The following is a 72,089-nucleotide window of genomic DNA, read 5'->3' as shown; positions in this document are numbered from 1 at the left end:
TACCTTGTAAAAGTTGGGTGGTTTTTCCTTCATAGATAAAAGTTTAGATAGTTCAGTAGTCCATCAAGCCTTTGCTGTAGGCCAGATCTGTTACCATATCTCCAGAACTGAGCTATAATACGTTTTGCTTGTAATGATTAGAATGTAATAGTAGGTTACAGTCAGCTGTTAGGATTCCTAGAACAAAGTTTAGGGCATGGTGGTTTAAAACTTGGTTTCAAATCTTTATCCACATTAAAAAAAAACAAAAACACCCTTAGTTATTTTTAATTAAGAGTTTAACACTCACAAACCAATCACAGAAATCTCAAACATAACTTTAGCAGAGGATAAACCCCGTTATTATACACTTAACAGTAACTTAACAGTTATTAATTAATTAATACTAATTACCAGCATGTTCATTAGTTTTAATTGTTATTCTATTTGCTTGTGTATTTTTGTATGCAGTATATGTCACAGTGTTTTCTTCAGTTACTTCTGTTTTGTCCATTTGCTGAATAAGGCAGACGCTATTCTATATTTTTTTTTATATTGTTAACAAATCCCATGAAAAGACAAAAAGCTCAGTCATTTCCTAAAACAGCTGGTCACTGTACTTTTTAACAAATGTTACTTAAACAGTTAGAAATAGTTTGTTGGGGACTATTTTGGCAGATGAATCCATGTTTGGTGTTCTGGTGAGTATTTCTGGCAGCAGGATGGTGTGTGTGGGATTGAGTCAAAATAAATTACAGTGTGTGTGTTCATGGTAATGAAGGAACATGTCACCCAGTGGCTCACTGATGTGTTTTTAATATTTTTTTGGACAACATTAGAGCTCTACGGCACAGAGGAATAAGAGTCTGCACATGAAATTAGACAACATTAAGAAAAATATAGAATATCGCAGCTTTTTTCTTTTCTGCATTGAACTATTTGGGCCACCGTAGAAACTCAGACAGAAAACCATAGGTGGAATCTCACGGGCTGCCAGACACTGAATGAACAGTATCCCATTGTGAAGCCTCTGTGTTTTAATAAATCACCAAAGCAAATGCTTTGTGTTCACTAAATGGTCCGCTCTCTTTCTATTAGCATCACATTTAGGCCCGGTGCACTTTGAGAACGAGAGCATTCGACACGACAGCATTCTACTGCATATTTAACACTGTGGGACCAGCGCAGGGAGGATCGGACTCTGTAAATAAGTAAAAAACAAAGAGAATGAGTGTGTGTGTGTGTGTGTGTGTGTGTGTGTGTGTGTGTGTATGTGTGGCTGGGTGGGGGGGGGTTACACAAGAGAGAGAGACAGAGTCAGAGAGATTTTCCATGGCTAAAAGTGTAACAATGCTTCTCTGTTCCAAGTTGCATAATTCAAAAGCCATCCCCATCCTGTTGTGTTGTGTTCTGCTTCGCTTCAGGCCGGGTCCTGAGACACTTTGCTGAGTCCTCCATGATTGAGACATCATTGTACAGAGAGAGTGAGCGAGCACGAGAGAGAGAGAGAGAGACAGAGAGAGAGAGAGAGGAAGCGTCTAGCTCCATTTTGCTCGGCCCTCATTGGAGCAAATCACAGTTCCATGTTTACGGCACAGCAACCGTTTTTTTTTTTTTTTTTTTCTTTCCCAGAACACACTTTGCATTTTAATGAGGGCCTGGCCTGCATACTAAGTGCACATTAAGCCGGCTCTGTGGGGGTGAGCGCGGCGATACATCACGGTCAAAATGAAGCAGCACTCCTCAAATTTTAAAGTGAACAAAAGCTGAAGTTTTTCCGTCCGGGGGTGCGGGGGGGGGAGGAGAGGTGGCTCTAAGTAGATGTTGTGATGATTTTAAAGAGGTTATTTGGTTGCACAGGAGAGTTTGGGGAGGCGGAATGCCGGGGTGAGAGCTGGCAGAGGGAGAGGGTGCTTTAAAGGGATAACAGCAGGGGTAGGGACGTGGAGAAGAGTTGGATTTCAGGGCTTCCTGAATAGTTTATTGTGAGGGTGATTACAGCTGAAATGGTTGGCAGATAGTGTTGGTGATGAGAAGGGGGAGATGAAGAGCGAGGCACACACACACACACACACACACACATATACACATACACACACAAAACAGCTCATATTGTTTCAGCTGAATGCGTCATATAAGTTGTGTCCTGATTCCATACTAATTCTATACAGTTTGTAATATTGTTGCAGTACAATGTTTTGAAGTTATTTTATAAAACAATGTACATTACCATTTTGTACTAACAGGAAATCATACATTACATCGGCTGACAGACTTTAATCAAACTGCAACTTTTAAATGTCACTGCCAATTATACTTCATACAGAGAAAGCTAAATGATTTGTTGTTTTTCTCCTTCTGTCTCAGTGATTTATGTTCTGTTTTGCATCTGTGAGAAGCTTCACATTTCCTTTTGTGAAATGTACTGTTGGGCAATAGTAAAGATCAAAAGCACATTCAAAAATCAAACATGTTTTTAGTATGCTATGCATAATGACTTTTGCTGCTTAGAATTAGTATGTAGTATGGAAATGGGACACAGCCACAATCTCACATTCTGCCCATTCAGTTCAATTTGATTTCAGTCACTTAAAAAATGTGACCACACTACAAACAAAAAGTACCTACATATTTAAACACAAAGCTTACTCCAAAATTCATAAACATATGTTTTTTTCCAAACAATCTGCATTCATTAATTTTCTTATTACCACCGGGGGGCAGCAGAAACAAAGTTTAACATAATTAACATTGACATATTATCACTTTCTAAAGTTTGATGTTTTATATAATGCAGTTCTTTTTGCTGACCTTATATGTGTTTATAGTGTGTAGAGACAGTAAATACAATGCAAAGCCTGTTCTACGTCAAACACTTTGGCTATTTCATTTTTTAACTCAGTATACTATTTCTGTATGCACCCCGAAGTGATCAATATTAACATTTATTATAATAGTGGGGTATAATACTCACATGAACAAATTGTGTAAGAATTTTGTGAAATAATTAATCAAAATTATTTAAAAAATATTATGTAAATTATTGAAACTCAACTATTTTTTAAAAAATGTTATTTCATCATTAATTTTCATAATTTTAAATCTCCTTTTCAAGATGTCATTGTGACATTTTCCCCATTAACATTATTTCATGTCAAGGTTTATTTCATATAAAGTCACTTTTCATAGATGATAACAGCATATCCAGGTACTTTGCCCTTGTGTCATGCCCCCCGCCCCTTTTTGCATTGCATTTTTAGCTCAGTGGGTAGACAGTTCCATAGTTTTGCTCCTTTAACAGAGAAAACTGTCCAAATAAGGTTTTGCACATTGCAATGTGACAGTTTCGTTTGTTGAGGCCTGTGTGCTGACTCTACTGGAGTGCTGGTGTCTTGTAACAAATACATTAAGCAAAGAAGGAGCATGACCATGTAGGCATTTAAATGTAAGCTTTAGGTTGCAATAGCTTATGTTTCTCCAAGATGTGACAATGGTGCAACCTCATTGTTTTATATCCATGATTTTAATTGTCTTATACTATAGTGATATGATAGGTTTTATAGTTGATTGTGAGGATTGTGACCAGGTAGTGATGCAGTATGATAGGTGTGAGAATATCATGGCATGCATGTAGCACTGGGCTGTGCTGAAAGGCAGATACTTCCTGATGAGTTTGAAGCAGTCGAGATTTGATTTAACCTTTTTACAGATATTATTTACTTGTTTATCAAATTTTAGATGTGAGTCTAAGATGATTCCTAAGTACTTGACTGTCAACCTCACCGATGACCTCATTCTTTATTTTTACCATAAATCTTTTATTATTGTTTTGTTTACGTAAAGAAAAACAGATTGAAACTGTTTTTTTTTGTACAGGGTTCAGAGTTAAGTGAGAGGACTCCAGTCATTGCGATACAGAACGTAGGGATCCAGTAAGCTGGTCAGCTGCCTTGCTGTATGTTCTGGCAGATGTAAATGACCGTATCATCTGCATACATTTGGCAGTCAACCCCAGAACATCTCTCAGGTAAGTCATTGATAAACATGCTAAATAGCAATGGACCTAGAACCAATCCCTTGGGTATCCCCATGGTATTGACATGGAGGGTGGACTTTTCTCATTCACTCTTGCACATTATACTCTTCCCCTGAGGTATGAGTGTAACCATTGTGATGCATGGTCAGAGAATTGGAATTTGTGAAACACACAACACACTGTGGTTAACAGTGTCGAAGGCCTTTTTCAAGTCTAAGAAGACTGCTCCCACAGCATGACCTTTATCCAAAAGGCCTTTTATTTTTTCAGTGAAATAGCAGTTAGTAGTCTCAAAAGAATGTTTGGGTCTGAATCCAAATAGTTGGGAGCCCAAATCCTATGGCCAGTCAGGTTAACAATCATGTTGTTGCTGATGTTGATGAAAAGTCCGCTAGCTCCAAGGTTAATTTATACAATGTAAAATGCCATATATTTATACTCACAATATTAGCATGTTACAGGCTAACATTAAATTGGGATTTCTTTGACTTTTCAGTGTGTTCTATGTACTGTGCTTTCACTGTGTCCTTTCAGTACTATGTACTGTCAAATCATTATCCATTCAATGCTTTGACTTTTAACATTATAACTGTTGACTTTAACATCATTAACTAACCTGTGATGAAGGTTTTGCCACAGACATACACGTATTGACTGACTGGTGACACCATATTTGAGGACCCATCAGATTCTGTGACCCGCAGTGATGGAAGAAGTACGCAGATCCTTTACTTAAGTAACATTTAACTCAGATTACCAATAAGATCTGTTTTAAAAAGAAACTGAGAACAGCAATTATTCAGAAAGAAATAAGTTTAGACTACATATGATATTCTTAATGTGAAGGTTCATTATATTTGTGGTGCTAACTTAGGCAATGCTTTACTGAGCACTATTTGGCAGTTATATATACTTATATACTTTACCTAGCTTACTAACTCTGTTATTTGCTTTAACCATTCTCTCACATTATGAATGTAAGAGAACAAATTATTTTCTATTATTTCTTATTTCTTTTATTTAATTTTGTTTTGTTGATACTGTGGTTTGTCCGTAATGTGATTTTTGAATGTCTTTTCTTTTGTGTGGACCCCAGGAAGAATAGTTGTTACTATGGTAATAACTAATGGGATCCTGAAGAAGTAAATAAATAAAATCAGTCAGTACATTAAAACCTGAAAGAATGCAGAAAATGGCAAATTCTCCATTAGTATAAAGATGGTTAATTAAAAATGTATTTGATAAAGACAGCTAATGCATATTTATTAACGATTCAATGGATTTTTTTCAATACCATTCATTAAAATGAGAGGAAAGAAAAAACAAACAAACATGAGATGACCCAGTTCTAACTGTAATAATTCTCTCTGCCACTCTCTTCATGTGTCTTCATCTCTCCTCACTGCTGGTGTGACTTCCTGGTTCAGTTCTTGGTTGGCGTGGCGACAGGGTTGGCACATGCCAGGTCTGCTCAGACTCAAGCCAAATCCTCTGCTGAGCACCGGGAATCAAACCGACACCAATTTGTCCTGTCGCCTAGCAGGAGTCAAACCATGGCTGACAATATCAACTGTTTCCCGGGGCTGCGACAGTTGTCAGCGCCCCAGCAGAGGAACACATTAAAGCTCAATACAGCCAAGTTCAGCTCGCTGTTTAACACTGAAGCTTTTTCTGCTTTGTTATGTATCAGGGCGATTTGGGGCTTTCAGGAAATGCTGCTGTCTGTAATTGTAGTCCACTTGTGGTATAACAAATGTTCCTTCACAACACATCAGTGGGTTTTGATGATTAGTATTTCTATGTCAGACCTCAGCCTGCCTTCAGGAGCTGTTAAACCCCTTTAAACTAGCTTGTCGCATGTTGGTGAAAAGGCTTTTCCAGAAGCTTGCTGGTCACTTGCAAGTGTTTAAAGACTCACACGGGTGTTTCCTGTTACTATGGCTGATGAGATCTTTGTTCGGGTACACTGGGAATGATGTGTGGTCACCAAATTGATAGAAACCATTGATCAAGGTGTAAGCTTTCCCACTCAGATGCAACAAAATGAAGAGAAGAGTGAGTGAGATGTCAATCAGGCACAGTCTGTTCACAATCTTTACAAAAACTGTAAAAATGACAAATTGTGGTTGAAGGGGGGTGGAGGGTGAGGGTTAGGGTTAGTCACTTCCTCGAGTCTTGTCGTCACCATAAGGTTGCCAGGCAACCAGCAGAAATGTGAAAAATGAGAAAAAGTGTGCCAACCAGCCCTGCTCTCCCCTACTATATGATTTAAATGATTTGATCTTCAATGGAAAATGTCCTAAATGGTTGTTTAGACTGATGGATCTTCATTATCAAAATGTACCTCTGCAGTCTGACAACATAACAAATCTCCCACATATTCTGACATGATCATATTTATTGATATAAACAGTGAATGCATGTGACTCACACTCCAGCCTCACACATATCTTTCACTGAGGACAATATGGGTTTACTGGCAACTTTACCACCCTGCACATAGCATCCTCCACATCCATAGCATTTGTTTTCTGCTAGATTCCTGGCAGAAAACAAAAGGCACATTGATGAAGCTGAATTCGATATCTTATCATTAGGCTTGTTTGAGATGAACAGCACCTTGCCTGGAAAGTGGACGGAAACATGCAGCAGCAGCAGGGGGCAGTGATGAAGAGCTGCAGTCTAGTCGTACAGTTTCCAGCAGCATCATCAGAATATGCAGGAAGTCACAGAAATATTTATATCCTGTTAGATCTGATCCTGATTTAATAAAATGTTTGATCAGTCTACTCAATGATGTAGGCTACTCAGTCACTAACGGTTGTTTTAATTGCATTCTCTACTAGTATAGCCGAGTAAAATTACCTGGTACCTTGTGATCATCAAAACAGCATTTAATCCATAATTACCAGTATTATTAAACTATTTTACATAGAAATTCAGCTGATAGCAGATGACAGACAAGAGACAGACCCTGGAGAGCAGAGGAGAAGAACAGGAAAGAGACAGCAGCAGGTGTGTGTGTGTGTGTGTGTGTGTGTGTGTGTGTGTGTGTGTGTGTGTGTGTGTGTGTGTGTGTGTGTGTCAGCACAACCTGCACAAGCATTTAATATCAGATACTTTAAGGCTTTTAGTCAAGTTGTATTGTCATAGTTACTTTCAACTGTTACTTTTCATTTTCCAGTGAGGTACAGTGCTCTCCGTAATGAATTAGAGATATCCCATATAGGACCTGTATGCTATGTCTCTATTCATTAACACTAGAACCACCAGGGGTCACTATATACCTAAAACCACCAACAGGTAAAATTTACCTGTGCACCTGGCTACCACATTTCTAATACTAAAAAATGTACTCTGTCATTGTATTAAAGCTTTGTCTTCACAAAGGAATCTCTAAAGTCATGAAATGAGTTTGTTTAATCATCTATGTTTTGCTCCTGTTGTTTTATAATGTAAGCACTAATGGCTTTGCATGGCCGTCAGTCTGTCAGTCTAAAATGACACTGAAAATGGATATTAAAAGGAAATATTTGCATGTTTGGGTGGTGTGATATTATTATAAAACCACATTCATCACATAATGAGATAACTCATGTTATTTAAATTACCAAAGTAGCCTAAATACCTCAAATGGACAATAACGAACCATAATAATAAAAATAAATAACCACCACACTTATGGGTGATTTAATGTCACAACAAAATCCACATGACAAAGTCAAGCACACAATTTCATCTAATCAATGACAATGTGTGGATAAGAGTTTTTTTTAAAAATTTATTTATAACAATATAATGCAAATATAATTTCTCTTTTGGTGTTCAGTTCATGAAAACAGAGTAAAGCAACAGGCAAAAATAGTCTATAAACAATAAATGGTAACATGGCAAAACAAAAATGATGAATAATCAATAAACTAAAAATAAGTTTTACACACAATGAAAATTTGTGTGTAGGCTATATCATCTTCATTTGAACATGTGATTATATGTGTCTCTCAAATACACTTTGAGCAGACATTCAGCACTTTGACCGAACATTTTCCACACAGCTTTTGTGCACTTCAGCCACTTGATGACGATTTTTTTTTTTTTTTTTTTTTTTTTTATTTAATTATGACTTGACGTAGTTGTCAGATCACACACTCTATGTGAATATCTATATGAATGAATGTTTAAATACAAGCTGCATGGAAATAAATGCATTTCATATATGAGTAAATTTTACCCAGTGGCAGTTATAGGTATAAATGTCTGTTTTTAATCTGGATTCATCTTCACTATGTTTAACAATAGGGGTGCTACACAACATAGTTTTAGGAATAGTCAAAGACTGGTGGACATGAATATTTTATTAAAACATAGTAATGTGCAACTGAAAAATGTTCTAGTGTTAAAGAAAGAAAAAAAGCCTGACCACCAATCCAAGTTGGCTAGGGGCCCATCAGACATTTGTGCCCGGGGCTCTATAACTTAATGATTTCAGCCTGCACCTGGAAAACAAGGACACTCATGTTAGAATGCTGTTCATAGATTTTAGCTCAGCATTCAGCACTATCATACCACAACAGCTGATAGGGAAGCTGAGCACACTGGGATTCAACACACTTTTTTGTAACTGGATCCTGGACTTTCTCACCGGAAGACCGCAGTTGGTCAGGATAGGCAACAGAACCACGCGCACCAGTACACAGAACACATTGAGCACACTGTCCCCAGGGATGGGTGCTCATTCCACTCCTATTCACCTTGCTGACTCATGACTGCACTGCTGGATCCAGTTCTAACCACATCATCAAGTATGCTGATGACATGATAGTGGTGGGTCTCATCACCAACAATGATGAAAACACTATAGGAGGAGGTGAAGTGAATGGCTATGTGGTGCAATGACAATAACCTCTCCTTAAATGTGGGGAAGACTAAGAAGATGATTATCAACTTCAGAAGAGGCCCCCCTGCTGGCCATCAATGGCACTGCAATCAAGAGAGTCAGTAGCACCAAGTTCCTGGGATTGCACATTGTGGACAACATGACCTGGTCCACCAACACCACAGCTCTCACCAAGAAGGCCCAGCAACAACCCCACTTCCTGAAGAGCCTGAGGAAGGTGAACACCCCCTCACCCATCATGACCACATTCTGATGAACTATATTACTGCCTAGTATGGTAACTGCAAAGTCTCAGTCCACAGGTCCCTGCAGAGAATAATGAAAACTGCATTGTAGGTGTCACTCTCCCCACCATAGCTGACATCTACAAAGCCCGGTGTGTCTGAAAGGCCTCAAATAAGGTAGCATAGTACACCCCTCCCACCATCTCTCACCATCTCTTTGCACTCCTGACATCTGGAGGGAGGTTCCAGACCATCTGTCCCAGGTCTGCCAGACTATGGAACAGCTTCTTCCCCATCAAGACCATCAACCATCAGGACTCTGAACACAGGAATATATAACATATTCAGCAGTACCAACACAAGACATAGCTGACCAGTGTATATCTGTTTTTAGTGATTGTTTATTTGTTTTTTGAATGATTTTTAGTGACTTTTAGTCTGCCGTATATGTTGGACTATGGAGAATGATATTTTGCTCCCCAACAATAAGGAGCTTGAACTTGATGCCCTGATCCTTGCAGTCTGTGAAGATCAGCTACGGCGCCTGGCTCCAAAAAATGCAGCCACCTCAGTCTCATGAGGTTATCTTTGCCTATGTGTCCATGACATCAGAGCAAGTCGGGATCAAGTTGGACACAAATCTAACCAGCATGCATTGTGCGGTGATCGCCGGTGGTCGATTCTGCACAGGCCTGGCTCATCTCAAAAGAGCTGATTTACCTTGAGGTGACTGAACACTGTATGAAAACAAAAAAAGCTGTAGGTAAAAAGCCAGTCAGGGGGAATAAATCTGCACTCCCTCTTTGCTGCCATGTGTTTTGCCTGGAGGAATATCACACATGATTTAACCCCTGAACTGCTGCGAGGAAAAAATCTGGGCCGGGGGGCTGCTTTGTGTTCGTGTGTGTGCATATGTGTGTGTAGGTGTTTGTGGATTGTATCACATTCACAGAGAGGTTATGTCAGCCATCCTTGCTGCATACTTGGCTGTAATCCTTTATGACAGGCTGTGTGTAAATACCACTGACGTTTGGAGCAGTTGGATATGGGTGTAAGTTGAAAGGGGAAAGTTGAATCCTGAGCAGGAAGGTGATGTGTCAACTTTTACAGAAACATTTCAGGTCTGTATATTTACAGAACCTCATGGGGAAGGACAGAGGCCAAAATGGCAAAGAGTGAAAGTTGGGTAAAAAATATCTTTCTAATTCCTTTCCTCATGTATGTGTAACTTTAATATATATACAATACACAGAACATGTCTCCATTTTATTGCACTTTTTGCACTGCAACTTCCAGAGATTATCCATCAAAAAGCAATGTCTTCACAGCAGTGCTATGAAGTCTTTCCTTGGATTTCAAAATGCACACTGTTTTAGGCCAATATGTCAAAGTTGTCACAAATGTTTTTATATTTAACACATTGGGAGAGTACAACTTCATTTTATAAGTAAGTCAAATAGCTATTGCTAGGTAAATTAAAGGGTCAAATCATGAAAACAGTTGTATATAACATAATAACATAATAATTATATTTATATTGCATTTTTCAAAACAAAGTTACAAAGTGCTTTACAAAACATGAAGCAATAAAACAGTCTAACTAACTAGCCAACTAGCTCACACAAAGAAAGTAAACCTAAAAGTTCAATCAGGTAAAAGATGAGCTAATAAAATAATATGTGAATTACATTTAAATTACATTTAAAAAAGTGGGATTTTAAGAGGTTTATAAGAGGAAACTATTCTAGCTCCTACAGCGAGGTTATTACAGAGTCCTGGGGTTAATAGTTCAGCAATATTACCAGACACAAGACCCACTGAAGCCTTAAAAATGATCATTAAATTTTAAAAGCAAAAGCGTAAGCCAGTGCAGGGATGCACGGATTGGTGAAATATGGTTATATAAGTTTCCTAGCAGCAGAATTTTAAACAAGCTGCAGGCAGGAAATATTTTTATTTTTATTTATCGGCAAACAGAACATTACAGAAGTAAAGACCAGATGTAATGGATGCCTGACTGACAGTTTCTAGATGCTTGTATCTCACAAATGTTCTAGACCTTACAGTATAGACACTCAATTACTGATTTAAAATGTCTGTCTAAACTAAGATTGCAGTCAAAGATAACATCTGTAGTGGTGGTACAGTGAACAAAGTCCAGTTTCTTTGAAACTAGTCTGGGTTTCAGCTAAGATATATCTAAATATCGTCCACATATAAATGTAAATGACATATTATGTCTATGTATAAGATGTCACATAGGCAGAAAATAAAACAGGGCCAAGTACTGAGCCTTGAGACACTCTACAGCACAGAAGAGGCTGATCTGCTGTTCTTTTAAGTAAGGCATAAAACCCTTGATACGCACCAAGTTAAGATAATCAGCCAGGATGTTGTGGTCCACAGTGACAATGGTACACCAAGATCTAAGAGCATGAGTGCTGAATTATGTCCAGCAGTATAATGTCTTCTGTGGCTCTGCAGGGAGCTTTTCAACATCTGAAAAAGAAACCCTGGTGATGTCATCATCGCCTGTGTGTGAAGAATGAAAGACAGTCAGGAAGGGTCTAATGACATGCTGTTGAGTTGTATTATGAAAATTGTAGAATCCAGTGTTTGAAGCTTGACTTGAATCCTCACGACTAAAACTCTTCAATTTTCACTTTGTTTTTTCAAGGTCAGCTGAGCGTTCAAAATGAGGAATTAGTCCTAAGGCAAGGATGCTGATCTACATATATGCAGAATAAAGTTTCCACTGGTAAAACTGACTATTTACTAGGATATAAATTTTGCTTTTTATAAAGCGAATTACTATGGAAATCAGCAACAACTCAGCACAATTTGCTAAACTGTAACTAAAGTAAGTGACTCCATTCCCCCCTATCCCTCCATGTTGCCTGCACCCAGAACTACCCAGCAAAAGTCCAGTGATGTAAAACGCATCATCGGGTGGACTTTGGAGATCTGTATTAGACTAAAAACTATGTTTCCTCATTTTCAGTAGTGGTGCCTTCAAAGACAGTAAATTATGGGTCTCCCAAAACACTCTGCCTGCCATGTTACACTAGAAATAGGAACACTAAAGCAGACACTAAAATATTATACTATTAATTACTTTAAAATATCTGTATATTTGTAAGAAAACTAGTTTCATGATATGAGGCCGAATATTGCACTGTGGAATCAGACACAACAGAGTCTGGAAGAGGAAGTGACCACCAGAGCTAAGCTATAGCTGCAGCCTGACTGTGATTCCTAACACTAACACAAACAAACAACTAGCTTAATAATAATGTTGGAGCAGAGTTGTGGCGATACTATTACACCTTATGAGGCTGAATACCATGCTGTGGAATCAGAAACAAAGCAACCACCAGAGCTATGTTATAGTGGCAGCTGAAATAGAGGTGCTGCAGCCGGAGTGTCTGCTGATGATTGTCAGATAGAATCGAGACAGAACAGAAAACTCTGCACTTCAACAAACTTTGCGGTGCTTTGGTAAACCTGACTTTGTTGTCAGACACAATATCTTATTGGACTTGAACTCTGAATACAGAACAGCAGCGACTGAGTGTTAAAGTTACCTGTAACTTTTGCAGCTGCATTAAGCTTTGAGCACAATCTGGTCCCAGTTCCTCATCGTCCAAAACAATAAAAGAAGCAGTGTTTGGTTGCACTTTTTCACCCCTTCATCCACGATTGTTTCCCAAAACAAGCTGAAATGGAGACGGCCAACTTGGAGGTTTTTTGACTGTCCATCGGAACCAGCAGCTCTGACAGCATTCTGGCTCGTGTAATGTTACAGCACTTGATAAGTTTGCATTGATCCACATAACTTTTTCCAGCGCAACGTTTTTGTTATGATCTTTGCACACTGGAACAATACATCCAGACTCGATAAGGAAAAACATTTTGTAGATAAAAATAAGCCTTGGTATAGTACTCGTACTTTACTGTACTTGCCGGCTGTGTTCCGTTAACACACCGTCAGTCATGGATTGGATGGGATACGTGCAATGCATTTTGGTTGTTGTAGGATTCCTGCTTAAAAGCAATATGGGGAATCTACAGCCTTTTCTCAGTTTTCTCTAGTCATAGGGCAATGATTTCAAAAGTAATTGCACATTTCTACAACATAGCTTGACGTAGCTTTAAGAAATCATCATATTCACAGTGGTGAATTGTTTCCTTTCACACAAAACTTCTTAGGAAATGATTCAAATCAAAGTCAAATCATCACCAGTTCTGCTGTTGTGTGTAAGCATAGAGAGAACAGACATTTATTTATTTGAGCTGACTTTTCTTTTAGTTTAAATGAGTAGGAACATAAAGGGAAGATGATGGGTCCAACAAGCAGAAAAAGGAGGGATTGGTTCCCCGGCAGCAGTGAGAGTTCATCATAGAACTACAATACAAATATAATAGCTGAATAGAGTGTCAGGCAGGAGGGACAGTGCCAGTTTTCATCAAGTAGAGTCCAAGAGCTGGAAAAAAACAGAAACTTTTATTTGGGATTTTTATGTGTAAATCTGACCTGACAGTTGTATTGATAGTTGCTGAAGGCGGTCCATATGTTGTTTTCCTCATCTTTGTCCCTCTGTCTCTCTCTCCATGCCTCAGTGTAATTACTGTAATCAAATGAAACCATATTAGAGGCAATTGGCGGCCTCTGTTTCACATCTGTGGAATGATCACTGTCCAAATTATGTACAATGTACAGCTCAAAAAATAATAAAAATAATCCCTGTAGAAACAATTTACTGGCTTTCTGTGAAGTTTTCACAGCATAAACGAAACAGCAAAAGATGAATGGAAGGACAGCTGTGAGAGTATGAAATAAAGACAGAAAATGAAACAGCCAACCTTATTTTCTTTCATCCCACCTCCTCACCAGTGCAAAGGTTACTGTATGTTTTGTTGAAAGTTAGAGGTAGAGAGACACACAGAAAGAAAGAGGGAGGGGGAGAGAGTAAAGCACTGCCAGCCTTTCCTCCATTTGGGATCAGCAGGCCAGGAAGTGCCTGAAGAGAACGGCTACGTTATCTCCCACCACCTACGCCCCTGAATCCACCATGGCCCCAAAACATACTGCAAGGGACCCTGGGGGCCCACTCAGCACCCAGCACAGCCCCCAGAACCAGAATCCTCCTGATGGGGAAGGGTGGAGGAGGTCAGAGTGCAAAGAGAGAGGTTGCAGGAGAGACTACAAGGATACATAAAAAAAGACATCTCTGGCAATCTTGCATTTATTTTCAGACTTTGGATGAATGCTGGAGACATTCCACAGTTTTACTGCAGGAATCACTAAGTGATTGTGGCAAAAGGCCAAGGTTTCTAACAAAGCAAGGCATAAAGTAAAAAAAAAAAAAAAATATATATATATATATATATATATATATATATATTTGTTAATGCTGGCAAACCCTGGTTTGTCAAACTGTGTGTTCATTTTGCTTAACTTGAAAACAGAAAACATTTTCAATTTGGTCTCATATTTAAAAGTTATGGCTTCATTAGTATCTGTAACACTGAGCAGTCATTAGTATTACTCTGAAATGTGGGCTGTAAAGTGTGGAAATGTGGAAAATAATACTGGAGAGACCATGGATAAAAGACTATGTCCAGTAGAATAGAGTGAGCTGCAGTGTAGTGACTGTCAGTGTGAACCATCTGTGGATGAAAGTGTAAAAGTAGTTAGAAATAACAATGTCTGGGATCAACTGCAAAGCAAGAAAGCTGCTGACCACAGGGTGTTATGATCAGAGCTGATCCTGAAACATCGATGATGTGAATCATCATTGGAGGATCACTGATCTCAACTTCAGTTGTCAGTTAAAGCATCACGCTTTGTTTTTTCGTGTTGCATCACTGTACGCAGACCTACAAAGCAGAACAGGCTACAAAGTTTTACAAAGCTAGTCTTGTCTCAGATGTTCAAACTTCAAACCTAATGGAAAAAGGGAAGAGGTTGATGGAAAAGGTGGGTAGAACAGTGTGAGGGAAGAGCTGCAACCTGTATCTTCACCCTTGTTTCTGGACACTGATACACTGCTCCAGTGTTGAATGATCGGCTAAAGCACTCCCGAGCCAGACCAGACTAGAAAGCACTAACACACGAGTCTCACAGGTTTTCCTCATCGTTTAAACCCCACTGGGTTTACATGAAACCATCAAACTGGTTTCATGTAAACCCAGTTTTCAAAATACATTCTCTCATGTCTTAGCTCTATACCAGCCTCTGCAACGCTAAACACCTTTCATCCATTGTACTCTCACTGCAAAACTCCAAAGCACCGTTTGTCAAAAGGTAAACACAGTGCATCACATCTCTCAGCACAGTTATCATCACTTCAGAGCTACAGCGATTAGTCGATTAATCAATTAGTTGTCAACTTTTAAATTAATCGCCAACTGATTCCAGCTTATCTAATGTGAATATTCTCTGGTTTCTTTAGTCATCTATGACAGTAAACTGAATATCTTTGGGTTGTGGACTGTTGGTCGGGACAAATCAAGACATTTGAGGATGTAAATAAGTATTCTGTTGTATAAATGGTACTGTAACATACTGTAGATCTTGACTGACTGTGCTTGTCTAGCAATGTTCTGATCTTCAGTCTGGCACATACAGTATGTGTTACTATGTGCCCTTCTACATTCTTAACACGTGAAATGCTACAAATATACAATGATGTCACCTGGGATTCTTCACATACATGATCTACAATAAACATCATGCCAAATGACAGCAGCTACATGTATGTTTCTGATCCTCTGTGTTAGAGCAAGTATACCTCTGACTCCTCCACATCCAGTCACTGTCATTTCTGCAGCAACTCACTTTGATTTCCAACTACTGTACAAGAACTCGGCTGTATTTACAATATCACTCTGCTGTCTGATCACTGGTAATGGAAGACAAGTCAGGAGCAACAATTTAATTTATTATCTGTCCTACTGCCTCAGTGTAGTTTTGGGTTTATTTCAAGAAATGTGTGTAAGTAGTTGAGAAAAAGTGTAAAGGAAGAAGGTGACATTTCTGATGTTGGCTCTTCGTGGAGTTTAGCGTGGAGAGGCTTCCCTCAACAGTGTACTGGACTGTAGTGTCATTGGGTGGAAGCTGTGAATAATGTTTTTTTATGACTCTAGGTAAGGATGAAACTGAAGTAGTGCTACAATGCTTCTTCACAAATGTTAGCTTGCTAATAGAGAGTTCACTGGAGATTATAATGCACATTAAGCATCACTATATCCCCCCAGATCCCATTATTGTTTATGCCAGTGTCCAGATCAACCAATAGGGTTGGTAATAGCGTGGCAACAGGAGTGTGATCCCTCACCAGCTTCCCACTAGTAAACACTGCCAGCTGTGTTTGTTGAGATTGTTCCTCTGCACCTCTCACTTTGCTATTTTAAATAATCATTTGGATAATCAGTCGTTTAATAAGTAAAATTCCAAACATTCTCTGATCCCATCTGATCCCCTCTGATCTCTGTTAAAAACAGAGATCAGAGGGGATTTAAACAGAACTTCTTCTGTGTTTTTGGACTGTTGGCCTTAGACTCTGGGAAATTATGACATTTTTCTATATTTTCTGATATTTTATTAACTAAATAAATGTATTAGTTTGAATGATCTCTTATAATATAAACTGAAAACTCCTAACATTCTGTTTACGAAGACAAATGAAAGAAACCACCTACACTAAAATATATTGTGAGTCTGGGGCCAGTGGATGTCAGCAGCTGGAAAGCAGCATTCTTGGTGAAACTGCATAGTGTAGCAATCACGTAATCACTGAAAAACAGGCCAAAAAATGCATTTCCCAGCCAATATGAGGTGTGTTTCAAAGATGTATATTTCTATAAATACAGATACCATCACAGAATGATGTGAGACTTCCCCTGCAAGTCCTCTGCCCCAGAACTAACCATATTACATCTCCACATGTAGAGTTAATGTGTGCTCAGTGCAGATCTTTACTCTCCCTCAGAGACATCTTTTCTGCAACAATGCTACATTCAGTAACACTTATTCAGTACTATCGCAGTGAATTTACTACTGTAGCTCTCTATTTTACTGTTGCTTAAGTGTGTGTGTTTTCACAGAGTTAATTCCCTTGTAACTAATTTGCCCCAGTCACTCTAACTGTTCCAGGCAACGGTGTCAGCCAGCCTGCTCTCCCAAACCAAACTATTACCTGAGAGTTTATCACCATCCATTTCTTCCAGAAACCCTGTAATCCTCCAGCTCCCTCTGTTCCTCAGTGGCCCCTCTGGTATGCTAAGAAACAATGGCTGTGTATGTGTGTGTGTGTGCACAGTTCCGCTCAATGCTTCTTCCTCTCACACTTGTTGATGAATAAGGAATGAAGTGCTGAGCCCATCACCGCAGGGGAGAGATTCCCCTGGCAGCACCTCTTCCCCCCCCAACACACACACACACACACACACACACACAAGCATGATCACAAACTTACACAAAATTTACACACGCATTTACATGCATATACATATGCAGACACACACACAGGCAGGTCTACAGATGCTCACACACACACAAACTAGTGCTCCACTGCAGCCTGCTCTCTGGTGGTAATTATACGGGTTCTGCACTGTCTGTCTGATGCATCCTGGGGATTATTTAAATGGTCAAATGAAGTGATGTACCACGGACCAAGAAGTAGGCTCAGGGGAGCCTTAGCAGTGGACAGACTGTGATAATGTGTGTGTGAGTGTGTGTGCTCTGTGCTTTAAACTGCCATAATTTCTCTCAAACAAGCTGTAGAGACCATGTTTCTGTCCTGAGAGTCCCCAGAGTATCTCAGTTGTGTTTTCTCTCGCAAACAATAGCCTCTGTCGGTTTGTGCTCACACTGAAATATCACATGCAGGTAGAGATGCCTCCATTAGAGATGTGCAATGCAAAGAATATGTGTGTGTGTGTTTTACAGATTGGACCTTTCGTTAATAAAATGATTTTTTTTCATTCACATGTAATAAGCTGGATGCAGTTGAACAGATTACATGTTCACAGTGATCAGTGCTGCACAGGTCGTCTGCGGGAACACATCAGCAAGAATTGATTCTCGGGAAGCATTTTGCCTCACAAATGAAATATTGGTCTTTCAAATCCCACATCAGTCAAACCTGATGGTGTGTGTGTTTGGAAAGAGTAAACGGCAGTTAACACAAACCATGATTACAGTGTGTGTGTGTGTGGGTTCCTTCTGTTTCTTTCTCTAAAAGTGTTGATGGATCCAAATGCTGTCTGTCACTCTGACGGATTAAGAAATAATTACTGTCACTGCAACATGGTTACTCACATAATCTGACTCCACAAAATTGGACTTAAATGGCACACTGCCCAGGCAAATTTACAAGGTACACAAACCTGGATTTTGACTGCAGGAGCCTGGTTATATTCTGAGTTCCTGTCCCCTAAAAAAATACCTGCTCAAAGAGGAAGTGCTTTCTAATGGCTCAAGAACTATTAGGGTGAAGTATGCACTACTGAACATTGTTGACTTGTATATATACCATCAGCCTATGCCTAATGGAAAAATTACCACTTGTTGCAGCATTTAGCTGAGAGCTTCTACCTTGCATGCCTCAATACAGGAATCCCCTCCTAAAGAAGCTATTTGCATTCTTCTCACAACTAACACAACCTGCACTGTTACAGCTACTTTAAAAGACTATTCCTCTAACAACAACTGAATTCCCCCCATTATACTCTACCTCACAGAACAGTCTGGGTTCTATAAATCCAGATATTTCCAGACTGTGTGATAGTCTGTCCCTCTAGAATCTGAGCACATGCAACAAACACCGAACAACTGCAGTTATGATATCAATAAATGACTCTGAATCGGATGTATTAATAACTGAATGTGTGCGTTCATGTTGTGTGTTGAGTGTTGTGTATTTTGTTATTGTGTATATTATATCAACGTGCATTCTAAAGTAACCAAGAACAGCATGACAAAGAGAATTTAGTATGTTTAACAACTGTGTTTAAATGGCAGTTTTATATCAACTGTGGTTTAGTCTGAACATGTGTGAAATAAAGAGAAAGAAAACTGAAAACTTGATTTTATTTCATCACTTGATCAGCTGCAGTTAATGCAAACCTAACCCATAAAAACAGTTAACAGAGCTTAACTCTGATGAACACAGTTACTCCTCTCTGCTTTGCAAAACTTACATCTCAAATCTAACTGTTGCTCTAAAAAACTATTCGGTCATCAGTTTAATTTGCTTTACCTGCCCAATATTGCAGACTAGACGGGTCACAATTATGGGTCATAATAGAAATAATTAATAATAAATAAAATTTAAATTAGATTAATAAATATAAAATGAAAAGTGTATATATATGCCTACAGTATATATAAATAAAATGATAAATAAATTAATGTTTTAATTCTTGTAGTACTATAAGAGTTCTATGAGCAGACTGACAAATCATAAGAAAGCAGCTGTTGAACAAGCTAGGTCCAAAAACATAAGCCTGATGAACTCAGAGCAACTGGTGAGCAACTTTTACTGGACTGACTGGATCTCCATCTTGTAACACATATCCAGATCTCTAAATACCATTTCCTCCCATGAAGGACCCTCCTGAGCAGGAGCACTGGAAGTCAGTCAGAGCTGAGTTACTGAGAGAAACTTTATAATGATGTCACTCAAAATCCTCATCAGAATTCATCTTTTTTGCATTATTTGAATGGCCAGGATAATAAACATTAACACTAACTTACCCAAATTTGAGAACAGTACAACACACAGCATGTCAAAGCAGCATGAACACTGAACTCAACATGAAATTTGCCAAGAGTTGAGTGGGAGAGAGAGAGAGAAAGAGAGAGATGGACCCTATGACCATGTCATCATAATTCATAAACTTCAGCGCACTGATGATACATGTATTTCAGAGATGAACACATTCAACCTGTGTTGGACACATTCAGATGAATATGTTGTCACAGGTTCGTCTCTTGTTGTCACACAGTGTAGTTGCTTCCATACGATTAATTAATAAAGATGCTGAATGACATGATATAATCACATTAAGTTTTTTGTTTCATTTAATTTTCATTTGTCTGTTTCTGTCAGAGGTGACATGATGTGTAATTAGTATTGTTATAATTATTAAATCATCATTAAATTAATACTCTGTCAATTTTCCAAACTTCAGAGCAACCCCTTAAAAATCCCTCTAAAAAATGACAGAAAACCTGCTGCTATGAGTGTGTGTCACTTTGTAAAAGGATAATTACAGACCAGCACACATTGTGATAACAGCCTAACCAGATAACAAACAAAACATCTGTCCTGTCACAAACACTGATGTACTACACATAAGTGCTCTACTTTAAAAAATGGGAGAGATATAAGTTCAATCTTTTGTATTATAAATGATTTTTATAACACCTGATTGCCCTACTTCTCACTCAGGAAGAGGCTAAAGAGATGGGCAAAAGAAGGAAAGGAAACACTGAAGTGACTAGCACTTTGAGAATTCAACCCTGACCTTCATAATCATAAAAAAGACTGTTTGCACACCTTCACGAATGTTGTGAAATTGCCACAGGAAGCACAGTCACCACATAAATTAATTCAACTGAAAAAGAAAAGTGTATCTTGAGACTTCACAGTCACTTTTCCTTCTTGATCCTCCTTGAAAAATTCAAAGTGATACTATTCTGTTTTTACCCCCCCCCCCCCTTTCCCTCCCTCATCCATGGCCTAGCACTGCTGCATATGCTGCTCATTCCAAGGCAAGCTTTTAGCATTTGAAATTGTAATGGCTGGGCCCTCTCTTTATAATGACAGGCCCCCGTCAATCACGCTAACTGATGGACAGCTTGCATTAGCATAACATCTGTTCCACTTGATCTTTCTGCAGCGAGATGACACATTTTCATACAAAGCTTCACTTTCTGTGATTACTTCGCTGGTCAATACACACTTTTAATGTTGATCACATTTTATGGAAATAAGTCCGTTCGTTGTTGTGCTCGGATTCAGCCCGGAAGTCGGTGGCTCGGGTAAAGGAGGGGAACTTGATGAGAGACTGTGAACTTGTTAAGACTTGTGCAAGACAGCTGTAATTAAATGGAGAAACAATGCACCGCTTCACACGCTATGTCGATTTGTTTATAAGGATAGGTGCATATTTTGTCTACATTCTATACCTTCTTTAGGAGATGTTTACAATGCATGTGTGTCATTTATGCTCTCTGATTATGCTCTCACATTAGTATACAAGTTTGTGTATGTGTGTGTGTGTGTGTGTGTGTGTGTGTGTGTAGGCTCTTCTCCAGAGCAGGGATTAGCTAAACAGCATCTGGATGCTCACTAATTGGCTCTCCTCTCCACACAACCATGAAAAAAATAGCACACCTCACCTCCTTGTGTTTGTGTGTGTCTCACACATAAAGTGCAGCTTGTGCCAGTAATTGGGGATTACCATGGTAATATGGTAAGCCATGTTCACTGAGAAAAAAATTACAATTATGGCAGATAAATGGCACACAATTGTTAGAAATGGCTAAATGGTCATTCCTGGCTCTTGTTGTATTTATTGGCATCTCTTCTGTATTTTTTTTTCTTCTGCTGATTAACCTGGCTCTGCTGCTGCTATTGTCTTCTGGTAAGTAGCGTTGCCACTTAACAATATAATGGGCGCGCTGCCACTATTATTTCACACTAGTTGCTGCAATCAAGGGCTTTTAGCAGGACCAACTCTCAATCTGTCCAAACTGAAGCCAAGGATAGACAGGAGTACAGATGGAGCTGCATCACATTATATAGCAGTGAAGGACAGAGAGTCAGAGATGCAGAGAACTGTAGAGAACTGCACAATGTACTTTTCACATGTACTGTATATTGATTTATGTTAAGTATATGTAAATATACTTTTCAATGAATGCAGGCATCTTAACATGCAAACAATGTATGCAGCAGAAGCAGGTAACCTCACAAAGCAGGGCAGAATGTCAAATGGCCATTCATGTTGTTAGAAACACGGTGCTCCTTGTTCACAATTCAGATTCCAAAGAAATGTTTTCTAACAGGCATATTGACTTTTAATTATGGAGCTGTGCATCTAAGTCACAGAATTCATCCACACATTCATTTAATTGCCCTCCTGTAACTTGTAAAATTGCACCAGTTTGATTCGTTTAAAGGACGGGTTCACAATTTTTCAAGTCTGTCTTAAAACAACTCTATAGCCCATATGAATATTGAATCATGTTTTTCTTGCGACAATCATTCCTCCTGTTCATGCTGACCATTAGAAGATCCCTTCATAATGCACTTACAATGGAAGTGATGGAGGACAAAATCCACAGTCCTCCTTCTGTGCAAAAAATGTATTTAAAAGTTTATTTGAAGCCAATATGAAGCTCGTCCAAATGAGTCAAATCAAGTAGATATCTTTCAACATTACAGTCTTTTTAGTGCGAAAGTTCCTCTTTTTGTTACTATACTTCCACCACAGCTCAACAGGGAAACACTGTCCGAGGAAACACAAAGAGAGAATTTGATGCTAAAAAGACTGTAAATGTGTCAGATATCCACTTGATATGACTAACTCAGACTGAAGAAGCCTCATATAAGCTTCACATCAACTTTGGCTCTGAGCACTTCGAAAACATGGGTGACCTACGCTCAACAATATATCTGAACACCTTCTGTGTAGACACAACCATTCACTCGCTGCTGCTGCTGCTGCTGCTGATCTGCTTAACATGCTGGTAATGCTACGCTTTCTGTGTAGACACAGGCTAAGAGTGTCCATTCTTGATTAAAAGCTTTGCTTCCGCTGTCTACTTTTCTCTTTTTAGAGCACTTTTCTCTGAATCTTGTCCCACCTCATCCCTGGTCTCTCCCTGCTGGAGTCAGTCAGCAGGGCCCTGAAGCTCTGTCCTGCCTCTGCATAGAGCAGAGTGGCACACTTATAGCTGGTTTATTCAAAGTTTAATAATATTAAACGTATCGCTGCATTCCCCTTATTCCCAAGCAATGCACCTGCCAAGTGTGGAGTGGATTGGATGCACAGTTGAAGAGATATGTGAAGGACATACAGACATACAGAGATTCCTTCCTTTAGTATATAGATTATGCGTCCTGTTATTTAGTAAAATATCATGACAGCTTCAATTTTTTGAAGCTGCTAAGAAATTATGCGTAACTTAAATCACAAAGGTTTTGTATTGTAATAACAAATTCTGTAGATACTCTTTTGTCCTGTGTAACGTGGTAACCCTAGAACGAGAACCTTCAACCAGAGACTGCATCAAGCTACAGAAGACAGAAGAACATCAGTTAGCCTGGATGTAAAGTCAGGACTTCAGCACTCTATAAAGTAAAAACATAAACCATGTTAGCAAAAAATTGCCTAAACATTCACAGTGCGATATTTTCATCAATTAGTAGTCATACTCATGGCCACACGATGGACGTAAGTGGTTTGGTCTCCAGCTGCTAAATGCTCCACTATGTTCACCAGCTTATCTCTAACTGTGTGTGTCTGCTGCTTGCTGCTGAGCGGGTAGTGTACAGTGAGTTTATTTAGAGCTTTTTCACTGAATACTGCTTCCTGCTGCTGCTGGAAACAAGGTTGATGAGAGCTGTCAAACTGAGCCAAAAGAGTAATTGTGCTTTAACACTAAAAAACAATTAGTGAAACAAAGGTAAAAAGCTGCACAGCGTTTTGTGATTTGTGTGGGTTCATCATTACAAATAACCCCTTTTACCTCACAATGTCATTTCAATTCATGGTAAAAAATAAATGATTATGTGAAGCTTTGAGCTCAACTTCCATGGCAGTATTACTTATTACATTGTTAACACAAATAGTAACAATTCTCCCAATAAAAAGTAACCATACAACCATATAACCTCTACTCACAGAATGAGATACAGCAACGAGGTGCAATAAAAGTTTTATTTGTAGCATAGTTGTGTGTATAAAAAAATAAATAAATGTGGTGGCTCAAATTTGTTAGCAGAGAAACAAAACAATATGGTCCCTCCCTGACGGAGCAGAGAAATATAAGAAACCCAGACAACAGGCAAGAGGCAATAGATTGACAGAAAAACAAGAGTGATTTCAAAAGAGAGGTAGAAAGGAGGATATGTACAAGGAATTCAGAGTGATGTAGGCTACCATTGCTGGTGATTGGATAGCTATGCAATCAGAGGAGATTGTGATATTATGGAGTCAGCTTTAGCTACATCAAGCCATGTCTCCAAACAACCCCAGTCTGTGGCCCATAAACCTTTTAAAGCTCACCTTATAAAGTGATCACCACCCATATCTCATTCCCACTGTGATTCCTCCTGACCCAAATAAGTCCAGCAATCTATTTTGGTTTGTATTGCATGCATTTCCCCTGTTATTCTTCTCTCTGTCTATTTCTTTATTAATCTGTCATCCATGCATGATCCTTTTAGGAACAGCCTCCTCTGATTCGATTAGATGGGCTTTCATTATGGTAATGGTGGATTAGGCAACAGGGAGATCAGAGGGGATGTTTGTGCTTGATTCTGCTGCCTCCGCTACAATACAACACAAAGGATGTATACATACGCATGTGTGCTGTGTGTATGTGTGTGTGTGTGTGTGCTCGGGTTGGCTGAGGGCTGTGTGTGGGTGCCTGCTATATGTTTTGGTGTTGTCTCTGTTAATGTCATCACTCACTAATCTGTGGTGCACATGCTTTGTGCAGGGCACATTTCAAATGGTATTACTGTAATGAAGACTACACTCTTACATATAGAATACACATACATCATAGGCCTATACTGGTTACATTCATTCTGTATGACACAGAGAGCTGTGATTTAGCTTTGCATTCAGTCAGTTAAACATCAGCTAGCCTTACCATACAAGAATTTTGAGGTACTTGTACTTTACTTGAGTATTTCCATTTGATGCTACTTTATACGTCCTCTCCACTACATTTCAGAGGGAAATATTGTACTTTCTACTCCACTATATTTATTTGATAGCTTTAGTTACTTTTCAGGTGAAGATTTGATACAATGGATAATATAACAAGATTTTAAAATATGTCTTACAAAAAGCAGTGTGTAGTCGGGGTCACATTTCAGATGTCTATGAGTTGTTAAATTGTGGCGTATTTCTCATAAATGTGGTCATTGTGGCTCTATGTGTCATGCTAACTCAGCTCTCTCCAGTTCTGTTATTGAGATTCCGGCGATTCAGATTAAGATTTGGGCAACCGACGGTTAACATGCTGCGGGGGTATACTTTATGGCCCAGGTCGTATGTTTCATTTCACTTTCTCTCTTTTGTCTGTGTGAACAAACTATATACTCAAAATTAGGCATGTCAACATTAATGTGTTAGTTGTTTCTACGTTAAGAGCCACTATTGTTGGAGGGCTGATTTTCAAGTAAAGAAAGTGTCAGGTGATGTGAAATGACTCTGTATTGGTCAGGTTCTGTATGCTGCTGAAATAGACTCGATCAGTTGCAGTTTTGGTGTACTGGATGTATATATAATGGTGTATAAATGTATCTTTGGTCAGTTACAATGTACCCTCACCAGTGGTGGTTATCCTATGTGGGAAATTTCTATGTAATTATACAAGATTTGGTAGCTATGGTAACATATACGCAACATGTATGTAACATATGGGGCGGCTGTGGCTCAGGAGGTAGAGCAGGTCATCCACTGATTGGAAGATCGGCGGTTCGATTCCCAGCTCCTCCAGTCCGCATATCGATGCATCCTTGGGCAAGATACTTAACCCCAAGTTGCTCCTGATGGCTGTACCATTCAGCGTATGACTGTGTGTGAATGGAAGAATGTGATTCGTAGTGTAATAGCGCTTTGAGTAGTTGGAAGACCAGAAAGGCGCTATACAAGTACAGTCAATTCACCATATGCACATCTCCAGGTTGGCAAAGGTATTTACCTTGACACATAAGAAAATGAAAATGTGTTAAAGCAGAGATGTGCCTGTGTCCTTCTCCATTAAAGGGGCACTCCATCAATTTTCCACATACAGGTCAGTTAATAACTACTCACGGACAGTGCTACTCAGCCTGTGAAAACAGTTGTATACTATCTTCTGTGGATCTGGAGGGAGCTTCCTAAAGTTTATAAAATACCCCAATGATGTCATCAGTGTTATTGTCTCCACCTGGGCTTTAAGACTACAAATTTATGACAGACAGCCTGCATTATAACCTGAAGGTGTGGAAATGAAAGAAGAAAGCATTTACCTGGCCATTTTTCTTTTTAAATTGTAATAGTGGAAGCATCCTCTGAGCTGTCCTCTGACCCTGTTGATGGCTACTTCTATTCCGCACTGTCCCCTGGCAACAGAGAACAGATTTTAAATCCTGTTAAAAATCCTGTTTCTACAATTTTTCTACAACTCTGATGTTTTGGTGAAAAACAAAAATGATGAGCCTTGAACATAAGTTAAGACTTGTTAAAACATAATGCTTATTTTTTTTTGCATCTTCAATAGAAACACTTTATTTTCATATTGAAGACAAGTATGAGCATTTGTTTTTCATGCTTGAAAATGAAGCATTTCTCCGTGCCTGGAAAAAAATCACATATGTTTGTGTGTTTTTTAATCTTTTTTTATGGCAGGAGAAATCCTACCACTAAGTGGAGTTCATTAATATTCCTAATGGAAGGTCCATTGTCTTGATTGCCTGACCTGGTGCATAGGGGCAGGCCTCTGGAGCTCAGAGCGCTCAGTCTTAACCATGCAAGTCACAATGCCAGTATATACTTCACATGTTCACACACACACATCAGAGTCATGGTCCAATTCCACTGCCGCAATTATCAAAGTGCCCCTCAACCTCCAAATTGAGGAATATATCTTAATTCAGTCAAATGGCATTTCAGTGACAGAGGCTGTGCCAGATTATGGATTAAAGTAATCCCAGGGGACCAGGGATAGTGTGTTTGGGTACAAGAGGAGGAGTTTTCAATCATTCATTCAAGTGAGCGTGGCTGGGGGCTGGGACCAGTAAACAAAACAATCACAAAAACAGGCTTAGGATTGTTGCTGATGCTGCTTCTTTCCTGTCAGACACGAATAGATTGGCAACCTGCTACTGAAAATGATAGACTAATCCGTTCACATAATATCCCGCCAAATCCCCCAACAATATAAAATACATTGTAGATATAATGGTTAAAAGGCATTATTCAGTTACATAGAAAAAAAAATCATTGTAACTCTGTTGTTTTCCACTGCACTTAAAGGTGCAGTGTGTTGAATTTAGTGGCATCTAGCAGAACAAACTTGGCAGAAACTGAATATAATATTCATAAATATGTTTTAATTAGTGTATAATCACCTGAAAATAAGAATTGTTGTGTTTTCGTTACCTTAGAATGATCCCCTTCCACAGAGGCTGCCATGTTTTACAGCCATGTTTCTACAATAGCCCAGGTAGGACAAACCAGTCACTGGCTCCAGAGAGGGTCTTTAGTGTTTTTCGTGGCAACTGTAGGTTCAACTATGTTTGAAAGGGGAAGGTGAGGGGAGGGGTATTCATTTGGTTGCAATCTGCAACCTCAGTGATGGATGCCACTAAATCCTACACACTGCACCTTTAAAGGACTAGAGTATTGTGTGCGTATCAAAGTCTGTTACATCTTATATATGTTGGGCTGCTGTGGCTCAGAAGTAGAGCAGGTCGTCCCCTAATCAGAAGGTCGGTGGTTCGATCCCTAGCTCCTCCAGTCCGCATGCTAAAGTGTCCTTGGGCAAGATACTGAACCCCAAATTGCTCCCAAAGGCTGTGTCATTGGTATGTGCCTGAATGAGCATTAGAAACTCCTCCTGACAAGCAGGTTTTCACCTTGCATGGCAGCATCTGCCATCAGTGTATGAATATGTGTGTGAAGGGGTGAATGTTGGCATGTAGTGTAAAGCACTTTGAGTGATCGGAAGACTAGGAAGGTGCTATATAAGTGCTATCCATTTACCATTTATTCCTCTGTGCCATAGACCTCTGTCATTGTCTAAAAACTATTCAAAACACACCAATGAGCCACACTGTTGCACTGGGTGACATGTTTCTTTATTACATGAACACACACAATGTATTTTATTTTAACTCAGACCCACAAACACTGTCCTGCTGCCAGAAATACTCACTAGAGCACCAAATGTGGATTGATCCGCCTCTGAAAATAGACCCATATAAATGTACTTCAAAACTAATGGAGCTTTAGCAAAAGTTCAGTCAGGAAGACAATCGTTTGCATGCTCAGGCCTGTAGTTTTATTTCTCAAATCCTGTGTCATTCCCATCCCTCACTCATAATGTCCTGGCTGTCATTGCACAGGTGTCAACTGAGACATCAGCTGTTCACATCAGCTGGTCACATCTATCCAATAGCATGGTAACACACCATCATTGTCAGCCTATTATCTTGCAACTGCCTTTTAAAATATGTTTTCTCCCTCTCTGCCTTTTAGTGCTTTCATGCTGCATTATGAGCACCCCACCACCTCCCCGTCACCAACCCAGTCTTCACACATTCATCACTTCATCAACCTCATCAGCCTTATCAGTCTCAGCGGAAGTCATCAGCCGCCACCACCGCTAGTGTCTGGACTCCATGGGGGATTTATCTTGCTGCTGCTCAGGACTGATGTCCCTTGATTACAAAATCTCCCCGTAGAGTCTAAGTGCCAAAGACTACTGACAAGACTTAATCATCAATATTTGTATAATAAACAAATTTTCTTTGCTTCATTCACTTGTCTCTCCTGATTGAAATGCACTTCCTCCTATTTGAGTAACATTTGCTTAAAAACTACAGTGACCAGCTGTAGTTTTTTTAGCTTTTTAAAACAATGAAACACATACTGTGAGCTGTGTTCAGTGGGAACCAATGGTTGGGGCTGAGTGCCACAGACAGGGTAGGAAGGTCAGAACGCATTGAGAGGTGGACTAACACATTGTTCGTTTTTTCATGGGATATGTTCACGATACATTTTTTTTTAAAAGTATAACAAAGCTGCCCCGGAAAAAATACCCTTAGTGGCACTGGGGGGGGTTAAGGAAAATAAAACCCACCTGATAATAATAAAAATAAGATAAAATAAAATAAATCGAGTCTAGAATACATAACATAAGATAGAAGATAAAATAATAGTAGTAATAATAAAATAAAATAAAACAAAGTTAAAACATAGAACGTATGAAATCAAGTAAAATACATCATTTTAAAAGGGCAGTAGTGCATAAGTGCGAAGCAGACTGAGAGAAAAGCTAGTTAAAGGTTACAGTGAAGAGATAAGTTTTTAGCTGTCTTTTAAAAATATTTAGTGAGCTGGCTCCCTGATATCTATCGATAGTGTGTTGCATAGCTTTGGGGCATAATTGACAGTGATGTGTGCAGTGAGTCAAGAACTCACCCAGAGCAGGACCAACCCAGTCTCTTCAATCTGTGTACAAATAACATGACCTTACACTTTCAGATTGCATGCTGACATTCCTTTTATTCTTAGTGGAAAATACAATATTATTTCAACATTAAAATGCATTTTGATAACATTTCCAGTGAGAAATGTGCATTTCATTTTCATAATTTTCATTCAGTGAATGTTTATGATGTTTAGTTTGTCAGTTATTACAACGATCTTTTCAGGCTTTCTGTTGTTGCTATGGTGCTTGCTACAGACGTTGCTATCGCTGAAACCACATAGTTGCATGTTGTTTGAATCATTGTCTTTGCGTTGTGTAGTTATCTGACATGTTATGTTTGTGTTATTTTATATAACTGTTTGATGATGATCTTTCAATAAAAAAAAACATAGATTTTAGGGCGGCCCGGGGATGAATTGAATTTGAAATCCAGAATTTGAAGCTTTGCGATTGGCTGACTGGAGGACCCGCCCGGAGGTATTTTCTACTCACTGTCAGCGTATTAAAGTTACTACTAGAAAGCCTGCAAGAATCTGTAATAACTGAAAAAGATGTATAGAACATTTCTCTCTAGAAATATTATCAAAATGCATTTTAATGCCAAAACTATCTTAAATTATTGCATTTTCCACTGAGAATGAAAGAAATGGGAGCCATTGTTTTGCAGAAAGAAACTTGACAGTCACATGACAGCACATGCCTGATAACAGGCCTTCTGTGCATACTGGGCTCTACCGACACTGGATCACTGAAATAAATGGATGACAACAGCCTACCAATAGGTTTAGTAGGCCCCTACTAGCCCATATATTTGGGATGTGTGATGATAATGCCTATTCAATAGGCTGATACCAATCAAATTGTGTGATATGATAATGCTGTGCAGTAAAGACTCACAGAACTTATTGAAATTCTAGTGAAGATCACAAAGTTGACAAAGACTACAAATATGTAAAATATTTCCATTTGGTGGAATCCTGCAGCTATAAAAATACAGAGTTTGGGGCTTGGATATTTCACTCAGTGTAAACATCATAATGCTTCAACAAAGTGCAAAAACAAACTGATACACAATATGTGATGATTTTTTCAGAAAGTGTGGAATATAATATTTACAATCATAAAGCTACTTGAGGGGGAATCTGTATGTTTGAGGTAAGAGCACTCCCTCTTTCGCCTTCAGGTTTTCCTTCTGGTCCTCCTCACCGCTCCCTTTCCTCTCTTTAATCTGACACTGAAACATTTCTCTTGCCCATCCTCTCCTGGCAGCATGGCCTGGATGCTGACAGGGCCTGGGGGTTGGTGGTTCAGTCCTCCACATGGACAGGAGGGAGATATTTTGCAAGATGCAATGTTTTGGCGGTGTTGAATAAATGCATACAGAGTGAATTTGCTGGGGCTATGTGTAGGCTACTGCATGTGTATCTTATAAAAAGAACATGTCAAATTCAAATTGTGTCTTATGCAAACTGGTACACATTTTTCTTTAATAACAATTTCACTACCCTAACATTCATGTTTAGAGTCACAGGAGAACAATTAGCTGTGATGGAGCCACCACCTGACATTATCAATTGCTAACTTCCTCTGTGACAGTAAGCAGCTGAGTACCAGACCTCAAACAGTGTGTGCAAACAAGCATACACACACACACACAAACACACAATGCCTCTTCATAACCTAATTTCTCTCCACACAACAGCAAAGCTCTCTGGCAGCAAGTGTTGAATTCAAATGGGGCCCAATGGCAACAATCTTAAAGGGCAAACGAGTGGCAAGCAAGAGAAAACATTAGCAGCAGTTGAAAGGCATTTAGAAGCTTTGAAGGCTTGACTGAATTAAATGGCGATAATGAATTTCAAATAGCTGTTTATTTGTGGCTGTGGTGGATGCAGGGAGGCTAACTGCCACCAGGGGGTTGTGAAAGCCACGCTGGAGAAATCAGCTGAGTGTTTTCTGTCTGTGAGATTGTGTGTGTGTGTGTGTGTGTGTGTGTGTGTGTGCTGTTAGTCAAGGAGATCCAGGGTCAGCGGGATGGAAGAGTAGTCTGTCGGATCAGCATGGAGGCACTCGTCTCAGAGCAGCCTGCACACAAGAAGTCCTCAGAGACCCAAGTGATGCATCCTGTTCTTAGCTGTGGGGTAGTTTGGAGCTTAAAGTTGAACTGGCGCTCCACAGCAGCAGCAGCATGGAAGCCATCAGAGGCTGTTGGAGGAGGTGCAGCACTGCAGCTCAGAGAAATATGCCAGAAGAAAACTGAGAACAGCAGCGAAGTGATAGGACTGGAGTGATATTTTACTCTGGTATGGTATTTACAGATCTGAAACAACATCCACTTTCTTGGAATTATAAACAGAGCTGGATCTAGGTGAAAAATTCTCCTCACATGTGTTGAAATATTAACTGTGATGATATCTCAACCACTGTGCTTTTTTTCTCCATTACTCAAAAGAGGATTACTTGTGAAAACAAAGCTAAGCTTCCTACTGATGGAGTTTACTGGCATCTGTCAAATTGTATGTTCAATAAACTGTTTTTCCCCCTTTTTCAACAACCAAACGTAATATTAGACATAAACTATTAGCAGTTTAACCCTTTGCACCCAAGGGTTTAGGCTAAAATTCATACCCCTTATCTCAAAATCATAACTCTGACAAACCAGAACACACAAACACCATACACATACTGTAAAAATTTGCAGAACCTACTCTTTACAAAGACACGATCCATGAAAAAGACTTTGCTCTCTCTACATGACATGGCAACACAATTGTGTCACAAAACCTACCAATTACTGGCTGATACAGATTATAATCAGCAAGACAATAAAAGTGATTAAATCAATGAAAATGGTGAGGTTTGTATTTTGTTTATTTGGCACCTGACAATCCCCTGTATCCATATAGTGATCCTACCATAAGCATAAAACATCCTGGATTCAAAGGGTTAACCTCTCTGTACCTTCACATCAACTGGGACAGCCCATCATGCTGTTACGTTGGTGTTCCATTTGGGATGTGGAGTCTCACCTCCATGCTGTGGGCTACATAGCCATAATTCATTACGTGCACACCTACATTAAGTACATATTTTCATAACACCTAAAGATAGAAACATATTGTAATCACACATGTCAAATACATATCTACATTAATATTATTACATATGTACAGAACACATATTTCACTCATATCAGTACATATACTAATTTCTTACAGTATGCTTCATTATTCCCGTATAGCCGGCCATATTTTCATATAACATTCACACATCAAATATGTTGAACATGTGGGTATATATTGTATAAATCTTGTCTGAATATATATATTGATTATACAAACATATATGTCTATATAGATAATAATAATATAGATAATTATGTGTAAAAATCATTTCTGCTACATACATGTATGTATATATTTTTTTGATATACAGAAAAAACGTTATTGGATCAAAATATGTGCCCAACTTGAGTAACCACTCTACTCACATGCCGTACTCCCCTCACTGTAACATATATCCAACCAATCATGGTTGCGTAATTAAGTTGTCAGTGCTCTGCTCACACTGCTGTATGCCTGCTGCCAAACTGCTCATTTAATACATACAGTATGGTAGTATGACCTTATATTAGATGGATGCTTGTACAGAGTGATATTTTAGTTTATTAGGTTATTTTCAGTTTTTTAAAGAATGGACATATCTGAACATGTTAATACAATATTCACTTTCCTAGAATTATAAGTAGGGAAGATTCTGGCATCAATATATTTATACTGACTTGACATATGGATGCTCAAAATAAAAAGGCATGCTGCCAGTTCCCAGTTTCTACTGATGGGAATGCAAATGCAAATGACCTTAAAATGAGCCATAATACATCTCACAGTAAAAATATTCTAGTTTATGCCTTGATGCTTCACAAGATGATGAGCAGTTAAAATTCAAGTTAAAGTTTTCAGAAATGGTTTTCTTGAAATACAGTTGGCTTTTGTTTATGTTTTTTTTGTTCGCCTGTTGGTGATGAGCAAGTTCAAGTCATAGTTTACTTCCTTTTTGTTTACCGCATTAGCACTGAGAAGGAAATGAGCAGTCAGGATGTTAAAGTCAGTATGCTGTATCCTAACGCACTCAGTTTTAGGCTGCAGGTTTAACAGTTTCAATCCTGAGTACTCCCACAGTAATCTTGGCCTCCTCTGAGCTACTAGCTGCTGAAAAGCAGAAATGTTCCAATGTGAAATGTTGCTTTACACTGCAGAGGTGATAAGTGGTCCAGCTCTGTGGGCCACAGCCATGACACTGAAATTGTTGGATACAACCTTGAGTGAAGAATGCTTCTTTAATCACAGTCTGACTATTCTGCTGCACCGCCGGTGAAAAGGGAACACAGTGTTGTTACATAGACTTTTGGTGCTAGTGTAGACATGGACTTTCTCAGTATCTGTGAAAAAGCATGGATACATGATGTGTAAGACTGAATCTTCATTGATCCCCATGCAGAAACAAGGTGATAACTGTAATGCATTTTACTCTGAAACATGTTTTTGTCCAGCTTTTTTTTTCTTTTTGTTTTCTCTCCAGTGTGGAATGGCCAATTCCACACTGTGCTGTGACTCTGCATGGGCTGCTGAACAGTGTGTCAAAAATATTTTAAGTTCATTAGTGTTTAGCAGTACAGAGGATAATCATTATTTATCTTTAAATCCATGAAGCTGTAATAAAAAAGTTTCAGTGGCTCAAATATTGCACAGTGAACTGAAAAATTATGAAGCTGGATATAATAACCAGCTCATCTGGTAACTTTTTTAACATATGACTTTTTGTAAGTAGAGAATGTGCATTTTAAGCTAAGATAAAATAAGATTAGACTTCATCACTGATATTTTTTTCTACCAAAGCTGCTTTATATAGGCTACATAGATAGATATACGGCATTTTATGTGTAATAAGTCATGTGTAAATACATAGATAAATACATAGCAATCGTAACTCCCCACTCCCTGCTGTGTGAGATCAATGTTTCCGTGTGGGGAGCCACAAGGTCAGAGTCTAGATGCCAAACACTAATTCTGTACATATTCTACGTTTAAATAATAATTTACTCCACTTGAGATGGCTGACAGAAATTACTACATAACTAATATGACTGTGTTCCATATACAGTACCAGTCAAAGTGTGGACACAGGGATAGTGTCTTCAAACCATGACTGGTACTGTATATGGTACCTTCTGAATGTAAGAAAGCACAAATAATGATTTCCACTGCATGATATAAAAGTTGTCATCTGCCAAGAAGTTCAAGAAGATTAAATATAACATCTCATTTATATTTCCATATATGATGTTATATACACAGCAAATTCGCTGGAGTCAAGATTTTAGTAGTGGGCTATTTTAGAGTAAAGTGTTAAGGTTCTGGTGCTGGTTATGACAAATGACCTCTGTAGCAGTGAGAAAATCTAATGTTGTTGGCGTAACATCACAGTATTCAATGGGTGTTACTTTCAACATCTGGGCACTTGGACAGCAGACAGGTACGCTTGAAAACTTGTGACAGCCACCATTTTCTATCCATTGCCTCGAGCATGAAAAGCAAGGATTGGTGAGTATATTCAAACCAATTCTATCTGTGTTATTGCTATTATGTATTAACATGTGCTTATTTTGGCTCACTGTTTTAGATGTTGGAGACATGAGTAAAAACAATACATTATTTACTAAAAAGTTACTGTCATGGTTAGCTGGTAAGCAGGCTAGGCTATTTGTAAGACACTCTGGGCTAACTTTAAGCTAGCTTAGATATTGTAACGCTTAATTAGAAAATAATTTTAAGCTATTTGGGTCTAGAAGATCTTCATGTTTCCTGTTTTATGTTTTATCTGACACAGCTGTGTCCTGCAAGGGCATAGACAATGTCAAGATGCTGCTAAATTGTCCCTACCATTATTTTCTTTTTTTTACTAATCTCAAATGACCTTGCCATTTTAACTACTAATAATGTTAATGGTAAGAGCTAATGTTATAAAGAGTTGCCAAGTTTGTGTGTGTTCTGTGAAAAGTGGATTATTATAATAAAGAGTGAAAGAGTGGGATATGGGTGGTAACCGACATGATAATTTGGTAACCCACAACTTCAAACTGTATTACGCATTGTCGACTAGCTGCAGCGCGGTAGTAACATTAGTAGTGGAGTAGATGATGAATGGTTGTCAATCTGAAGCAGTTTGTATTTATAGTTAAAATGTTTCAAATGTAGCAGAATGTCAAAGTGAAAGATCTATCCTTATGAATTAAAAATAATACAAGTTGAAGTTTATGAAATGATTTAAAGATAGGTTTGAGCTCTGCCATGAAACTCTTGAGTTATGTTAACTTACTCAAATCACCTCATATCATTTAATGTTTTGCAACAGTTAGTAGTATTGTGGTTTCATTTACCGTTAGCTCACACTTGTTATGGTGTTTTAGATATGTTGCCTGACGGATGTAACACAAATTTATAGCCTTCAATTTCACATCTTTTAAATGTTGTAATCAATTTGATGTATCTCAAGAATGAATACTGCACTGTCATGTCATCATAGTTAGGACAGGAATTTGCTTCTTTGCATCTCTTGACTTCAAGATCAGGAGGGTCTCCATTCAGAAAATCATCTTTCAGGTAAGTTAAGTTGGGCAAAACTTTTTAACCTATTAAGTTGCTATAATGAAAATATAACCATGTCATCGATGCACCTGTTCAGTAAAGCTTTAGAATTTAGGCCAACTGCCAAGATGACATAAAGAGGCTATTCTGTGTTTTTCAGTGTGTTTATTTGGTAGGATACAAAGATAGCACAATCATCACAAGAGGTGTGAAAAACAGCATATAAAGTTCCAGACCTCTCAGGCAGAAAGAGAACATTTGCATACCTGCCAGCTTCATTTCCAACAAGTATATTTTGGCTCATCAGAGAAAATTTGAGTGTAGTGAAAGTTTTAAACCGTCTTTTAGGCTATTAAAAGACTATTTTTATTCATAATTAAAACAGCATTGAAATGGTGTCTTAAGAAATGTCATGTTGTCTCCCTCTTCCACTACAGTCTGAGTTTAAGTCATTATATTGTATAATTTAAACATTTTGTCATGCCATTTCATCTCTTAACCTCATCACATAATGAGAGAGAAGTTCTCCATCCCTGTGGACAAAATCACGGTGGAAGATGTTGATTGTGGCACTGAGGTGGATGAAACAGTGTTTGCAGAATTATCAACTCTGGAAGGGATTTGTTTTGTCATCAAGGACAGTCATGATGACGATGGTAAATTTAAAAAGTAGCTTGGTTTTATATTGCATTGACAGAAGTGTTCATTGGAGATGCAACCATTGCATTGACTTCATTATCTTAAATCCAGGTTTAATATTAACATATGAAATATTAAGAAACCTGTTAGAAAAAAGGTTTAACTTGTAAGTAATGGTTTTAATTCATGATTGATCGCTTAAAAAAGAAAAATTGTTTTTATAACACAAAATGCAACATAGCAAAGCAGCTGTTTTCTCTATTGATTCCTAATTGTTCAGTCAGGAAAGATATAGGCAAAGATTTTTGAATGATTGAAAGCAGGGGTCATGTTCAGTGCTGAATTCAAGATTGTATCCACAATTCAACTGCAAATAAGAGATGTTTTTAGATTCAGTGTTGAGACCTCAGTCATCAACTCCATCCATACCACCATCCTCATCGGGTGGGAGTTTCCACTCTGTGTCATCAGTAGCAGTGACAGTGAGATCTCAAGACCACCCACGTGTACTCGAAGTGATGATGAGGCATTGCAGAGTTCTTCAGCCATAGAGGTAAGTTTATCATCAGGTGTCTCCATATAGACAGTATAAATCATATCTAAATAGAAATTGTTGTTGTTGTCACGTTTTTGATTCATTTTATGTGCTTGAATGTTTTATTGCCATTCAACACAGAAAGATAAAAAACAAACCCATGTCAATATGAAATCCTGACATCACGTTCACAAAAAATCTGGTGTAATGAAATATGTGTCCTTTCAAATTTGGCTTTATTTGATAATCATTACCATCATGCTATAATGATGACTGAAACTAGTTTGCTGCTGTTGGTCTAAGTCAGAACTGCTAACCATTTACCTTTTTATATGTATGTGATCAGCATCACTCAAGGTTTGTACTGACTCCCATATAACTCTAGAAAGGTTCCTTGTGATCCAAAAAATAACCCATTAAAGTTTGATAGACACAGAGACAAATCCAGACCATACTGTTCGGCCATATTACAGGTATACATTAATTGGTATACACAACACATTGTTGTCATCTGTGTAGCTGATAAAACAGATCCTGCTGACAAAACCTGGAAGGAGAACAAACCCTGAAGAATATGAAGAGACTGGGACGCTGTGTGACAGTAAAAGAAGACAGATGGTTAACATATGGTTGAGACTGAGGGGTAAGTTGGTGATAACAGGGTATACATTTGATTGTAAGGATGAGCAGAATTGTGTGAAATAGAACAGCTCGCTCCAGCGGTTAGGCGGTTACAGTCATTTCACTGAACTTTTCTTTTTCATTTTAAATAAATTGCCATACTGCATGATTACTGAAATAAATGAAGGTAATCAGAAATGTGTGGATTTGGGGCTGAATTACCAGTAATTTGTTACTAGTCAGCTTGTTGGATTGTGAAAGGACATCAGCAGTTGAGATTGGAGAAAAAAAACGGCAATGACAGTGTTGGTCTCAACTCTGCAGTAGACTCATATTACTGCAGTAATGTGATAATTGTTCCATTCCTATGAGTGTTATCAGGTACTTGGGTAAGTGGGCAAACAGCAGTTTTCTTTTTTTTTCTTGTTTTGGCAGGAGAATCCTGCAGTCAATTACTAAAGAGAAATATGCATTTGGGAACTGTCTTTATATATATATATATATATATATATATATATATATATACACATAACAGCCAACAAAGAGGCACTGTGGATTTCTGGCATAACGGCTCAAGACAATTCAGAAAAACTGCAGGAAGAGGTGGTCCAAGACAAGAAACAGAGCTGCCTCCGATTGGTGGTCAGCTAGATGATGAGCATTGTAAAGACATCATATCCCTGATGAACCACACCAATGACAGAGAAAGAAGAGAAGAGACATGTATAGACAGTGCCTCATCCACAACCCCAATGAATCACCCACTGCACTGACAGTGTTTCCAAGGCTGCTAGATACTAAAGGGCTGGTAAGTATTAGCATACTTTTCTGTTACCATAATTCATAGCTAAAAGCTTATCATTTGATTGTCAGATAATGTATATTGAACAAAAAATGTTCTTTTCTGTGTTGCAGCAGATACTTCAAGATTTTAGCCTCCTCTTTGGACCAAAAATAGCAGCTAGACTGCTTGAGAAGTGGCGCACTTTCTATAAAGGAAAAGTTATCAGAGAAGCAGAGATGCTTCAGAGTTTGCTGAAGTCTGCCAGGAATCAGCACAATGATGAATCCTGTGAGGATCATCCAGGTAGTCAGTTAAAGGCCAAATTAAATGATTTTGAATGCATCAGGTCAAACACAGTACTTAAAATGGAACTTAGCACAGCTCAGAAAGCCTGAAGAGGTCACGGGCAGTAGTTTGAATTGAAGTTGGAAAAGGGAACATGGTTGTGATTCAAATAAAGCTGATGCTGGACTTTTTGCTTCCTAGAGAGTGGGACAGTCATATGGCATCTGTCCTACTGCTCTTGCATATCTTACCACCTCAGCCCATGAAAAAGAAAACACTGAAGATCAGCGCATCCCAGGCCATGGGCCACCTAGTTGTGTTTCACAAGGTATGTACTGAGCCACATTAAGTGCTTCAAGCAGGAAACATAGGTCAGACTAAAAGAACACATTACAATGTAACTTTGTCATTTTTTTCTCTCAGTCCTGCTGGAGCCTAGAAGAACAACTAAAGAAACAGGAGGGGCATTAGCAGCCATATCTTCTTGCTTTTGGGACCAGCAAGCAGGCCATCAGCACTTTCTACATTGTGATGGATAAAAAGCTCATCCACGGCCAGGGAAGCACTTCATTGGCAGCCTCTGATAAACTCTTTTAAGTGCACTTTGTTTTCAGTGTAAGCTATGACTAAGCTCTCAGCAACCTGTGCACATTCCTCCAGACAGCAGTGTACAGTATCAGTGTCGACACCACTAAAGAAAGCCCAAAAGTAAAAGAATTAAGAGCCAATTTCATGAACAGGAACTCAGAGCCAAGTTCTTGAACAATGTATAGGTGTCACATTTGTAGATCATTGCATGATGCACGTAGTGCATTAATTCAGCATCTTAACTTTTTGCATGGATTATATCCTGGCAAAAAATGTGTTCCTTTTTGTGCTCATTCTTCAGCATTTGTGTTGACACAACAAAATAAAGCTTAAAGGCAAAGGTGTTAGAGCCACGTTCATGAATAGGAGCTCCAAGCTAATTTCTTGAACAATGTATAGGTGTCACATTTGTAGATCATTGGATGATGCATCTAGTGCATTAATTCAGCACCTGCAAGTTTTTGCATGGATTATATCCTGGCAAAAATGTTGTTCTTTTTTGTGTTCAATAAAGATGTTTATTGCAGTTCAAAAGTTAGTCAGACTTTAGTGAGCAGATGGCACAAGGAGATGCGGCTGATATGGACCGAGATGGGAAAAATCAACCCTCTATATATCATATGTCAAAAGACCAGGCAAAAGAATTGTGTACTTGGATTATAACAACATTACATGGGAGTGGTTTTGCTATCAATGTTGTATTATCTGTTGTTGAAAGCATGGAGGAGTTGTCAGTGAAGTTCATGAAAATCTTAACCCATTTAATCCACATGAAATATCCAAATCATGTGTCATTGGTAACCCTTTAAAATAATCAATCATGATTTAATGAAATTTTCATAGAAAAGTAGGTGAAAAAGTGTGTTTTATAGTCGGTCACAATTGTTACCAGTGGATAATGTGTTGTATACTGAATTAACATATTTCTTCTATGTGGTCATCTAAATTCTTATACAACCCAGCCCAGTTATTAACACATTTAAACCTCTGTCACTGGCAGTCCCCAGCATCGCCACTAGAATGCTCTTTCACATTCTAGTGTGAATATTTTACGTATCAAAAACCCTTATAAAACACCGATATGAATACTGAGAGCAAAGACAAAACAGCAACCAATGTAATTCAACATTGTAACTTTCTTGTAACACACATTGTAACATTGCTTTTGAGTGCAACATGTATTTAAACATTAATATTGTAACTTTATTGTAAAATTTGAACTTGTACTTTACTGCAATAGTGCAACATTTACCAACAGCTGTATAGCAGTCGTGTGATTCATTCACATTGAACATAAAGGTAACATTTAGGATAGAGGTAGCTTGTAGAATATACATTCAAGTAGAGGCCTACACAGAACAAAAGACATACTGTCATACAGAATGTCTCGAATCAATTGACAATTGAATTCCTAAAACATTCCAGTCATTTTGATTGTCTTTTTCCCTTTTTCATTGACTTTTCCTTTCTTCCCAGAGTCCATTGCACTGCTTCTCACCCTTTATTGACTTTTCTGTTTATTTTCATTGACTTTTTCAGCCCTTTTTCATTCACTTTTACTACTTTTCTACTGTCCGTGGTAAATCTTGAAGCACTTGTTATTGTTATTTGTTATTATCATATGATCTTCAACAGTAGCAGCCAGTAGAGATCTCCTTCCGTTGCTCAGTGCAGTTGCAGTCGGAGTGGTAGACAACTTGTTCAGGAGAGTTTGTGCTCTGTCACAGACTCGCAAGTAATGATCACTTTTATCTTAACCCTGACTATGATCTTTCCCTGACCTTAACTTTACAATAGCCACCATTCACAGATATTGTAGGAAAAAGTAGCTTTATAAATGTCGGTAATGGACAATAAAAACCATTGTCACTGAACATAATATCAGCATTCTCTTTTAGAGCAGTCCACTATTCTGAACTCTGAATGTGTGATGATGAGTTCTGGCAAGAGGTATCAGGTCCCATTGTGTAAACACAATGTTACAGACATTCATTTGTCTCTCTATCAGTTAAATATATTAACAGGAAACTCATGGAAAACAGACTAAATGGTAAAAGGGGGAGTGAGATAAGCGTAGAATTACCAACTGTGTGCTCGGTTGTTGGTGAGTAATGTGCTCTGTGTGTTTGTTTTCATGAAACTTCTGATGGTGTTCATGTTTTTAGAATGCTTGTAAATTTAAAAGTGTGTCTTTGTTAACACTGGATAATATCTAGAGAATGAGATCTGATGACAAGCCTTTGCAATTACACCTGGTATTAAAAATGTTCTCACTATCTCAACTCTGCCCACTTTGTCTGTCTTTTATGCAGCAATTTTGTATTAATTATTGAGATGGAGAATAAAAGTACCTTGACCTTCACAGTGTTAAAATGTTATGAAGCAGCATTCAGTAAAGGCTAAATCTGAATTTTTTACCAACTTTGACTTATATTGCATTTTCATACAGTACTGTGCAGAATGAGGATACATTGAAAAATAATGTCATTTATCTTCATACAAAGTTCAGTAAAGAGAAGAACCTAAAGTGACAAGTGACATCAACTGAGACAATTTATCAGATTTCACACAGAGACACACGTGCTGATGAGTGGAGTTCCCCTTTAACCATACAGTATTACCACAGCACTGATAGTGTAGAACAGGACTCTGGTATCGGTATTATACATGAAAATAATGAAAGAATCTGAGGTTCTGCAGAATATTGACGTCTGTTTGACAGGGTTAAGGTGTAAGAACAAAATGTATTTTATTATCTATTTAAAGCACCCTGAATGTGGTCACTGACTCTGATATGATTTTATCTGCTTTTGAATCTAGTTCTAATAATCAGATACAAATATGCAAATATTATATTTCCCTGTTGTGCTTAAATACACACTCATTCAGACACACACTCTCTGCAACATCAGTGACTTAGAGGAGCAGACAAAAGGAAGAAATCAGTCTCCTTGGCATCTCATTCTCCTCTAAGAGTATTAAACAGATTAGTATATCTATCATACGAACAACGGCTTGTCTTTCATGCAGCAGCTTCACTTTTCTAAACCGTCGAATTCAGCATCCCTGGCTCTAATATCATTTGCCACCAAAACTTCTGAACCTGCTTCTACTGACTGGATGTCTGGCTACAAAGCAGAGTGATGACTAATGACTGACAAGACGCTAATACACTGGAAAATGTATTTTCTGGCTAAATCCACACAACTGCTCAGGTTTCTAAGCTGTAAAATTGGGAGCAGGAGGACTATGGATTCTCAGAGGAGTACACAGAGTTAGGAGGCTTTAACAGAAAAAAAAAAGACTGTAAGAAATTAGGACAAAAATAAGGAATACAAGGTAAACCTGCAGGTAGACATGTTATTGGGTCTAATAATATTTACCACCAAAACTGTTTTGCAGACTGGGAACAAATGGAGTGATGACTAATGACCAAGAGGACATTATGAATGATTAGTCATAGGCAACCCGGTCTCACATCAAAATGTGTCATCAAACGTCATAGCTACGTTGGTCCACAGCACAAAACATATTAGTTTCATAATAGCAGCTCTAAAATTGTGAGATACCTTTGTTTTTTGATTTTTGTTTTTGGCCTATTCTTTTCTATTGGCTTGCGTCCATGTCACATGACCGTCAAGTTTCTGTCTGCTCAAACAAATATTCGTCTGTAAATCTGCAGATAATTTTTTTTTATCATCACAGCCCCCATGAAATGACTTATTTCACTATCAGAATTTGATCCACTTGGTCTGATCACATTTTGAAAGTCTAGAAGAGCTGCACGATTAAATCATTTTGAATGTACTGAATGTACTGCGTACACTCTGGCTCCAAATGACATCACACAAGCAAGATTACAGCTCGTGGGAGGGAGATTTTTTTTATTTTAGCCTCACTTTTGCATAATGGTAGCACATCATCCATCTTTATATACAGTCAATGATTGAGCCACGTCATCCAATAAAGCACTCCAGCGTGTGCATGTGTGCATGTGCATCAACTATTGTACCATGGCCATATAAACGGGATGAAGGCAGTGTTATCAAACTGGACTTTACATTTCACATCCTTCATTTAGTCCCTGCACTGGTCATTTTCATATATTTCATCACACTGGACTTTAGATTGTTCACTTCATTCAACGTCCACTGTTACATAATTTAATTATTTATGCGCATGTCACATTTAATTGTTGCTCTTATCACCTCCATATATTTCATACACTTCATTTCTTTGTCCATAGCACAGTCCATATTTCCTTCCTTTCCACATTCAATATTTCATTTCAAGTTTCACATCCCATTTTAAAACTGTTACTATTCCATTCTGTACATGGATTTTAAAATATCAATTTAATTTTAATATTACTATGTTTATTTCATTCTTCTTCTTCTTCTTCTTCTTCTTCTTCTTCTTCTTCTTCTTGTCTATTTTTATTCTTCTGTGTTACGTTTTGTTTTTTCTTTTTTTTGGGGGGGGGAGCAAATGCCAAGACATATTCTTTGTATGCTTACATTGACTAATAAAAGAGATTCTGATTAAATGGGCTACTGTATGTCATGCTGACTTAAAATCCCAAAACCAGGAATCATAGAGGTGAAAAAATCTCCAGTGTTGTGTAAATAGTAACCTATGCATGAATGAGAACGGGTTGGTCTTTTCAGCCCTAACTCTAACCCTAACCCAAGCACTTCAGGCCTTCCTCCAAGCCTGTAGTAATACCCTTGATTGTCAGCAGTATTGTAAGCTCTGAAGGTGACTCATTTTGGTCACTATTCCCAGAAAAAAAAAAAAACAAACAAACAAACAAACAAACAAGCAAACAAAAAGCTTCATTTTATATCTTGGGCCTTCTCTCTCTGAAACTAGGCCTGGAATGGCTTGTTTCCATAACATGAGAAAATTAAAACTTTGTGGTAGAGCTAAATCAAATACATCGTTGGAAAGGTCTCAATCTGGAGAGTGACATATGTCAGTATGAAGATTCTACATGGCTCTTGCTTTGAAATGCTGACCTTTGAACCTTGACCTTGGTGCATGTTTGAAGGCTTATAATTCAGCAACAAACGGGGATGCAGACGTGGGACCAACTGTGATAGAGAGCTCTTGACCTCAGCTATCATGTGATTAAAGTCACCAACTGGGTCAAATATGGATAAAATATGGTTAAAATTAATTTTTCATCCATTTAACAATCAGATATTTCAAATATGATTACACAAATGTGTTTACCATCCCCTTAAACTCCTCAGTGTACTCTCAATTCAGTATTTGCAAATTAAAGGAAAAACACTAATATTAAAAAAAACTACAATTCCCTAGAGCTGCGCCATGCAGCTTGACACAGTTGCAGTTCTTCCAGTCTGTAAAGTAGGGTTGTAAAAAAGTTTTACTACTGAATATATTAAATATCTAGTCCAGCCGAACTAGTAATTATACAGCCCGTTCTCACTCCCAACTTGTCACATATCGAAGCTTGGTCAGGACCCCATGGCGTCACTTTTTAACTCACTGATACCCCTTTAGTGTCATTTTTTAATGTGCAAGGTAGTCTGACAGACTTCTGTTTAGACGCTATGAGACCGATGATGTCTAAATAAGGTGACAAATTTCAGCCTGGTTGCCAGAATAAAACGTTGGCATTGTATGTCTCTGCAAACCACAGATAACATTGAATATGTACATTTCAACACCTGTAATATGGAGCATATTAACATTTCAACAATACATATCATATCATCATTTATGAAGTGACGTACTTCACATGACATCTACATAAGCAGACTTACTTTCTTATTAGGAGGTGGAGGGGCCAGTGCATGGCTTGTAATGTTGTTGGCAGAAACTTGGAAATCAGCACAGAGTCAGCACAGAGCACGGTTCAAGACCACCTTGCCGTTTTTATTTTATTTTTTATTTTAACCCAAACCATGATCTTTCCCTAACCCTGACCAAGAGGTTTTTGTGCCTAAACCTAACCAGACCTTAACCACCGCATTGTCACACCATAAAATATAATTATTTTTTAACACTACCGTGATACTGCGCGTTGAAAAATGATGCTAAAGGGGTACCCTGTGCGTTGAAGTGATGCCACAGGGTCCTGACCAAGCTTCGATATGTGACAAGCTGGGAGTGAGAACGTGTTGAATTATACTGCATCTAGATGATCTATGTTAACAAAAAGTAAAGATGCCAGTTTATTTCAGATATAACTTTATTTCTCAGAGTCGATGGAGAAAGAATTAAAACCGATGGCCTTAACATTAACCTATTGTATTGTTGAGTTATCAAGGACACTTTCATGTTTTTGTGTTGAGAAATGTTAAAGATATCATTAAAAGAAAACCTTAACATAGCGACAGTGAGGAAAATACTTCCAGGCGATAGGTCCTCTGGTGACCCAGTCGCAAAGCTTCAAATTCTGGATTTCAATTCAAACAACATGTAAGTATGTGGTTTCAGTGATAGCAGCATCCATAGCAACCACCATAGCAACAATAGAAAACCTGAAAAAAAATTGTAATAACTGACAAACTAAACATCATATACATTCACTGGATGAAAATTATAAAAAATAAAATGTGCATTTCTCACTAGAAATGTTATCAAAATGAATTTTAATGCCAAAACTACTTAAAATATTACATTTTCCACTAAGGGATGGCAGCTATTTTTTTTGTTTGTTTGTTTGTTTTGTTTGAGCAAACAAAAACTTGACAGTCATGTGATGTGGGCACCAGCCAATAGAAAAGAATCGGCAAAAAAAAACAAAAACAAAAAAAAAACATTATTGTGAGACTAATAGTTTTGCCCTGTGGACCAATGTAGCTATTACATATTTTGATATCAGACTGGGTTGTTATAGGTCACCACACTGTCATCATACAGCAAACACTGGTAGCTATTTAGATATGGCCTGTAAATGGAACTCTGGTTATCATTTTTAATGTTGTTTAAAATATATTCACTTTCACTTTCGGTCTGAGAGTAACACAAGAAGGTTATCAATCTTGTGTATCTGTTACATATAGAGCAGGATTCAAGACCTGGTAAGCCTAGCTTAGCATAAAGACTGGAAGCAGGGGGAACAACTAGCATGGTTCTATCCAAAAATTAACACATTTTATAAAATTTGTTTAATTTGTACACAAATAGTAAAAAGAAGTTGAACTTGACAATATGTGGTTTTAGCGGGTGTTATGTGCTGGGACTATTGCAGTGTATCCATCTGCCCAGTACTTCTGTGCAGCATGTCTGGCTATAGACTATATATGGCAGGCTGCCAGACACAGTCTGTGAGCGCAGGTTTAGGAATAGTGCTCTGCATGATGGCACCAAACCTGGCAATCTCACTGTGGTGACAAGACTGAAGCCTGGAGCTGCACACATTCACTGCACCTGGCTATTCATCAAAACATAGTTCCAACATGTGAGGTTAGTGAAAAATGGTGGTGTCAGTTAAATGTTAAAAATGTTGTGTCTCGTGCTTCAAGTCACTGCAGACTTTTTCTCCATTAAACTAAGACCATGATCTTAGAGCTGCCAGAATCTGAACATAACCATAAAGTATAATGATGCTGTAGAGAGTACCAGCGGATATTGTACTGCAAGATCAGATATTTGGACACAAAATTAAATAACTGTCACTCAACATTTTAGTAATACATCATATCAACATTTTTCTACTGTTGCCAAATATGCTAATTAACATGGTATTGTAACACGGGGGCATTTCTTATCATGGTCTGAACCTTAAACCCAAGACCACCTGGCCTGCGAGGTGTATTTTCTGGACAGAGCCAAGCCAGCTACCCACAAAACCCCAGCTTCCCCAAAAGTCCCAGATTAACTGCATCTCATCTGGTTTTGGTCATTTGATGAATTGCATACTTGTTAGGAAATCTGCACCAATCAGGTACAATATAAACAAAGGTCCATTACTGTTATTAGCTAATGTTATCTTTATTTATATTGTGCTTGTATTGCACATATTCCCAAATAGAGTTGTATTTAATCTAATACTTTATAATGAGCACCTGAAACACAACAATAAAGTACACAGTCATGTATGAATAAACATGCAGGCATATGGAATGCAAGAGCAACAACATTTAAAAACAATGGATGATAAAAACCATAAATAAAACACCAATGATAATGGGTGAATTAAAACTTAAAATAGAGCAGTGCAAGACTTACAGTAAGTGCAACATGAAGAATAAAGAACAGTAGAACACAATAGTTAATAGCAAAAATAAAGATAAAAGAAAAGAAAATTTATAAGAAAATCTTTTGCTACAAATAAGTCTTCAGAAGTGATTTAAAAGAAGATAATGATGTGGCCGGAGTTCCTCAGGTTTACCACAAACTAAATGACACACAGGAGATCTAGGGCCAGGTATTGTTCCAGTAAAGGAGTACTTGTTGGTTCCTGGATTTCTTGCCAGATAATAAAGCTGCCATGAACAGAGGGTGGAAGGTGGCAGGTCAAAAGCATCCCAGCAGCAGATCTTTGCCCTAAGGTCCCCTAGCACTGTTAATTAATCTGGCCCTTCCCTGGAGCAGTTGGTCACTTTAACCCAGCCAGATAACCCAGCCTTGGCTACACAAACCAAACTTAGTGACAGAGGGCCCTATTTTAACGATCTAAAGCACACAGTCTGAAGCGCATGGCGCAAGTGCATTTAAGGTGTGTCCAAATCCACTTTTGCTATTTTAAAGGCGGAAATATGGTGGATATACCAGGCGCATGGTTCAAAGGGGTTGTCCTTAGTCTCTTAATTAATCATGGGTGCATTTTGGGCGTAACATGCAATAAACCAATCAGAGAGTCATCTCATATTCCCTTTAAGAGCCAGGTGCGCTTGCACCTTGGCAGATTGCTATTATGATGGCTCATTTGCCAAGTAGTAAGAAGGAAGACTTCTCTGCAGAGGAAACAGATCTGCTCGTGTGCAAAGTGAAAGTGCACGATCCATAACAAGCACACTGGCCCCTGCTGCTCCTGGACCCTCCTGTGGCCCCAGACCACCAGCTTAACATCCTGTTCATTCATTTGTTGCAAACATACTTTCATTTGATTTTTGAAAAAGTTTATTTTTTTAATGACAGCTTTGGTTTCTTTAAACTCGTTTTGTTCAGTCATGGAGTAACAAGTCAAATCATCAGGTTTTAACTGCTGAAAGTATGGAAACCTGATCACTGTAATCTTAAAAATGTTAAAGAATATTTGTTAAATATTGTTCAAAAATGAAATCATTAATTTTAATCATGTAAAGAATCATCAACACAGTTATCAGGACTTGATCATCCCTCCAAGGTTCTGATCTTGCTGCTGGCAGCAGATAGAAGCTGTACAGATTTATTTCTTTCATTAGTTGAATCATTGTTTTCACCTCATTTATTTCCTCATGTGTTCCTCATGTCTTCATGTGTTGATGCAGCAGGAAAGTTAATCTGTGTCTGATTCATTGTTGTCCACTTGTTTAAATACCTACATGTATTGCCATGATTTGGTCAAAAAATTAGACAATTGTATCTGTTATTACTGCGATTAGCTAATTCCGATAAATATTATGACTAAGCATTATGACATGAATTGTTTTAAATATGTTGATGGACACAATAATAATCTTTCACATTGTAATCTTTTTATTTGTCATCTTTTGCATGTTTGTGCGCTGCTGCGCGTCCTGTGTGTGTAACAAGCAGAGTGTATGTTTTGCACCCGTCTATGTATGTGTATATTACTGTCTTGATAATGCGCCCTTAAAATAACAGTGAAACATTGCACGGGTGCTTGGATGGGCGCAAGTGCATTTGCTATTTAAACAATGTGGGCGCTGGACAGGAAAATGACAACTGCGTCGGTCTTAAACTAACAAAGACACTTTGTTAGTTTGCGCTTGGCACCACTTTGCGCCGGGTGTAAGATAAGGCCCAGAGCGTGAAATCTCATTGTTGACCTTAAAAAAAGCAGTTTGACATAGAAATTCACAACTCAAAATCCACTTACTAGTTTTTTTCAGGGCTTTAAATCATATCTCACGGTCTTCCTCAGCTGGAGGAGTTTGCACAGTTGTCATGGTGATAGCTGAGTTGTCATCATCTGGCAAACAACTATCTCTGAGTTCAAAAAAGGATGTGTCCCGCTCTGCCACTAGTAAGTTTGGTTTCTGTAAACCTGGCTGGGTTATCAGCATGTCAAAGTAGCCATGAGTATGTTGACCTTGAGTTAAGTTGGATCTTTTTTTTTTTGTCAAATTAGCATTTTTGATTTGAAGCGTTGTACTTGAGAAATCAACTCTTGATAGTTGCTCTATAAATAGGTGTAAGTGATCACGTTTTCTTTCATATGTTGCTACAAATTACCTGACAGTGTCTCAAACATGGCTGAAACAGCAGGACAAAAGGATTTGTAACACCAACAAGTTTTCACTGTGCACTACATGGAAGTCTTAATTGTTTTTTGGCTGCCTGACTAACACTCTTAAGTTAAGAAGGTAGAGCTGTGCTGTGCTGAGCTCCTTGCTTCTTTATCCTGCAGCTCTCTCTCTTTCATCTTCTCTCTGCCTGCCTGTCCTTTCAGCACACACACACACACACACACACACACACACACACACACACACACACACACACACACATACACAGAGGGAGAGAGAGAGAGAGAGAGAAATGGGATGCAAACAATGTGAGTCTGGGTCATAAATGTTGCATTTCATTCTCTCTTCTGAGATTTGAAGCCATGTTTTGTTTGAGTGCTTTTCTGTCGTCTTTTGTTTTCGAGTGGGTGCCCGTGTGTGTGTATGTGTGTGTATGTGTGTGTGTGTTTGTGTTTCATAAAGATCTTTGGGTAAAAGGTTGAGCTCAGAACGCCTACTTTACAGAGAAACACAACTCTGGTGATGCAAAGTCTTTGGACTGCGTGACACCTTATCAGAACAGTAAAAACCCTGCCTTGTTTCTGCCTATCTCTCTACATCTCGCTGCTTTTTCCATCTTATTTTTCCTCTACTGCTCTTTATCTTCCTTCCCTTCCTCGACCTGCGATCTTTGTAGACAGCGAGTACAGACAGTACAGAGAGCAGTTTGATCTTCTCTGCAGTGTTCTTGGCATTGTTTGACATGGGCTGGTCTCTGGATGGGACGCACCAGATGGCAGCGGCTCCGGCTTTGGATGGAAGCTCAGATGCCGGCGGGCATCAGCATATCTGCAGGCTTCACAAATCTACATTCCACACTTTTTCCCAAACGTTTGGAATTTTACCTGAAGTTGAATCTGAGGGCCATTCAAAATTTGCTACTTCACTGTATAGGTGTCAAACTAATAGTGATTCCTACCAAAAATAAGTTACACTAATCTTATTTTTCTCCAGTTTAAAGTCACATTACCCATACAGCTTCTTGCCTCCTCCGTATGGTTTTACAGCATTTGAGATGAAGCAGAGGGCTGTAGCTCTATATACAAGGCTGCATAAACCCACTAAGAGGCCCAGGGGCCAAACCAAAGCTGTGGGCTCCTAGTGACCCCACTTTCCCATATTTACTTTGTGTTTTATGAAAAACACAAAAACCATACTGTTGTCAGTCCTATTGCCCCTGATTGTTTTGGAATTGATCTGTCCCTTAGTAATACAGAATTTACCTTAAAGCTGTTGATTTGTGAGACTTTTGGCCCCCTACACTTAAAATGACATCCCACCAGATAAATAAATAAATAAATAAATAAAGGCTAAAAAAAAAAAAAAATGCTGTACTTTGTTCATTATACATACAATGTGCTATTTTACACAAAGTGTGACCTAAAAATGGCACTGCAGAACAGACCTCCCTGTTACATTATGATAGTGGAAATTTTGGTGTTAGACTAGTGAAGAATAAAAAAGACCAAGGCACACCCCTGGGGAACATGAATGTCCGAAACAACCTGCAAATCATATGTTGAGTGGGGCTGTGAAAGTTAAAATATATAGACTGTATTTCTCAACAAATCTGAGATGATTAATATGTTAATCAAAACATCATGCGCTGCAAGGTCTCCCCCATAGGCTCTTCAATGACACATTATGGTAAAAAAATAAATGACAAAAAATTAGAGTCTCCTGATGAGACCCAATATGTGCTTCATATAATGGATCCTCACTGTCTAGAGTGAAAATGACTCTAAGTTAGAAACAAATAGAGGTAGACTCATCAATCTAAAGACTTGGTAAAAAATGTTATGCATGCACCTCACCAAACCCAAGACTATTTACTGTAGCCAACGACCTTCAGACATTTTTTGACTTTGAATTTCTGCCTTAATGTAGTTACCTTCAGGTAATAAATAACTACTAGTCCCTGGTCCAGTCTTCCTCTAAACCATGTTCTTTAAGAAGACATTTACCTGTTACGGTACATGTTCTGTTTCTATTAAAAACCTTGATGTAGAGTCAATGCACTCCCTGATATGAGTTTAGTTGTTATGTGATTTCAAATGTATACAAAAATCTATAAAAGAGTAATTAATAATAATTGTCTCTGTTAAAGTTGAGATCTTGGCTTTGTAGACTGATACCCCATTTATTCTGGGGATTAAAATGTAATCTGTATGTGGATATGTTTTTTTGGATAAGGGAAAACACGTTAATGCAGGTGTAAATGCACTGTGAACAGAATGTGATCGGATCAGCCAGATGTATCTGGAGGTGGTCAGGCTTGCATTATGATCGGATCTCAGCAGGTGTAAATGTAATCTGTACAGCATGACCACATTCATAAGAAAAAAATCAGCCTAGTAAGTTGAAAGGTAACCTCATTCCGCCTCTTCCTGCCAGCTGAAGTAAGTCTGGCAAAAACTACAAGTAGTAGCAGGTGCTACAAGTCTACCCTGACAAAATGTGATTTATAAAGAACAGTTTTCTTGACCTAGGACTACAGACTGTAAAAAACATGGGCGTAGTCACCATGACGTAATGCATTGGTTTGTGGACTGCTGTTTTGAAGCCTCGAGTTTGGCGATTTGACTGTCGCCATCTTGGATTTTTGAAGCCAGAAGTGACCATATTTGGATGAGAGTGTGGAGTTGACCCTAATGCTAGCTGCTAGCTTAGTTAGCACGGTACATGTACTGTCTATGGTTAACTGTGATAATGCAAATGCTAATCTTCACTACTGAAAAACAGGCCTAAAACCATTAAAACAAAACATACTTACTGGAAAAACTGAAAGCCTGACTCCTTTGAGGGTCTTTTAGTACAACCAAACACTGAACAAGACTTTTTAGGTGACCAAAATGTTACAATTAGCTTTCATGAACTGAAAACACACTGTGAAATAACAGTAGCTACATCTATACTCTGTGAATCTGGGGTTATGCCATGGTAATGTTATGTACAGTTATCAACATTGTCACCGTGGTAGCCACACCCTAAAGCATACGCTGCTTTATCATCTATTTTACTCTAAATGGGGCCATAATTTACTAAATGAACATCAGGCTGCATTGAAGAAGACTTGAAACTAGTGATTGAGACCATAAACTCATTGGGACTTAGACTTCCATACATGGACATCGGACTTCTTTTTGCAACCAGTGGCGTCGTCCCCTGCTGGCCATTAGAAAGAATTCAGGTTTGAGGCACTTCTGCATTGGCTTTGCTTTTCAGACCTGGAGCTACCCGCTTGCCAAGGATGCATCATGTTAATGGCTCACCATTAACTTTGGGGAACCTGTTCAGTAAGATATTTCATCAGTATATTTGTAAGTTTGCATGGCCTGGTCTTCCATCACAACAGTCTGATAAGGTCACTCTCTACTCCCTCGCTTTCTTTTTAAAGAGCTTCCGTTTGATTGGCAGCTTGCATGCATTTGCTAATGCGCAATTTGTGTTATATGTGGTGAAAGGTCAGTGTAGGAAGTGAGTGTATGTATGTGTGTTTGTGTGAATAGATGGATGACACCACATCTGATTAAGTGAAAATGGCTCCTCGTCAACCTCTGTGTCACCCATCACCAGGCAAACCTCAGTTCAGTACATTCCATGCTGCATTGCTAATTAGCACCAGCAAATACATTTAACATGTATCGCTGGAAAAAATAGACACAACTGAATGTACATTGAAGAAGCACCGCAACTCCAAGGTGTTAAATGTGACAGAGCAAGAAAAGTAGGTGTGTGAAGTGCAACACCCATACACACCCACACTTGTGGGTGATAAAGTGATAATCTGCCTCAGGGCCCTAGGAGGGCCCCGGGTTTTCAACATGTCAATTAGTTTATGCTAATTTGATGAAATGTGTCTTTTTGTTTTTGGAAATATGCACCATTTAATTAGCTACTATGTCAAAATGTAGTCTTTAAGAGTGTCTTTCTTTGAACAACTATGGTGAGTATGGTAGGTCCTGTGAACTGTGATGGATGTTTACAGCAGACAGTTTGGTTTCTTCATTTTTTCTTTAAAATAAGTTCAAGTAACTGCAAGGTTTTGTTTTCCAACCTGTCTGATCGTCTGCTTGCTCCTCTTTCTTGATCCCTCTGACTCTGTTTTAGTGATTTTGCCTGAATCCCAGATCTCAGAAAGTCCCTTTATGAGTGAAAATGTATTATTATTGACAGACATTAGGGTAAACAGTGTAAATCCAAATTGCCTCTGCTTCTTCAGTTGGTATTATGTCTACGTTGTGCACGTCTCTAACCTGAAAAATTTAAAATCAACAACAAAACCAAATGAAGGAATAATCTACTATTTCTAAATTCTAATCAATCATATTCAAATTAACACAAACAAGTGCACTCCGCAAAGCTGAGGCTGAGCAGTATTCCATCATTACGCTACTGGAGGGTTCATGGGCCCCTGGACACATTATAATTATATACTGTACATCCTTAGTGGGATCTCAGAAAAGGCTTCAGAGAATGTATAAACAAGCATACACACAGAGTTCAGCTTTGGAAGGGGGGGGGGGGGGGGGGGGTGCGTTCCCTGGGGCCCCCAAGCAGGTATCTCCAGCTGTGGATTGAGACACACACTCGTTTGAAGCTGTCATTCAAAGAGTTTCTGGTACGTGGTGGTCAATGAAGACAAAGGAGAATGGTGAAATATTAATATAGGCTATTGTATTCATGCTTGCTGGCAGCGACTTATTGTCTCCTATATATGTGTGTGTATGTGTGTGTGTGTGGAGTGTAGGGGGTATTTATGTATTTTGCAGCACACACACATACCGTGGCTCGTTTTTTCATCCAGCGAGGTGCAGCTGGGCGTCAGAGAAATACATGGCGCCAAGATAGATTTGGTTCAATATGATGGAGTAAACTGATCAGCTTTGCAAGGAAGATGTGTGTATATGTGTGTGTGTGTGTGTGTGTGTGTGTGTAATCATCAAACATCCCCAATCTGCCCTAGAGACAATGTGTAAAGATGTCTATGATAATTCATCCACTATAAATGAACCTCCATTTATAGATTTTAATGAAATCCTAATTGCCAGCTTAATACACTCCCCTACTTTTATGGAGACATAAGTAATAGGCAAGGGGACATGAAATTATTTTATTCTCATATTTATTACACCCATTTGACTACTTTGCAATAAAGTTCAAAATTAGATCCAGGCTGAAAATTATCTAACAAATGATATCATTTGAATCACCTAATTAGATGGGACAATCTCCCCTGTTTGACAGAGGAGGTTTAACTCTCGTAATTAGACAAAAATATAGAATGTGATCTCTGTTGCCTGTTGGGAATGTGTCTGCTGATGCAGACAGAAGGAAGAAGAGATGCTTTTCACAGGAGTCATTTATAGTTACTGTATATGTGATCGACTCCATTACGACTTTTATGAGAGGTGCTGCATGTCAGGATTTTCTCTTTAATCCATTTTCATATATCAGTGGTGAGCACATAACGGGTTAGTCATTTATTGATGACTGTCAAGAATTTTCAATCAACCAAAACTAGATTGAAATGTTCATGATTTTCTAGGACAAGACAGGACCAGAGTGTCCAAATTTTTTTTTAGTTAAGTTAAACTAAGACCATTAAAGTAAACTAGAGAGGGCACATCTAATCCAGGACTAAGACACAAGGCTCCTTCACTCTGTGATTTATGATGTAAATAGAAAACAGAAAATCACCACATTCATCTGACAGCCTCACAGTGATATTATGCAGCCTGACACAGATGTGACCAAGATGTTATTAGACCCATCTCACACAGTGTGACATGCAATAAACAATCATTGTTGTCACACTGTTAAACATTTAAACAAAAGTGGCAAAATTGAAAAAAAATGAAAATTTAATGAATGAATGTATTGTTTGCCTCAGTTTAACAAATCTGTAACTATGTCACAGGACATGAGACACATGTCATGTGTGCATCTATATATAGGGTACTCCTTTTGTGTAATGTGGGTCCTATAACCTGAAAGAGATTAAGTGCTTTGCTTTTGCTATTATGTTTCAATGCATGTAGCAAAAATCCAGCTTCCTGTGTCAGAGGACAGAAAAATGGTTATGACATTTAGAAAATGAATGGGTATTGAAAATATGAAAAATGCATCTATTGGGAAATATAATTCTTAGAAAAAAGGAAAAAAAAAAAACAAAGACAAAAAATAGAATCACTTTCAGTTAAAATTATTAAAGGTTTTTGATATTTCATAAACCAACAAAAGCTTTTCATATTAAGAAAAAAAGTAACAAAATCATTTCTAGAAGTGAATATGAGTCATTATTTTTCCATGATGAACAAATTACAGGTCCGTTTCTCAGTTTTAATTGTGTCCCAGTCAGTGCTGTTTGCTTTATATTTTCATTCTTCACTTGCATTTAATGGAGAGCATCAGTGTTATTGAATTGTTACTGTCCATCCACTCCAACAACTTTACTCGCATTCATTGTGTCAACAGCAGCAACCTTGGATGATTTATCTAATAGCTTCCAACACCTACAAATCATGCATCTAAATCACAGTTTGTGCATTATCCATCACAGTGATGAGCACAACATCAGTTTGCTGGAAGTAATTTTGATGCAAAGAATTTAGATGGCCAGATAAGCATCCAAATTACAGACACTGAGTACAGTGATTTAAAAATGGATTACGAATCTCTTTGCATCAGCACACCAGTTGATTAGTGCTGCTGGTTGAGGCCAATTCTGTTATTTCTACCTTGGCTGCATGCATGTGTTTAAAGGCTTATTTCAAGTCACCTGTAACTTGAGGAAACACAGCTCACTACACACCAACATATTAATTGCATAAATTGAACCTCAACATAGACATCAGATGATTCCAACAGGAAACAACAAAACATTAATGCAATAATGCAACAATGTCCACTATTCTGTACATTTTACTGTTTCATGTTGCTCTGAATGGCTTGTGCACTGTGTTAAGAATGCTAATTTTGTTGCAATACATTGTTTTTATAGTGTCTCTTGTCTGCAGTTCTTAACCTGTTTCAGAACAAGAAACCAGTCTGCCAGCTACTGAAAATTAGCCAGCTGGTTAACGCTTACACGTTTACAGAAAACAAACAAACTGGAATTTCATATAACCATCAGATGCAGTGTGAGACTTAACTACAACAGCCAAATTGTTAAGGTATCATGATGATGATCATCTTGATGTCATGATTATTTATTGGCGGATACTGACAGTACTGAGAGAGTTTTGGCAATAAAGAAAAAAATCTGCTTTTGTTTTTGTTTTTTTTTGTTTGTTTTTTTTAATGACTGGTTATTTTTCTGTAGATTTGGTCAACATGTTTTTTCATGCCAGCGTTTTTTAAAATGATTTGTTTCAACAATTTCCATGGATGGCAACTATGGCACAGTTAAGCTCTGTGTAAATAATGAGTATAGTGTTATTCTATTATTTTTTCTGAATATATATAATGAACAAAAACAAAAAAACAAAAACTTTTCATGGGACTCCCCTACCCTGTCTGTGTCTCTAAGCTCCAACACCAACAATCATTTTTTTATGTATGATTAAGAGATCTTACTCTATGTTTATAGATTTTAATATGAAAATATTGTGATCATCTCTCCCAGGAGCTGATGTTGACGATGGATGAATCAATCATCCAGGTCACAGCCACCTGAGTGATGAATGTGTTTGGGTCTCTATATTGTTTTTAACAATGTCTGATGAAGATATCTGTTAGATTGTTTGTTGCTCTATTAAATTTACTACTAGCTATCAGGAAAGTGAGTGGATCTTTGTCTGACTTTTGTCTTCAGGTTGTTTTTTGATCCAGCACCTGTAGACATTTTTTTGGATGTGTGTCCCCGGCACCGTCCTGGAGATGTAAAGGTTTAAAAAAACTGCTCACAAATATACAGTTTCACTCTTTGAAAAAGGCTCAGTAATTTCCTAAAACAGCTGATCACTGTAGTTTTCAGCAAATATTACCCAGACAGGAAGAAGTAGTGCATTTGATGGGGACTATTTTCAGTGGTGGATTAATCCACATTTGCTGCTCTGGTGAGTTTTTCTGGCATTGTTTAGAATTGCTCTAATATGAATGTGTGGTAATTTGTGGGGAGACAGAGCTACAATTGTTTTTCTAATGCATGTCAGATAACTACATTCATACTGTAGCTTGTGTTTTACAGAATTACAGGAATACCCTGAGATGCAAAGCTTAAGAAGAGACACAATGAGCTAAAAATTCCATTATGAGTAGCACTGTAATAAAACATTACGTTAATATACAAGTATGTAATTACAGCAGACTTGTTTTTACTCAGCTGATAGTCTCATGATTTCTAAATGAAACAATACAAATGAATAAGGTTGTATGAGTCATTTTCACATCAGTGAATCTTCAGTCTTATGAGATGAGCAGAATTATAAGAGGATCATAATAACAGTAAACAAATGAAACAATTAACAGAAAGGTTGGCGACCTCTGTGGAAATGGAGGCTGAGAGAATAATTGCTTGCTGTTTATGCTCTTAAGGAAAGACAAAAGCACTACTGGAGGGAGGGAGGGGCAACAAGGCTTATGGGAAATGTGGTCTAGATTTAGGGAAATATTTAGCACTTATTAATAAGGCAGAGAGATGCTCCCATTATCTCGTAATATTTGCATTTGTTCATTTCTCAAAGAAGCACATGACCATATTTATGAGGTTAAAGCTATTAACATTAATAAAATTATACACATTGCGTGTTTTGCTAACACTTCCTCTGAAATGATATTTTAAATCTGTGCTGGACTGCGACTTGTTGAGGGAAGTCAACCAACACAATGCAACATGATCGCACTTCCAGGTTAGACAGGAAGTTACACAACAAAATATCACTGTGGGGCATCACCTTGTGGCCAAGAAAGATGAGGTGGATCATTTTGTAACAACAGGGAAGAAAATTTGGTCCACATATTCTTTTACACTGTCCAAGAAGAGACATCTCTTCTTATCTTCACATCTTTCTCTAAACAGTCAGAGATGATAAAGAATCAGTGGAATACTGGACACTCTGTAATAGATGATTCCATCAAACTTCTGTGGCTTCTTGGAAAGTTCCACATTCACAAGTCAAGAACAATGAATGCAATACCTAGTGACTTTTAGTTGATCTGAAAATGTATCCTTATATAGAAGCATCCAAAACATCCTTTATTTTGGACTAAGATATATGCACTATGAAATTATATATCAAGACAACAACAGCAAGTCTTATGTTTCCCTGTTTACTATTCTGCACATGTTCAAGCACTTTTTTTTTATTCTGTTTGTTGTGATTGTAGATAGATTAATTTTAAAAAAGGGTGGATGACGTTGTTACTGCTAACAGTTTCTTATCTTTACACATCCAGCATCCAACCATGTTTGTGTCTACTTAAAGTCCATATAAAGGAAAATCAAACACATTATACGTTAGAAAATAATTGCTGAAAACGTGAAAAGACTGTGAACTATGTAGTACCATAGAAACTGCTTATAGTGATCATGTCTGTCTGGGTCAAATTGATCACTATAAGCAGATGATTTTTTTCTTTTTCTTAATTTCTCATGCAGATTACCATGTAGTTGACATTTGTATATCTATTACATGAATATAAAGTAATGCAACGGGCAGCTTTGCTATTTACTGAATTTTATTGACTGTTTCAAAATACAGTACAGCTGTTTAAAACTCTTGTTTCGCTGCTGCATCTCGTTGGCTTGTTTTTGGCAGTTTGTCATAAGCTTCAAGGAGACTACGTTTTTCATTGAGATGTCATGATGTCCATGTGGACCAGCAGCAGCCTCAGGTCACCAGCCTGAAGCAGACGGGGTGTGGGTTTAGGCTGTGGGGGTGGGGGCTGCAGCAGCCTGCGGAAAGAAAGTTGAACTAGAATCAACTAATGCAACCACCAAAAGTGAGACGCCAAACACTAATACCATACATATTCTACATTTAAATAATAATCTACTCCACCTGAGTTGGTTGACTGAAATGCAGTTGAGTTTAATCTGGGGCTTGGCAGTATTCTACGACAGGAGTAGCTGGTAGGTTTCTAGTTGTCTGTCAATTAAAGCTGCCAGTGATGTGCCACTTCTGTATACTTGGACATGGAGGTTCTTTCATGACCTGTGATAAAATAGTCCATTCTTTAAAGAAGACCTTTACCTGCTATTAACTGCTACCTGGAAAGAACATACCTCAGTTCTCTACTTAATCTTTTAAAGAAAAAGATCTGAAAAACATTCAGACTCCAGAATATTGTGACAAACAGTAGTACATAGTCTGAAGAACAGAGCGTAGACAATTTTTTTTTTTTTTTTAATGAAAAGCTTTATTTACTTGAACAGTTGTTACTGAAATAAAATCATTACTGACATTAACATTCCAAAGCAATTACAGCACTCTGTTAATAAAAAGATCAGCTCTAAGAGGTTCATTATGTTTGTAAAGAGAGACAGTGCAGCATCCTGTCTTTGTGTGAGTGGATTGTATGTATTTCTCATATGTGTTCAGTCTACCATGCACACTACAGAACATGGTGTGTTTCACCATGTTTTCTGTTTTCTGTCCAATTCTCTGTCACCCAGCATGCACCCGCAGGCACTCCTGCGTCCTCCCACCCCCACTGTGTCGGTGTGTATAACCCCAGGCAGTGGACGGCCCGCTGGGCACTGTCTCATGTTATGAGCCTGGTAGGTCCCATCCTTCCCTACACTGATGCTGCCTGAACCAGACAACACACTGACCCACATTCCTGCCCCCTCTGTCTGCGGGGGTCCTACATGTTTCTATACACCCCCCTCACACACACACGCACGCACATAAACTCACTCACCGAGGTCTGAAACCAGGCTTGTGGTACAAAGGTGGATGCACGGATAAAGGGTTCACAATTTTTCAAGTCTTTCTTAAAACAATAGGAGCCCAAGTGAACATTGAAACCTGTTTTTCTGCCTGTAATCACTCCTCCTGTTCATACTGACCATTAGAAGATCCCTTCATACTGCACTTACAATGGAAGTGATGGGGGACAAAATCCACAGTCCTCCTGTGCAAAAATGTATATGAAGCTAATATGAAGCTTCAGCATCCAAATGAGTCAAATCAAGTAGATATCTTTCAACGTTATAGTGTTTTTAGTGCCAAAGTCTCTCTTTTTGTTACTATACTTCTACCTCAGCTTGCTCAGTTTTTGGCTTATCAACTTTGTTTCCACTGTTCACTGAGCTGTGGAACAACAGCGCCCATCACTCTATAAGTGAGTTTAATCTGCATACTCAGCACTTGTTTAAAATTAGTTGAAACATTTAAAAATGAGCTTAAAAAAGTGTACAGTATGTAATTGGGACAGAGCTTCAGGCTTCATCCCCAACAACATGTTGATTTAACTAATCAGTCATGAGAGGGAGAAAAAAAAAAAGGTGGTGTGAGGACACTTTTTTGAATTCCATTACAGAGGCTGTAAGGGAACTTGTGTGTGGAGAATGTGGAGCTGATGGACAGTTACTTATTATCTGGATGTCTGCAAATGTTTGTTGCTGAAGGATATTTTATAATTCGAGGACTTCAGAATAATATGTGTAATAGAAAATCTACAGTATTCTATATCTCAGTTTATCCATTGTTGTACTTGTGTTCTAAGTGCAGTTTGTGTTTTACTTAAAGCAACCTGAATGATGTGATGACAGCATGTAACGTGACCCTCGCTGTTGTTTGATCCTGTAATGTTTTCCATCAAGAATTCTGCTTGATATTGCTGTGCCTATGAAATGATGCTATGCCAACCAGACCCTTGGAAAAAACGATTTTGCCATTTTTCGTCTTCCAGATCAGACTCTCATTTCTTTCAAACAGTCCTGGAGAGAGTAGTGTCAGCTGAAGCTCTTTTGAGTTGCTCTTCCAGTAAAATGTCACTATGGCTTTTGGGTGGATGATAGCACAGTCAGTTGCTAGGTGTCCACAGATAAGTCTGGTCTCCTCTCAGGCTCAGGATGATATTATAGTACTAATAATAACAACTGTTATTATGTGGCTGTAGAGGACTGTATCTGCATACTTGAATGATGCATGATGCTCTTGGAGCAGAAAATAAGAAAAGAAATATGGCAAAAGGTAAACAAAGTTACAAGGGTGTTTTTTTTGATTCATTTATTTTTCATTATTCAAATTCTTCACATATGTGATGTGCTTATTTTATGAATAAAATTAACAACTAGAGCTGTAGTTGGTGCCATTATTCCTGTTTAAGCAGATAGTTTGATCGATCTACAGCACTGCCCCCCTCATTGGTGATGCACATCAAAGATGATGATGTCCCCATGACGTCAAGTGTTCAGACTCGAAGATGGAGTTTCAGTTTTTAAGCACATTGCGGTTCGTGGCTAGGTTGTGTTGTTGCGATCAGACCTGTCGGAAAATTTCATTAACATTTTATAAACCACACTTTATTATCAGCCAGTCCAATCACAAACAGCCTTCTGCCCCATGAGTTGTGGTTATTTTCTGTTGGACTAACTGAACTGTACTGAACTGAACTGCACTGGTGGTTAATTTGAACATTGAAAGTCTGGTTTCTACTTTGAGGGGAATTGGACTCATCATTCTTCCAGACCGCTCCAGTCTCTTAACCCATCAAGGTGAGGACTGTTGAGGCTTATTCATCTCGTTGCACTGTTGTTATTGTGTGTGTGTTATATGTTTGGAAGGTTTTAAGTGGTTGGTATACTGAAAATCTTGCGTCAGACCCCCCAGATCCAGAATATGGATAGTGAGAATACTTTATTAATAGCAGGTGTGAATGCAAAGGCCCTGTGATCAGATGTCATTATCTAGATAACAAATCAGGATGAAGATGTTAATACCATGAGGAAACGTGATCGGAGTGATATTTCCACTCTGACCTGAACTTCTCAACACACATCAACCTCTTGACGAAAACTGCTTTTTATGAGCTCAGGAGACACTGCAAAGGTCACACCGCGCCCTGCCCCGTCCAATGCCGAGAAGCTTATGCATGCCTCCCTCTCATGCAGACTGGATTACTGCAATGCACTTTCTCTGGCCTCCCTCACAAATCAATAGCAGACTGCAGCTTATTCAAATGCCGCAGCTCACATCCATACCACCACCAGGAAAAAAGTCATCCTTCCAGTTTTAGCTTCTCTAGATTTGGGTCTAATTTTAACATTTAATTGATTACACACAAGGCTCATATGGGTCTGGTTCCTATCTACATCCTGGACCTTTTTACCTCCATGAGTTGGCACAAACACTTAACAATCCAACTCTTCTTGTTCCAAATCTAGAGGATGGAGGGCTTTGGAACAGCCTGGCCATTAAAATCAGGTTTAAACACAAGCCACTGAGCAGGGACTAACTAACCTATCCCTGAGCTTTCACTTATGTCTTCAGCTCTGTGTGATACCCAGAAAAAAACAACAAACATTTTAAAATTGCATGAATGACTGTTCAGATATTTCAGGGAAGAAAACAAAGGTGAATTAAATCATTTAACATCCTCTGCAGGCATATTTAATTGTGCCAGAAATGGATAATTTAATTGGAAAATGTATCTTTTGTCAAATTAATGACCGGGGAGGAAACAAATGGAATAGGAAAAAAAATAAATAAATAAAAATAAACAGACAGTTTGTTTAATTGAGTGTTTGATCAAAGGAGTAGGATAATGAATGCTATTCAGTCAGGACTCCCTGATCTCTGAAGTCATGATGTAATCATCACTTTCTTTGTTAGTGTGTGATAAGGTGAAGAAACAGACGCTGATAAACACACACAGAAGAAGAATCAAACTCTGTGTGTGTGTGTGTGTGGCTGGTTTCAGTGTGATTATTAGCTTATAGTGGTTAGCTTTTGGTGGAGGTGATATTCGGTTCAATGTAGCATCTTCCTCCACCTTGACTGACTGCCCGCACCGCACACCGGCCATTCCAGGAAACCCAAGTGCTGAACTGAATAATTGATCAGCAAGTCTCCCTGCTGTCTCTATGTGAGCTCTCTCTGTTGGCCTCTATGTCTGTCTGCCACTTTGTTTGCCCGGCCTTACTGTACATCTCCCCCACTGCCTCAGTGTACCTCTACTCTGAGTCTGCCTGTGGATGTGAGGAGGAACCTCTTTACCATAACAGTGGGGAAGTCTGCTTGTCTCATAGGCTATATTTATGCTTCTAGTGCAGCCTTGAGAGAACAAACAGTATCTTGTAGTTGTGTTGCTGTTTCCTAAAGTCAAACTGATATTTGAATTCCTCTCACTTTATGCGTAATAAATATAAACTTTAAGGTTGTGCTGCTGACTGGAAAACACTGCTGATATAAGGTGATTTTCTTCCCTCTTTCAGCAAGTCCTCGTAGCTCTAGCCACAGCAATTGAAGTGGTGTGTCCCTTTACAACATTCGACATCTGAGAGGAACAGTCATGCTGTTAAGTTTGTATTCTACAGTTAGCCTAGCTTGCTAACATTAACACTGATTCCCTTTAAACTTTTTGTTCATGTATTTTAACAGCAGCTAGTCTGTATTCATCCTGCATTAGAGAAAGTGTTTGCTATCATTCTGTCAGAGGTCAAATGATTAAAGTGTCGAAATTCCCAGCAAAAATCAGGTGGAACTCATAACTAACTAATGATGGCTCAGTTCGCTTCCAGGAAGCCATGCTATCGAACCTTCACACGCTGTACCAGGGTCATGAGTGTGGAAAAAAGTCAGCTATCATTAATGTTATTAACTGCACCTGGTGTTTTCCTGCTTTGACATTTCAAAAGGTATGCTGTGAAATGGTCTATCACAGCTGCAGTAATCTATTAAGGGTGATTAATGTGAAGTGCGGACGCTAAGCAACAGGTAACACCATCGACCCCGAGCTGCTTCAAAAAATGTAAGTGAGATAGCAAACCCAAAAGCACCAATTCGACTGCATATGAATCAATTTTGAAAAAAGCTCCCATGTTTTGGTAAATGGCTGCATTTAATATACGTGTTTTACAAATTGCCTCTCACTCACTCACCCATTCAAACATAACTCACACTCACGGCAGCAAGCTACAATGCATCACACTTGTCCAACCACTGGGAGCAGTGTGGGGTTCAGTGTGTTGCTTCATTTAAGGACACATCTACAGGAGGAGCCAGGGATGGAACTGACAACTTGCTTCTCCTCCTGTGCCACATCTGCCCTCCCTGCTGCTCGTCTTATGATTTTCTTCAGCTTATTGGACCATGTGGTTAAGTTGCGGTTATGGTTAAGCCATTAAAACCACTCAATGAATGGATCTGAAAAGATGAGCTCTGGAGCACATGGTAAGAATAAGAGCTTTTAATAAGATGCAGCAAATAATGTTTCGACATAAAGCAGAGTAGACTACTCTGATAACCACCAGTAAACCACTCGATTCATGTTTGGGAATGATGGTAGTAGTTAAATAATTAAAATGTCAACACTGCCCATCCCATCTCATACCATCAATCAAACAAGCATCCAAAATCCAACATAATTGATACTTTAAGGATCATTCTGGTTAATTACATCTTGGGTCTTTGAGTTCATGATAACATTACGGTTGAGTCAGCAGGCACTTGTATTATGTGCATAATTGTTAAGGATAATTATGTTCAAGTTGAGTTGCAGACATCTCTTCTTCTGTTTTCTCTGTCTTCTTCATCCTTATGTTGTATTTATATAAGTAATGCAAGGCCACTGTCTGCTTACTTTTTTTTTTCTTTTCTTTAGGCCAGACATTATCATTAGTACTGGGGAATGGCCACAAAGTATGGCTACAGATATGAGTATTAGACCTAATTTGCCAAGTTTCTGTTTCTAGTCCAACAGACTGGAAACAGAAGCTGACAGATTATATTTCATGAATTGTGTTTCTTTTTTTGTTTGTTTGTTTGTTTGTTTGGGGGGGGGTGGGGTGTGTGTGTGTGGGGGGGGGGGGGGTTTGTATTAGTACCCTAGGTTTCCATCAGCAGGGACATAGTGATCATCATTTTAAATGTAAAACACTGAACGCTGTACGATGGATGGGCTATGACTGTGACGCATGGACACTTTGACTAATATGTTTTTGCGTAGGTTCGTAGGATGTGGAAGCATGTCTGTGTAAAGTCTGATGTGTTTTGAGCTGTGCATGTGTAGGAGACAGATAGTAGAATAAATATTTAGGTGTAAGTGCAGTGGGGGCCGTGGCAGTGTGGAGGCACAGACTGCTGTTGATTATATGGTTTCAATCTCAACACATTAAAGTAAGACTGATTGCCTGTCAATGACCACACACACACATGCACACAAACCACAACATAGGCTTGAAATGTGATTTATCAAACCTGGCCTGTGCTTATGGTGCCATGCCCCTCAGGAATGGAATTGCTCTGTTTTTTCTCTTCTTTTGCAGATGAAGAGTAGAGTGTGATTTCTTGAACTAAAAAGTGTGAGGAGTCACCTATGTCATCAATTTAATCCCGCTGCTGTCCAGTGGCGTGGTGTGTATTTTCCACTAGGTGGGGCTACGGCCCCGGGTAGCTTTGTGTATTTTTGCAGTGAGCCTGCGCCGTACAATGCAGCAGAGAGTTAGCTGCTGGTGGCTAGCGATTTCTAAAAGTTCAAAAAAGTACCTTTTGGTGGCCACTTACCAACTGCTTTCACTTTGCATTTATCACCACAGTACCACAACCATCCTCCTATGTTTTGCCTGCCTTCAGGGGGTAAATGTTATCTCTTAAAGAAGCAGCAATTGGGCAATCTGGCAGCATTTCTTGGGCATAAAAATTACCAAGAAAAACCAAATAAATTACATACCACTGGAGAAAAGTACACCCTGTGGCACACAGACAAAGACTGTAGGCAGCACTTTTTCCATTGATCATAACACGTTTCTGTAATTGTGTATGATTTATGTGAGAGTAACTACTGAAATTTATACACACACACACACACACACACACACACAACAATAAAAAAAATGATTTTTTATTAAAATATGTATTCCACAATTGCAATTTCTGGAGGGGCGGCACCTCAGCGCCCTTAATGGACCACACACCCCTGCTGCTGTCTCCACACTGACAGGCTTTTGGGTGTATTTCGGAGCTGAGTGCTGCGATTAAGGCACAGACGCTGAGAGGCATGAGCCACGGCCAAAGCCATTTCTGTGTTTGGCTTTGGAAATGGAATCAGTGGCTTGATGGGCATTCTGCCTCATTTCAACAAGCACGCAGTATTAGGCAAAGATTTTGAATTATGACAGCATACACAGTTATCAAGTAAATAACAACATCCACATTTATAAGCCAAACACTTGTGACTGATTATGCCTCCACTACGCTGAGTAAATCAAGTTAAACTTTGCTTTGCAAGTGTTCTTGCAGCATGCCTAAGGGCAGTTCCATTTGTATTAAGGATGTATATATAAGGATGCGATTTTTAGGATCTATATTAAGGCCGCTTTGACTGCATAAAGTTTGGTCTCTCGTTAAGTGTAAATGTAGTCATTGTCTGTATATCTTGGCAAAATCTGGGTTGTGGTTTTTTAGCTTTGCAGCAGAGGTAGCAGAGGTGAACACAAACTGTCAGCACAGTGGTGTGGGGAGTGTGAGAGCAGATAGGAATGAATGAAAGGAGTTGTTTTCACTCCAGGTAGTGCTTTAAGTAGCTTTTTTTAAGATTAATAACTCATTACATCATTAACCTTAAGATATCTGTTATTCAGTCAAACAAACAACATGGTGAGTCAGTGGCTTGACTGGAAATCTACTGGACTGCTTATGATGTAAAACTAAACTCTGGCAGTGTTTATGGTGGAAGAAGTGAGGAAGAAAAACAAGCAACATTCTTTTTTTGTGACAGGAAGCGATATGGAAAGATGAAGTGTGAAAGATGTCTATCATTGTGTCCAAATAGGCTGTGTAGTGACAGCAGCACGTTAGCAGAGCAGGAGCTTCAGTCCTCTGTCTGTATCTACATAGGATGCATTCAGCCACAGTGTTAAGTGTAAGTCATCCGTGTTTTGGCAGCATAATCAGAATAGTTGCCTTTTAATTTTCTGTTGATCGATTAATTGACTAATTGTTGCAGCTTTGAAGCCGTAAAAATAGGTTTTTTGGTCACGGCTATGTGCATAAAGCACGAGTGAAAAATGAGCCATTACACAGCCCGTGTAGATAGCTGTACTGATTAAAATGTTGATTATATGTTCAGAATTCAGGGACGATGAGGAGCATGCAGTGTGTGTGCGTTTGCATGATGCTGTTTTACCTTGGTGTTGTTGGTGTGCATTGAAAATGTTGACCCATCAGGTAGCATGCACATGTACACACCATGAAGCAATGAAGTTAGCCCACAATAGTGATGTCAAAAGGACAGAGCAACCAGAGAAATCCAATTAACATTTCTGTTCAGAACCTTTCCAAACATGTTAAAAGAGCTGTTATTGCGGCAGTGTTTGACCTTACATAAACCCTATTTATTCACTGGGCAGCAAGACAGCTGTAGCTCTAACACTCCATTGCAGCAGGATTGTTGGACTGAACCTGTCCAAGGTCTCTCTGTGGAGTTTACATGTGCTCTATGTGTTTGTGCAGGACTCTTGCAGGTGCTCTGATTTGAACCCGCACTCAAAGATATGCATATTGGAGGCGAGGAATACTCCTCTCTTTTTTTTTTTTTTTTTTTTTTTAACAAAACAGTCTCAATTTACTAGCTTGCTCTGGAGCTTTTGACTGAGTCAGACATACTTCAGCTGCATAGTTTTAGCATCTATAGTTAAATCAATGATGACTGAGCAAACTCTCCAGTGTACTGTACTGATGCTAGTAGCTGACAATGTCTTTAAAATCAAATTCATACCCCCTTTAAATGACATTAAGTTAAATTAGAGAAATAAATCATATTTCAATATTCAGTCCAGGACCATGACTATGCATTCCTTGAAGGAAAAAGGGATATTCTTTACCTACAATGCTTTTTTCACCATTTTCCCATATTTGATTTGAACCAGGCATTAAATGACAGGTTCACAGTTTTTCCAGTCTGTCTTAAAACAGCAGTCAGGTGTCCATATGAACAGTGAAAGAGGTTTTCCTCGCTGTAATCATTCTTCCTGTTCATACTGGCTATTAAAAGATCCCCTTCAAATGTGCTTTCAATATAAGTGATGGAGGCAAAAATCCACACAATCATTTTGTGCAAAAATGTATTTAAAAGTTGATCTAAAGCTTATATGAGGCTTCAGCAGTCTGAGTTAGTCATATCAAGTGGATATCTGACACATTTACAGTCTTTTTAGCATCAAATTCCCTCTTTGTTTCCTTCATATTAGCTTCAGATAAACTTTTAAATACATTTCTGCACTGTATTTAAAAGGACTGTGGGACTTTTGTCCCCCATCACTTCCATTGTAAGTGCATTATGAAGGGATCTTCTAATAGTCAGTATGAACAGGAGGAATGATTACAGCAAGAAAAACATGTTTCAATGTTCATTTGGGCTCCTGACTGTTGTTTTAAGACAGACTTGAAAAATTGTGGACCTGTCCTTTACGAAAGTTTAAACAAACACTACTTGATTTTGTCACACTGCCCCAAATCATTTTCCTGTAGAATTAGTGATATAGTGTATATTTAGGCAGTTACAGATGTAGGGCCCTATGTTAACGATCTAAAGAGCACAGTCTGAAGCACATTGCACAATTGCATTTAAGGTGTGTCCAAATTCACTTTTGCTATTTTTACGGCAGAGAAATGGTCGATGCGCCAGGCGCATGGTTCAAAGGGGTTGTCCATAGTCTCCTAATTAATCATTGGTGTGTTTTCGGCCTAACATGCAATAAACCAATCAGAGAGTCATCTCATATTCCCTTTAAGAGCCAGGTGCGCTTGCACCTTGGCAGATTGCTATGATGACGGCACATTTGCCAAGTAGTAAGAAGGAAGACTTCTCTGCAGAGGAAACAGATCTGCTCGTGTGCAAAGTGAAAGCACACAATCCATGGCCCCAGACCACCAGTTTAACATCCTGTTCATTAATTTGTTGCAAATTTATCTTCGTTTGTTTTTTGAAAAAGTTTATTTTTTTTAATTACAACTTTGGTTTCTTTAGGCCCAGTTAACATGATATGACCGTCGTCAGTATCGTTTGCTTTTATTTGTTACCTTTTGCATGTTTGTACGCTGCTGTGCGTCCTGTGTTTGTAACAAGCAGATGTATGCGCGTTGTGTCGGTGCATATTACTGTCTTGATAATGTGCCCTTAAAATAACAGTGAAACATTGCACCATTGACTTCAGACAGGTTTTTTTTGGTCAATAGCGCAATCGCTCTCTGCTGCCTCAAGACAGCAATGCGCCAACAATGTGCTTGACCACACCTTACTTTAAGACGAACATGCCCGTGGGCGCACAGATGGACGCAAGTTTCTTTGCTATCTAAACCACGTGGACGCTGGACGGGAAAATGACAACTGCATCGGTCTTAAACTAACAAAGACACTTGTGTTGCACTTGGCGTCGCTTTGCACCGGGCGTAAGATAGGGTCCATAAAGTAACTATATCATAAAGCAGGGAAAAAAGTGTTTATCAGCCCATCTTCACATTGATGCATGGTGTTTAGCCAGACACTGTGGCCCTGATCTAATGCTAAACAAATCAGTACAGATTTAGAGATGAGTGAGACTAGACGCATATGAATTGAGAGAGAGTATTGATGTATCATTAATCCCATCTGTGTTTCAACAACTGATGCTGCCTCTCTGGACACTAGCCAATATTTCTCCTAGTTTGCCAGCCCCATCTCAACAGAGACTTATTACATAATTACTCCTCCTGTGCAGAGCTTCCTCACCAGCCACAGTTTGGACAAACATGTCTCAGATCTGATTAACGTAGATGGTAAGAATAATAATGACGGATATTATCTCTTCAACAAATAAAAAGCTGTCATTCTATGTTCTCCTGTTGAACTGCTTGTCAGAATCCTTCTTTTCAGCCAAAAGTTCCACCACATGAACAGTATTTCATTAAGATGTTGTCTAAAAGACTTTTCAGAGGTGTCCTATTTCAGGATTATAACAGATTATTCCATTACTGTTAGTGTTGCAGGTCCCATCTTACTCAGGTTATGTCACTTGATAGGGAGGGCTGTCAGAAATTCCACATTTAAACCACTCAGATAAAATAAAAGTTTAATGTCTGTACGAAATAGCTTTGATCACATCATAAATCCTCAAATAGTGGCTCAACTGTACAAACCACAGCACTAATTCAATCAGCGCAAAAGCAGAGTCATGTCATACTCTCCACTCCTCTGGAGGAGGAAAAGAACAGGTTGCAACTGACAACGAGAACAATAGTTGTTTTATTCAAGTTTCCCATCGAGACATGACAGTGTGACCCTGAAAGTGAAGCAGGTAAATGAAATTCAGCCATCATTCATTTGATTATTTACACCTGTCCGACCATCAAATGTCTTTTGTGAAGATGCCTATTAATTCTTCTACTTTGCAGTTTTTGGATCACTGTTAAGCTATCATCAATAAAACCCAACACTTCTGCACAGATATCCCCCATTAAAAGTCTTCTAGTGGCTCAAAGAGCATAATCCCTACCTTTTCCTTTAGGGCTTGTATTGCAGGAGGGATTGATTTTCATTGAAGTGTCCTTAACTGACTTCTGCCCAAAGTCGCTTTAGACAAAGAGTCCAGAATGTAATGTAAAAACATAACCAATCTAAATGTAAAGGTCTCAAAGGACTCTTGCAACTCTGTGTAAACACAAAAATGACAAACCGCACTGCTTTAAAATCCTTCTTGTAGCTTATCTGCTGTCTACATGAACATCTCCTCCTTTGGTGAAATGAAGCAAATGAAGAAATAATAATTATAATAATTACTAACTGGATTCACTTCTTTGGAGTTATTTGAAGGTGTTTTTTCTT

General features: G+C 38.5%; 2 long non-coding RNA genes across 2 annotated transcripts; both read left to right on the top strand.

The window, feature by feature from the left end:
- Positions 1–35,010: 35,010 nt before the first annotated feature.
- Positions 35,011–38,615, top strand: LOC122990422. The gene is made up of 5 exons (XR_006405350.1): positions 35,011–35,191; positions 36,174–36,891; positions 37,265–37,427; positions 37,929–38,052; positions 38,466–38,615. It is a non-coding gene; the product is annotated as an uncharacterized LOC122990422 (long non-coding RNA).
- Positions 38,616–38,622: 7 nt separating this feature from the next.
- Positions 38,623–41,974, top strand: LOC122990421. The gene is made up of 4 exons (XR_006405349.1): positions 38,623–38,838; positions 38,946–39,117; positions 39,301–39,427; positions 39,523–41,974. It is a non-coding gene; the product is annotated as an uncharacterized LOC122990421 (long non-coding RNA).
- Positions 41,975–72,089: the final 30,115 nt, after the last annotated feature.

Source organism: Thunnus albacares, chromosome 10 (assembly GCF_914725855.1).
Source record: "Thunnus albacares chromosome 10, fThuAlb1.1, whole genome shotgun sequence".
In the NCBI taxonomy this organism is placed as follows: domain Eukaryota; kingdom Metazoa; phylum Chordata; class Actinopteri; order Scombriformes; family Scombridae; genus Thunnus; species Thunnus albacares.
The sequence above is the reverse complement of the archived record's forward strand: the minus strand, read 5'-3'. Positions and strand labels throughout refer to the sequence as shown.